Source organism: Papaver somniferum, chromosome 4, assembly GCF_003573695.1.
Source record: "Papaver somniferum cultivar HN1 chromosome 4, ASM357369v1, whole genome shotgun sequence".
NCBI classification, from domain to species: domain Eukaryota; kingdom Viridiplantae; phylum Streptophyta; class Magnoliopsida; order Ranunculales; family Papaveraceae; genus Papaver; species Papaver somniferum.
Genome location: NC_039361.1, coordinates 159787891 through 159859979, shown reverse-complemented (window position 1 = coordinate 159859979; position 72089 = coordinate 159787891). Strand labels below are relative to the sequence as shown.

The window sequence follows — 72089 nt, the reverse complement described above, 5'->3', positions numbered from 1 at the left end:
GTAGAAAACCATAGGAGAAAGAAGAGGAAACGTTTTTTTCCAGGTATGTTTTTTTTCTTCTTTGATATCCATGATTGTTTATAATAGTTTGATTTGTGTACTATTTTGATTGTTTTTCATATCTTTGATCTCCATGATTGTTTATTTTGATTGTGTGTATAGTTTTTTTTTGTGGGTACTCTCTCTCTGTCAAAACCCTAATTTGTGGTTCAAAAGATCTTGGTAAGAAATTGCATGATTTGATTATAATGATATCTTTAAATTCAACCGTTGGAATATGATGAAATTTGAGTATGTCGTAGTTTACCTTGTTATAGAAGTACAGTAAAATTTTCACGCGGATCAGGTCACGTTTGCTACTGCAAAGCTTGCACAACATATGACTATGGTCTGCTGAGTTTAAATCCCGGTCGAGGAAGAGGAAGAGGAAGATAGCCATCCATCAACGCTTGTAAATGACGATGAAATTTTGACACAACAAACTCAAGAACAACAACGTCAAGAAGCTAATGCATGGAGAAAGAGTATAGCGGATGATATGTGGGAAAATGTTCGTGAACAAAGGGAGTTAGAATTGTATGGAGACCGTTAAATTGAAGGGAAAAAAAATTATCTCGTTGCACAAAATAACATACTATTGATACAAAGATATGATCATTTTCATTTATTTTTTTCTTTTGATTAAAGATCAATGTTATTTGCAAATAAGGGTTTATTGTTTCTTAAAATAGAATGAGTTAGGAGTGAACTCTCTCAAACTCCCCCAAACTCCCTCTAATAAACTCTCTCAAACTCCCTACACTCCCCCAAACTCCCTGAACTCAAAAACACAAAACTCTCTCAAACTCCCTACACTCTCTCAAACTCTCTCAAAATCCCTGAGATTTAAAATACACTCAACTCCCTCGAAATCACTCGAGGACTAACCCCTGAGCATTTCATCTACCACCATCTAAGAGTTGGGAGAATTCATAGAACAACTAAGCCATTCATATATATATATATATATATATATACTTTTGTGACCACCTTCAAAGGGAGGTTAAATTCGGTGAACCTCGTTATAATCCTCTTCTTTTGGCAATTAATACCCATTTGATTCACAAGGTAATCCTCGATATCTTCTTCTTGGAGTTGCATCATACAGGTAGGATGCATCTTAAATGCATTTAGAATTTCGAATACATGTGTGTCCGAAAAGTCTAGAAATCGAATTTGTGAATCAAAATATAAGACCCTTGCAAAGTCTAGAAATATCTTCAGAATTGAAAAATCAAGTTTGGGTTTAATGAGTATCAAATGAAAGGATGCCTGGCACTCTAGTAATGTAATAACAGTGTCTGGATTTCAAGTGGTTTTGAAATTAAGTTAACTTAGAAGTAGAAAGAGCTTCTTTTTCAGTTAACCCACGAGAATGGAGAAAACAAGGGTTTTGAATCTCCTCCACTGATTAAGATGATCCTATTCCGAATCGAAGTGTTGCATACAGAACGAAACGTTGCTAAAAATGTAGAACTCGGGAATAAATTAGGGTTTTAGAATCGCACAGATTTTTTTTTCTTTGTCCGAGTTGAGAGGATACGAATGAAGTGATCACAAAATTTAATGTGAAGGATATATCCGGGCATGGGCCCTGGCCAGGGACGGACAAAGGATAAATTTTCTTTTAAGGCCCGGGTGGCTTGTGGATTGGGAAGGCTACCCGGACTAAATCTCCCTTTAGCCCAGTGATAGGTCCGTCCCTGGCCCTGGCTACTCAGGTCATATGTGTGCCAGTGCCTATCCTGAGACTCAGGATAGGCCCTAAGCAATGTATTGAAAGCGTCGAGCGGAGCGTGAATCGTTTTCTATTTTTTAAAAGCGATGCGTAAGATCGTGCATTTCATGGTTGATTTTTGAAGTGTAGATTCATGCATTCATATATATAAATATACTATAGAATTCATGTATGTTTACCGAGTTTCTATTTTTAATGTATTAATAAGCTATAAAACTAGCAATTTATATTAAGTATTAACTAGAAATAAAAATAACGTCATTATTATGAAAAAACTGCGAAGTGGAGGAGTGGTTGCTAGTGTCTTATGTGAAACTTGATGTCACAAGGTCGAACATTTGCTACTTTCATTTTTGAATAATGTGGAAGTCAACTTTGACTAACACGCTTCAGAGCGTTATTAGAAATTTTAAGGCAAAGCGTACGCTTTTAGAAACCATGATCGTGAGGCTTACATCTTATTTGTTTGAATCTGACTTGAGATATGAGTCTTGCTCGACCATGTTAGATCATTTGTTTTCTTTTGATGTCTTAACAATAATCGTGGACACTCTTATATGTACATTATCGTACATGATTCAGAGCAATTTTTCTGTCAATGTTGACTAACACGCTTCTTAGACAAAACGCTTCAACTACATGATTCAGAGCGTTATTAAAAATTTTGAGGTGAAGCGTACACTTTTAGAAAACATGATCCCGAGGCTTACATCTTATTTGTTTGAATCTGATAAGAGTTTCATTTTAGGGTTTTACTATGAATCCTTGTTATTAAGATGAACTCTACCTAACTCTTATTTTCTATTAGTACCTGTTATGATACTCCGACCACAAAATGAAGATGATTGTCGATTTGAATCTCTTGAAAGCAAAGTTCATTCGATTAAATGTAATGAACAACCTTAAAAGGAACACTTAGTCCGTAATACAATTGCACCAAAAGATTAATAAGAGCTTCCTATTAATGTATTTTAAAATTTACTAATCAAATTGTTGATTATTACCAATATTTGTATAAAATTTATTTTGAATTATCAATATAATATGAACGATAAGTTTTTATCTCTACTGTTATTTTATCTCTCAGGCATATATCCTCTAAAAGTATAACATTGTTGTTATTTATATTACATGTAAATCTTACTTGTATTTCCAACAAAGTGTGTTTCTAATATATAAATATTTATATAATTTTTTGATTAATTATTTTAATTATTTTATATATGTCATATTAGGTTATTTGTTATAGTATACCGAGTCGACATTTGTAATAAAAAAAATTACACAAAGAAATTTATTATATTTTTATCTATGTATTGGGAGAATGCCGATTTTATCTAGAAGGACAAAAAATAAATAAAAGTAACTTAAAGAATTTTCAGTTAATTTCAGATGTTATTCTAAATACAATATAAAAGTAATAATTTTATTTGGTTAATGTTAATATGAAATTTGCTATTATTAGCTAGGTTGATTACCTCTCATACTATATAAATTTTTAGATTATCAAGTAATATATAGTGTATGTATATGTGTGTTGTATTAGGATATTTGTTAGAGTGAACAAGAAATTGTTTTATTTAGGACAAACACATATTATATATATAGTGTATGTATATGTGTGTTGTATTAGGATATTTTTTATTGTTGGAATCTTGCAACAAGGAACATCAATGTTAGATTATCAAGTAACATACAAAACATTGAATGAATAATAACTTTACTACAAATAGCTTGACGAGGGCGATTTAAATAGTGGTTAGGTAAAAATAGAGTGTATGAGTAGGAGTGGATATGAAGTCAAACAAAGTAGGGAGGATAAATGCACCAATGTTCATTCAAAAATATTTTTTTTTAGAATAAACTAATCTTAGAATGTAATTTATCTGATAATATCATGCAATTCCACTTGTGAGCACATTTTGGGGCATACTTATGTTAGGTTGAGTTTCAGAAGTCGTCGAAAAGGGAATACATATTTCTGATGTTTATTGTGGCGATAAAAATTCTTATGGTATTATCAGGGCATCGAAAAACATGATGAGAGTTAGGTATAGAATGTCATTGTATATAAATTATCAGATACGTGTCATCAGATAGAAATTTATGTAACAAACATCTATGATAAAGAGGACCGTTGATAAGTTCACTTCATATCCTTGCAAGGAACTCCAGAGTGATATGTAAATCAAGTATTTGTATTGAAATCAGTGAAACCATTCCTATTATAAGAGTTCACTGCCCATACATGAAGATATTAGGCCGTGTTTGGTTCAATTTTTGAAAATTGTTTTCGAAATCAGTTTTCCATATGTTTTTGAAATATCATTTTTTGCCTTGCTTTCAGTTTTTTAAAACATAAAATTATGTTTGCTATGAATCATAAAAATCATTTATAAGTCAAACTAATAATTCTTATCCCGCATCAAGAAGAAAGTGTCGTGGTCTTGTCCCCTATACAGATGATTCGAAAAAAAATATAGCTACCAACAAGAAACTAGCCCAACTTAAAATTTCCAGTATTGACAACTATCCTGGATAAGAATTGAGGATACAAAACCATTGTTGAAATTAAGTTTTCGTTGAAAACATATATATACCAAACAGTTGATCTACATTAGAAACAAATTATACTATTTTAAGAGTTCACTACCTATAAACTCGAGATAAAGTTTACAAACCAACAACCTATATAGACTTGACCATAATACGAATCAAATTCAATAAAAACTCACCCTTATCAATTAAAAAAAAAAGTAAGGTGGTCTAGGGAAGAAACACAAGGAAAATAGAAAACATAGGAAACCTTTCTTTGACGTTTCATATTTTTTATTTTCTAAAACGAATTTTAAAAAAATGTATTTTTCAAAACACAATAACCAAATATGTTTCCAATCGTTTTATGTTTAAAACAGAAAAATGTATTTAAAATCTAAACCAAACTGACCTTAGTGTTATCTAAAATTTGCCCGTCAACTTGAGAGAGAAAGTCAAGGGTGTGTTGGGAAATTTTCTAGCGACCTTGACCTAAGTCAAGGAATGTCTTTTTCATCTTCGGTGAGATTGTTCTTCGTTTTCTGGTTTGTTTTAGTATTTAAAGCAAATGATTGGTGTTTCTTCAATTGTTTAATCCTCTTTTCTTTCTCCTTCTCTGTGATATATATATATATTTTTAAAGTTTTATCATAGCTTCCATTGGTTCTCATTTACCTTTGGAGGTTTTTTCCCCTCTTGTGTTAGGGTTGATTCTGATTACGTTTCTCAGAACCCTATTGGGGATGAGAGAAATTTGGTAATGGGGGATTGATTTTAGGAAATTCTAGATCTAAAGATTGGGATAGAAAGGTTGCAAGTCTCAGGCTGAGCATGTGGTTGATAACCTTATGAAATTTCACGAGTCCAATGTTGTGAATGGGGAAAGAGTGATGAATTTGGATGATTGTGAGTTTGATGGTGATATCAAGAAGTATGAAGGCTTGGTGATTAGATGTTTTGTTGGACGTCAACCATTTCATGATGGTTAAGAGATTTGTATAGGAATCTTGGAAGTTGAACGGTGTTTTTCAATTTACTATATACGGGAATTCCGTGTTTTTTTTTTGTTAATATGGAAGATCGAATTACTGCTTTGGAACATGAAGCACTCTTTATTGTTAATCGGTTGTTTTTGGTTAGATCGTGGACTCTATTGTTCAAGAGATAGACTACAAAGATGAAGATCTTGCTAATCTGGACGATTTTATCTAATGTTCTTATACATTTATGGAATTCTAAGGGACTATGTTGGATTGCTATTTGTGTTGGTAAGCCTCTTATGTATGATAAGCAAATTCTTTCTAAGAAAATATAAGTTATGCTCATTGTTAGAGCATTGCTCGGTCGGACTCGCAATCGTTGCTATATCAAGCTTGTTTGTCAAGTTTAGTTGATCAAAACTATATACTTGATTTCTAGTCTACTTATAGCTATGTCTCGGATTAGGATAGAAGTGTATAGTTGAGCCTTAGACTTCACGGTGTTCACCAATTGAAGAAGAAGATCTACTGAAGAGCTTGGGAGAACTTCATCAACAAAAGGTATGCGGAGACTAAAACTTATCTATCACTCAAAAGTCTATCAGATATATAGACTTTTACATTATACACATTTGAAATTCCGTTCCGAGTTTATCTCGTTTATATATTTCTCGAAATACGTGTTGAAATTTTTTTAGCTTTCGTTTAAACTTCATCATCTACTTGACGAATTTAGTTGGAAACTAAATATTAAGTCAAGATGATCATGTGAAAATTACCTTGAACATCTTACATGATTTGTGTAAGACAATCATTTGATGTTAACTTGGAAATTTTCGTATTGATCGATAAATCACTTGAAAATTACTTGAAGCTAGTGGTATCTGTAATATTACCATTGTTGTCTTCTAAGGATATATCAATAATTAAACGAGAGTTTTACAACGACTACCAATGCCTGGATATAACACAGTATGTATACCCTATATGCGAACTGTGAAGTTCTAGTTCAGGTCTGGAACTCTTGTTTGCGAACTATGTTTGCGAATGGGTTTACTTGTGAAAGGTCTGAAACTGTGGTTCGCGTACTCTGTTTGCGAACGGCTAGACAAGGCTAAGTCAAGAACTGTGGTTCACATACTCTTTTTGTGAACGACAAGACTAGGCCAAATTCCGGAACTGTGGTTCGCGTACTCTGTTTGCGAACACAGTGATTAGGTTCTAAAATCGGTAAGTATGAATTTTCATACTCATGAACTCAGGTTCGTTTGGGAACTAAAGTCCCTGGAATTTTAGTGAAATAAGGTATACAAACTTGTTTTGCAAACCGTGGCATTATGTTCATGAATTGGTTCTTGTATAAATATTTGTATAACTGTAAACCAAACCGAATATGTTTCAAATTGTTCATGCATATTTCTATGAGGTAGTGAACGTTTGAACAACTCTCTAGAAGAACATTTAGATTCGTTTGATTATCTATCATGATTGATTGATAATCATATTTGATCTAGAAGTGTTAGATGAATATGGATAAACTATAAGTGTTCGTATGGCTAACTTAAGTTAATTGTTATTGAGCCAACAGGTTATACACGTTTAGGTATGATTTATACATATCTAAATATAGGTATATTTCATTTGTGTTTATCAAGCTAATACCATATAATGATGGAGATTGGATTCTTATTTTCTAAGCAGACTTAGCTTGAATCTTAAATCAGGAGCTCTTCTAACGGTGAATATCAATTACTTTGTTACTAAGCTATCTTAGATTTGATTATAAGCAAACCTGATTTGAAAGACCATATAAGGGAGAACTCTAGCATTTGGGAAACCTAATCCCGACACTCTCGTGTGTCCTAGTTGCAAACTAGAGTCGATTATCCATTAACCCGGGGTTTTCCAAATCTATTATTAGGTTAACGAATTAAAGACTTCATTTGGAATTCGTGAAGCCAGATCCAACTATTTTCTCCGTAGTTGCATATTCTTATCTTACCTTTCTATCGTATTGAGTTTAATCTTCTCTAAGATTTTCTCTAGATATATCTCCGATAGGTAAGATATAAAAGGTAACCACGACAATTTTTCGTCTCAGACTCTTGTGATTCGGCATTAACTTTTTCTGTTAATCAGTTAGGTTATTGTGAGGTGATTAATATTTCTAGGCTGCTCTTCGGAAGTATAAGACCGAACTATTATTTGAGTTTCCTATCCACCTTGATTTATCTAAAGAAGAAAACAACAACCAGAATAGACTTATCCGTGGGAGACAGATTTGTCTACAAGTCTTCGAATTTCGGTCGTCTTAGTTGTGGGTGGGATCAGCTAAGGTAATCAAGTGCGCAGAGTTCTGCTGGGATTCAATAAGCGTAGGGAACACGACTGTACCTTAATCGGTATGAGACTTGGTTAGAGATCAATTTCATTCCAGTCTGAAGTTAACTTGTAGTAGGCTAGAGTATGTTGCGGCTTAATACAATGTGATGTTCAAATATGGACTAGGTCCCGGGGTTTTTATGCATTTTCTGTTTCCTCGTTAACAAAATTTCTGGTGTTTGTGTTATTTGTTTTCCGCGTTATATTTGTTTATGTAATTGAAATATCACAGGTTGTGTGTAGTTCAATCATAGTTGATAAATCCAACCTTGTTTGTTGGATAGGACTTGATTGTAACTCGGGTATTGGTCTTTGGTACCATCCGAGTTATTCTCATATCAATCAGTTTCACGGATTTCTATCTAGTTTATTTAGTGATTGTATTGAGAAAGAGATAAAGATCTTTGATATCTTTCTTGATTGAGTTTCACTTTTAGGTTGGTGCTTTCAGAATTATATTAGAGTTTAGTCCATACAAATTTCCGAATGAAATATTGTGTGTGGTTGTTATACCCCCTGCGTTTTCACTCATGAGTCTTAAAGACTTTATTTCTGCTCATGAGTTTGTTGTTAATTCTCGTAGGAATGAGGCTATGAACTCTACGTAGTTGGGTGACTCTAATGAAGGTAGTGGGGTGGGGTTTGGGTGTGTGTATGTGTTAGGGTTCACTTTTCTCAGAAACCTCCAAGTCAGAGTGGTGTGAAGAATTCTTTGAAGGTCTCAAACGATAAAAGGTACGATAAGTCTAGTAGTTTGATGGTGATATCAAGAAGTATGAAGTCTTGGTGATTATATGATTTGTTGGACATCATCTTCCTTTCATGATGGTTAAGGGGTTTGTGTAGAAAGCTTCGAAGCTGAAGGGTGATTTTTAACTTATAATATAAGGTGACTCCGTGTTTTTTTATTTTTTATTTTGTTAATATGGAATATCGAGTTACTGCTTTGGAACATGGAACTCTTTTTATTGTTGATCGAATATTTTTGGTTAGATCTTGGACTCTATTGCTGAAGTGGGAGATTACAGAGATGAAGACTTTGCTAATATGGATAAATTTATATAATGTTCTTACAGTTAATTCTCATATGAATGAGGTCGTGAACTCTATGTAGTTGGGTGACTCTAATGAAGTTAAAGGGGATTGTTAGGGCTCACTTTATCAGAAACCTCCAAGTTAGAGTGGTGCAAAGAACTCTTTGAAGGTCTCAGACAATAAAGAGTCCGGTAGGTCTAGTAGTTTGATTCACCTTCTTGATGTTCAATGATTAAGTTTGGTTGTTGGAATGTGATAGAGATTAAATGATTCCCTTAAGCATAGTGAAGTTATTAGTTGTACTAGAAATAATAAATTATCCCTTGTGGACTTAGTAGAAACTTGTGTGCAGTTTAGCTAGAGCAAAGGAAAAATAAAATTCGTTCTTCTTGGAAATTTATAGATAATAATTTGCATAATAACAACAATATGGTTTGGATGGATGGCATCCTGAATTCTTGTAGGTTTCTCTCATCATGCATTTTGCTCAGGTTATTTTTGTTGATGTTATTTCTTCATAAGAATAAGAGGTGTATTGTATCTTTTGTTTATGGGGATAATGATAAGTGTGTTAGGATATCATTTTGGGATGATTTGGTTTCCTTTGCTTATTGATTTGATACAGTTATATCATTGCTCGGTCGGAATCACCAAGCGTTGGTATGTCAAGTTTGGTTGTCATATTTTAGTTCAAAAACTCGAACCTGCTTGACTTGATTATTAAATTCAACTTCGTTAGGTTAATTAGGAACATAGAAATATTGAGACTTATTCTTGTTACTCATGAAGAACCTGATCAAGTTTGGTTGTCATAGTTTAGCTTCAAAACACGATGCTGCTTGATTAGATTACTAGAGTCAAATTCTTTAGGGTTGAGTTGATTAGAGCCGAGATTCAAAGGATCACCAAGACTCATTCCCCCTGACCGATCCGGTTAAGATAAAGAGTTTTGTGTTTCGGGATGGGCTTGATATGTACATCCATTAGTTAGAGAGAGAGAGCGCACATTAGACTAGGAGCATTAGAAATATTGAGACAAATTAGTGTTACTCTGAAGAACCTGAAGACATATCGACATCATCGTATACATCATCCTTCTATTCGAGGTTAGTAATACTAACTTGGACTTGTTTCCACTTCTATCTACGTTGCTTTCAAGTCATTTATATTGAAAATACATCATCCTTCTATTCGAGGTTAGTAATACTAAATTGGACTTGTTTCCACTTCAATCTACGTTGCTTTCAAGTCATTTATATTGAAAACATAGCATACGAAGTATATTTGTATATCCCTTGTATTGGTGGATTGATAATTCTATTATGATCAAAGTGTCAAATAAATATATACTAGTTGTTTGATACAACTTTGGTATACTACGAAGTATAACGTTTATCTTTTGAACTTCGTAATTACGACATAACACTATATGGTAATTTGTTACTACTTTAGTTTTTGAACTTTGGATTGATTCCGTACCAAGAAAACTAGGTTTAATTATATGAGTTTAAGGAAATAGACTTGCGAAACTTGTTTCGGATTTGAAAGGAATCAAATGATCTATTCTAAGATCAGTTCCTTAAACAAGAATCTATACTAGGACCAGTCTCAGGGATCTATGACAGGACCAATCTCTTACTTAGGGATCTACTGCAGGACCGATCCCTAATAGGTTAACCAATTACCATCATATTTCATATTTGTCTATTGATCTAGGGTTTGCATGTATATCAAAATATGTTTTGGTTAATATGGAAAGTTCATGAATGTCGTCATAATATTTTGAACATATGCCAAACTCTTATTTATTCATGTTCAATTGTTTTCCTTGATACTTAGGTGAGAAAACAAAACCTTGATGGAAACTTAGTATCTGTAATCTACTGTTCGTTCACTACAAGTTAAAAGATGCAGATACAATATAACTTCTACAAAATAATAGGCTTGAGACCAAGAAAAATTATTATTTTAAAGAAATATTATATTATCGATAATATAATAAATTATTATTTTATAATTAAAAAAAATATAATTGTTTTATAAAGTAATTCATAGCTTGGAGGTTGAATAGTACTTGTAGGTTAAGTTAAATATCAACTAATTTTGTAAAAGTATTATATTATTGACTAATTGCAATAAAAATACAAGCACTTCATGTATTAATGACACTTCAAAATTACTTCTTGTTGTATTATAACAATGTGGCCTCGGGTTCTTGATTGCATTACGAATTATTGAGGATGAAATACAACTTTATTTGAAATTTAAAGAAAAACAAACGAATATTAAATCATATTTTGAGAAAGTTTAATATGTATGAAATTAATTTTTTATTTTTCTAGTAGCATTATTATTTTATATATTATTTGGGACCTAATAATCATTAAGGGGAATTTCTGAAATGTATTATTTTATGACTTTATCGAATTTATTATTTTAGCACTTAGGACCCGAATCAGAACTAGGAAAATTTTATTATTTTAACAAGAATATTATATTATCGAGTATTACTTTAAAGAAGTTATACTGTATGGAATAATGACTTATTTATTGACGAGTGTTGGCTTGGCTAAGTTATAATAGCTAAACAAAATGCCTAACCATGGTATTTGGCATAAGCATTGGTATATTATTCTAAACTCGTCAATGAAATCATTAATACCTATTTTATCATTAAATTGTGATAAAAGGTGCTTGGATACTATTTTATATTTTTAAAATTATCTTCGAAACCAATTTTAACTTTTCGATTTAAAAAATAAACAAGTCATATCTTTAAGGTAATTCCTATAGCAATCAACAAATGAAAAACAAAATCTGTTGAGCCAGGTGGATGGTCAAACATCATTTTGCACTATGAAAAAACATTGGGCAAGGGTAATCAAACGCGCAGACGAAGACAATCCACAGACGGTTGAGGAATATCCACGACAGGTGTGGGAAACCTGCGAGCTAGTTTTTCAAAAGTAAAAAACGGTTATTTTTTTTACTTTTATAAATTACCACGATCTTCAAACAACTGCTCACACCAAAATTCACTTCTCTTGAATTTTTTGTTCTAAATATATTTCAAAATTTTGATTTTATTGTTGGTGAAATGTCTAAAAAGGCGATAACACTTTTTTGGGATGCAAAACTTGAAGGTGCAGTTTCTAAGATATGTGGAAGATTTAAAAAGATTGAAAATTGTAAGAGGAAAATGCAAGTTTTAGAAGTGGCTCCAAGAAAATGTTCCGTTAAAAGGCAAAGAAGAGCTCCAGTTTTGAAATTTAACAACTGGAAAATTCAAAAATAAAGGTGAAACTTTTAAAGAGCGTGTTGAATGTAAGATACGTCAAACGATAAACATGAGGCCAAAGCTTGTACTTGATTTTTATTGAAGTTGTTTCGTACCTATTATTATTGTTTAAGTTTATATCTCGTGAAAAAATGGCAGTAATATAAATGAATGAAAATATTTATATTTTAAAATAGATTTCCATTTCATTTTAAGCGATATTTATTACATTTAAACTTCTATATATAATAAACGACAACAATAACATCAAACTACATCAAATCCAGCGAAATTATCTCTATAGAGTTCACAGCATTCAAAATGCTTAAACTCTCTTCTGTTTTCTTCAGTAAACTTGGTCTGAGCGATGGTTTTCTGAAAAACGGATAAATAAAAAAGTTAGTTAAGATATTATGATGCAGCTGATCAATGAGGACAAATGTATTAAGATACTCATCAGTTCTTCGTTGGATAATCCAAAATTACTACGGTGAACCATCCACAAAAATTTTGTACAATATTTGACATCATTAGTGATGAATGAAAATCTTATTTATAGGATCTTACTGTTTCTTATATATTCGTTTCGCGAAGCTACAAAACTTTGCAATACTCTTTCCCAGAAATAGTCCATGTTCATAATTCTCGTCATACGATGTATCCACGATCGAACAAGAGTAACATCTTTCATAGAAAAGACAGGGAGAGGACTCGGGTGCAGTACAAATATGCTTGAGATGTACCATCTTTAAGAATGTTGAAACAAGCCTCGTAAAGAAAAGGTTTGCCGTGAGTTTCCTCCCAATTAGCCAGAGCTATTTGGATCACTTCAGCTTCAGTTCCACCGATGAATTTTTCTCGATCAATTTCCCTTACCATAGAAAGAAATGGCATGACTGCAATTTTAATTGATTTAAAATAATTATACAATCGACGAGCATCTCGGTTTCCCTGGTTCCCCGTTAGTAAGACGAACATTGTAAAAATGTTATCCCAAAAAGACCTGTCTTGATCGCCCATACCAACGACTATCCTATGAAAAACATATCCTTTGCATATAGATAAATCATCTTCTTCAGTAAACTTAGGACCACGAATTGTAACAGATATTTTTCTGCAGATTAAGAGATGACGAGTTTTAGAAAAAGATAATACGATGTAAAGAAGATGATGGGAAGAGTTGAATTTATAGGGTAAGATAAATAGAGTCGCTGGCGGACAAAGTAAAATTGCCAGCGGCTTTACTTTGACCGCTCATTTGAATTACCAACAATTATTTTTTTTGTTATAAATGCAACACTAGGTTTGCTTCCAACCAAACCAACAGATTTATTTCTTAGCCAACAACATCCACCATGATTTCAAAAGGCAAAGCGAAGAAAATATTATGTGTCGAAGTAAAATAGGTTTGTCCATTATGTTTCATGGACAACCACAATCCGATGCAATGCCCTTGGATGTATTCAAAGTGTCCGCGGGAAGGTTGTTCACACATCATAATGGTGATTGAATCACAACCAGAAAAGCTCAGGATTTTGCAATGTCAAGATCCTAACTTTCCAGAGGAACCACATATGCTAGATGATGCTATGAAGGTTAAAGAAGAAGAAGAAAATTTTGCAACACTCTGCAAAAACTTCAAACTTAAATCCAAATTGAAGAATGAGTTATTACACTGCAAGCACTGTGGAAATGAAGATCACGAATACAAACATCGTAGACAGAGAATTAGTGGATGATCAAAGCCAGGTTGCGGGACTTTTATGCATTTGTGCACTTCTACAGAAGAAGACACATATATAAGGCATTTCCGGAAATGTCCTAGGTGTTTTTTGGTGGAGTGGGTTGATTAAAGTGTAGGAACTTATCGATTCACTATGGTATTATGTTGTGTTATTATTATCTAATCAAATATGTTAATGTCTTCACATTTGCACCATCAATATCATAACCAATTAAAACCATTATTATAAATAAAAACATACTACATTGCATTCAACAACTACATCATACATGAGAATAAAAGAAATTCATTATATTAAAAAAACTGATACATAGGTGGTGGAATTCCTAGGGCAATGTAGGGATCGAATCTGTTGAGCACCCTAAGAATGTTGAAACAAGCTTGGAAGGCGAAAGGTACGCCGTGAGATACTGCCCACATCGCTAGTGTTTTGGATTGCACTTTATTTTCAGCTTCAATGTTCAGTTTATTTTTGTGATTGTGCACTACTAGAGCTAGGAATTCCGATACCGTGCGACTAATTACACTAAAACGATGCGATAATCCGTGAGCATCACGCCTATAAATGTTACCCGTTTCAGCGGAGAACATCCTATTAACTTTCTCCCAGAAACACGACGACGATTCGACTACATTTCAATCGACAACATCTTGTGTGTGAAAAACAAATGCTCTACAAATAGGTAAATCCTCTTGTTGAGTGAATCTACTACCACGAACTCTAGTAGACACTCCGGGAGGCATTTTTGTAGATGATTTGTAAGTGAAGAGGATTAGATTGTGTAGAATGTGTGAATTTGGAGTTGAAATGAGGAGTATTTATAGAACTCAAAATTCTAGCCGTTGGATGAACACATTTTGCAGCCGTTCAGATATAGCCGTTAGCGGTTTGGAATCACCCGCGAGCGGATTATATAAATCCGGGCATTTTTGTTGAACCTGCCAGCGGGTTTCCTCTGTCCACGCGGCTCTAGATTAAGCGCGCAGTTAATGACAGTCCTCATTCAACAAACCAATAGCCATCAGTTTTTCATGTTTATTGAGTCCATAGTGGGAGCGAATCCAAATGAAATGCTCTAATCCCTAAGACCAAGGGCTATGGAGTAAGGGTTCTCATTCAATATAAGTGAGTCTCATTAAATTTGTGCAAATTAGTTGCCACTATGATAATGGACCTCCCCAATTTCCCCAAAATCACTCACACGCTCATTGGTTCTAATAAGTGGTCGACAGTCTTCATTAGGCGGCTGTGAACTTTATGAGTGAATGAGAATTTTATTAATTTAAAAATATTTAGGTGGGCCCTTTATAAATTTCAATATTAAATTTAAAAAAAAAATGAAACGGCTAATGTTTAGCCGCCTGTGTCCTTTTAATAATAACAGAACTAGTGACAAAACAACAAGGTGACGAAATTTGGAGTACAAAAACTCCGTTCAAATGTTGGGATCCGTTAAAACTCCATATTAAACAAAATTGATATAAAAACCCCAATTTTTTAAAAATTGATACAAAAACTTCAAATTTCAAAATTGGTTTCATCAAATTTTATGATGAAACCAAAATTCTTTGGGTTTTTGTGTTACTTTTGTTTTTTGGGGTTTTTGTGTTACTTTTGTTTTGATGGGTTTTTTGTGGATGGATAGTGACACCTTTGGGGATATAACTTGCGGCCCGATATAATAATTGTGAAAACTACAGTCAAGCCCAATTCTGTAGATTTTTCCACTGTGAAACCCACGACAAAAAAACTTCACAGTCGCGCCCATTCTCGTTGATAAAATTATGTACAGACCCATAATTTTCTGAAATTGTGGTTTCGTTTTTCTGGTTTCCAGACTAACCCATTGTTCTTCAATCTTCTCTCCCAGCACAGATACACAAAGATCTCTATTCTCATTGTTGTCATCAATCTTGTTTCTTATTGAAGCAAAAGACGGTCTTATATTCCTTATGAAGCAGATGGTGTTTTTATGAAGGAAATTGGACCTGGCATCAGATTCAGTGGAGAAAGGAGAGACTTGGGTGATGGATATGCGTTTTGATTAAACGTCTTGATTAAATGGGGTGTTGGTAGATACGGCTACATACAGAAAGGTGAACCAGTTCACGTGATTGAAGTCGAGATACATCTATTGGTTGAATGGGTATGAAGTGGTTCTCGATTACAAGGTCTGTTGCAGGCAGTCCAGAAAGCATCGTCTTCGATCTCCTCGTTATGCAACTATGATTACATGGGTTCTGCTCGAAATAGTGTATGGGTTCTAGGCATGGAGTGAGATTCAGTCGAATGAGAAGTGGATAGACTGTTGGATAATGTAAAATAAGCATGATATGTTTGAGAAATTTCCGCAGTCAACTCAGTTGGGAGACGAGATTTAAAGGGGCGGAAAAGAGCAATTATTGACATGGCCGTAGTTGGAGATGGATGCATGTACATGCAGAGAAGTGAATGAAGAAGAATTCTTCATGGGATCTGAATAGACTGTTGGGTGCAATAATCAAAAACAAGGAAAAATCAAATAAGCAAAAGTTATTGATACTTAGCTCCTTTATAATGGAAGTGATCGATTTGATGAAACGAATGAGCTCCCCATATCTCTGCAACAACAACAAGGCAAAACTTCGGAAAAACAGAGTGAGTCACGTGTTCAACACGTTGCCCTTAAGACATTAGCGCCCAGCTACACTCAAGAGTGATGCTATAGCCCTCACAGGACGGATATCTCCAGGATAAAACACCCTAATATACTTACTACTAGCATATGTAGTAGATGCTCAACTTGAGCTTGGCAACTCCGAAAAAACCATAAAGGAAAATCTCGAACGCTTGAGAAAAAAATATAATTTTTTTTCCTTGGGGGTCCCTCTAAATATAGAGCAACCCCTTTCCCATAGATTTTACAAAAGTAGTGAATTTGTTTATATAATTGACAAATACGACTTAAGAAGAAAAACTCCCCGATGTGGGACTAAAAGGTTTATATAGTTTCTTAAAACTACTAAAACTTGGAAACTCCACAATGTGGGACTAAAAAGTTTCATTCACAAAAGGAAACAATAAATTATAATCTTTTATTAAAACTTTAAAAAATTATTTTTTTATTAATCGTTTTCCAACAATCCCCCACATGAATGAAAACTCAATAAAACATGAAAACACAGATAGATCTTGGTAAATCAACATCCTAACCTCACGATCCAAACAGACTGATTGTGCAAGTGTTGAAATCATACTAGTCATTTCTACGTCCTCTCCCTCACACAAAAGTGTGTTGACCCCAGGGCCATACTATGGATTGCATAAATCATAATAGTATCGAGAGCTTTCATCTTTAGTTCTCACATGGTGAGACTATAGGTATCTTTCACCAAAGTGAAAAAGCATGAACTAGTGAACCCTTAGTGACCTTTAGGTCCTAAGTTCCATTAATACCAAAACCATCAAAATGAAAATCACATAAAAAGCGCAGGAAATACCATTTTAGGCAGAGGTGTCCATGAGGTATTGAACCTTTGCTTAGTGAGATATTACCGGAATCACTTGCTAGAGATAGTGAAATATGTCTTGAACTGCTAGCATTTGATGTAATTAGCGATAACAACCACGGGTGATATCTCCAAGATTGCTGCCAAGATCGTGTCGTTTTGTCCAATTTGGCCCTAGACATATCCTGTTTCTCAGAATGCTCTAGAGAATCAAAGCTCATATTCTCATAGGAAGCGACCCACTTCCTCATTCAGATAGGTGAGTTTCCATAAAGAGTGTTACTGCTACACCCCAGTTCAATCTTAAATTGAAACTATAGAACTCATTAAGACTTCTTAAAAGTCATCCTTCACATGCAGTCACACTATCACGTCTACACCATAGGGAAGGGACAGAGAATAAAATTCTTTGATAGTGTTTACCTTTACCCACCACAAATTAGTTGTCTCATTCGAAACCTTGATCTTGGGATCTCCAATCAGCAAGGTTGAGTATCCTTCATGGAAAGTTTAATTTATGAGCTTAAGCCCCTTCCCCCTCGATGCATTTCTAACTATCTCTTGGGATAAACCTTTCGTCAAAGATTGCGCGATATTCTCCTTGGACTTTTTCCAATCAATGGAAATAACGCCGATTGAGATTAGTTATTTTCAGCTTTAGCTATTATAGCTTGGCTAACACAATGTATAGATATAGCTGGCACAGGCCTATGCCAGAGAGGAATGTCTTCTAAAAAGCATCTTAGGCACTCGGCCCCCTCTCGTGCTTTATCTAACTCAATACTCTCATATTCCATAATGAATTGAGCAATATATGTTTGTTTGTAAATCTTCCAAAAACAAACCCTGATGCTAGAGTGAAACATATCCACTCGTAGACTTAGAGTCAACTATCCAGTTTACATCACAAAGTCCCTCAAGGACAGCAAGATACCTTTGTTAAATTAAATAAAAGGTAATAGAGTACTTTAGGTACCACAATACTCTACTCAGTGCATCTGAATGCTATTGCTCTGGACTACAATTATATCTACTTAACTTACTCACAATATAGGCAAGTTCTGGACTCTTACAGTTCATTAAATTCATCAGACATCCTATAACTCTTGAGTATTCAAGTTAAGATACTCTATTACCCTTTTTTCTTGAGTCTACAAGAATAATCGTACGGAGTACAAGCAAGCTTACAATCACACTGATTGTATCTCTTAAGCACAAATCCAAAATAATGAGAATGACTAAGACTACATATGTTAGATTATTTTCTAATCCTCATTCCTAAGATTACATCAGCAGGGCCTAAGTCTTTCAAGTCAACGTTCTCATTCAATGCATGTTTTTAGTGGAATTAATCACATCTATGTTTGTATCAAGTGTAAGCATATCATCAACATACAAGCATACAATCACACAGGCATCCTTAACAAGTTACTTGTAAATATACTTGTCAGATTCATTAACTTAAATCCACTACATATTATCACATGATCAAATTTTTCATGTCACTGTTTACGTGCTTATTTTATAAACCATACAAATTTTTGTTCAACTTACAAACTTTGTCATCATAACTTTTCACTACAAAGTCCTCAGGTTGGTCTATGTAAATTTCTTTATCTAATTCACGATTTTAGAAAAGCTTTCTTAACATCCATCTGATGTATCTCTAATTTGTTTATGACAGCAATAAGAATTAGCATCTCAAAGGAAGTAAATATCGTCACATGTGAATAAGAATCAAGGAAATATACACCTTCTTTTAGTTTATACCCTTTAGCTACCAACTTAGCCTAATATTTTTCTACAGTTCCATATACCTAATGTTTCCTCTTAAAGACTCATTTACATCTCATGGTCTTACTCTCTGGAGGTAAACTATAAACCTCCCAAGTCAGGTTCCGACGGACTGAGTCCATTTCACTAAATGAAGCTTCTTACCAGAATGGGGTTTCAGCAGATATCAAGGCTTCTTTACAAGTCCAGGGCTTAGCCTAAGCTAGGCATGTTATGAAGTCGGCTTCATAAGAAGTCTCAAGTCTAATTGTTTTACTTCTCTTAGGCTCAACCTTAACTTCATCTTCCTTTAAGATAAGTTCTGACTATTTGAAAATAAATCTAGGGGATCAACAACACATCTCTAATGAGGTACATGTTTAAGAATAAACATGTTCAAAGAACTCAGAATCCCTAGATTATGTAATAGTATTCACAACAAAGTCAGAAAAATCACACTAAAGTATGAAAAATCAGAACACACAACCAAAAATCTATATGTAGAAGTATACTCAGCATACCTTATATGAAGACACAATCAACATTTTTGGTTTCTATCTAGTTCTTTTAGGAAGAGGAATGAAAATCTTAGTCAAACACCCCCACACTTTGACATATATTCATAAGAAGGTCATCTTCCTTTCCATAAATCATATGGAGTTTCATCTGATCCTTAAGGGTACTATATTCAGGATATACTAGTTAAGAGGACTGCCTCCTCCCACAAGACGCAGGTAATCCTGAACTAATCAACATGGCAATTATTATCTTCTTAAGGATACAATTATTATGTTCAAGGCTTCTAATTGGTTTTCAACTTCAAGTTTATACATCTTAAGGCTTCTAAGGAATCATCCTTATCCCTAATAAAGTATACAAGATAGTACCTCGTACAATCGTCTAAGGAAGTTATAAACCATCTTTTACCATAGTGGTTTTGGATTGAACTCATGTCAACTAGGCCTAACTGAATTAATTCTAAGGGATTAGAATTACTATGAACATTTGTGCTAAAAGATTTTATAGCATATTCATTTCACTTTTGTGTTCAAGATCCAAACTAAATTTGGGTACGAAGCCTATGCTAGGCATTTTATGCATTGACTTATAATTTTACGGTTCCAATGCAAAACATTCAAAGACACACAAAAGAAAGCACAAGAATCAACTATGTTCACTTCGTCAGATTTTCCTTTAAACTTATATAGGCCCTAAGTCCTATAACTGTTGCCTAAAAATCAATACCCTTAGTTATAACAAGTTTTCCACATTTAATTAAGATTTTCAATCTTTTATCATCTTCAAGAGAACAAGATACAAGATTCTTTCATATGCTCGGAACATGAAAACTTCATTCAGTGTGAGAATATTACAGATATGAGCTTATGCTCGACCTTTCCCTTTTATGCAACCTTTTTCGCAGATGAGTTATTCATATAGAGTTTCTCGACATCCCTTATCCTCTGATAAGAGGTGAACAGGTCTCTGTTTCAACAAACATACTTAGTGGCTCCAGAGTCCACCCACCAGTCTCTCACATTGGTTATTAAAATAACTTCCGACATCATGTCAATAAACTCGTTCTAATTTGTTTCAACTAAATTAGCATTAACTTTCTACTTATTAAGGTTTTATGTTGTCTACACTTTACTGTCGTATGGCCAGGAATTTTACAAACATAACAATCACTCTTAATTAAAGTAATGCCGGATTCAGTTTTACGAAACATACCTTTCTTATGAAGACTATAATTAGAGTTGTGTTTGATGTTCTCGCCTTTGTCAGCTTTCGAAGACTTGTGTTCATCCTCATGCACCTGGTAGCCATGTTCCTTTTCAATTTCATGTCACAAACTTCGTTTATACTCTGACCACGGACACGGTAATTTCCCAATCACCTAATACACCATATCTCACAAACCTTAATTCAGATAAAATATGAGTTTTGAAGATAATATCTAGATTTATAAACTTCGTTTGAACCACCATATCAAAAAACTCATGGTTACCCCATAAAAACTACTTTAGTTAACAACAAAATTCTGCCCGTCAGAATTTTTCAGGAACGTTTCTCAGTTTTGTAAAATATCAAAAAAATGCTTTTACAACTCCAAAAATTCTGAAATTTTACGGCGGTAACTATCAGGATGTCTACTACGTTGTGTCAAAAGGGTTCATCAAAATTCACTCTAGGTTAAGAGATAAACTTTAAACTCTACAGCTGACCAAAAATTCGTTTTTGTTTTTCACTCCACAATTAACATCCATGATTCACAAACCAACCAACCATTTTTTATTATTACAAATATTAATGTCTTAATATTGTTTGGTGCAATAATCAAAAACAAGGAAAAATCAAATAAGCAAAAGTTATTGATACTTAGCTCCTTTATAATGGAAGTGATCGATTTGATGAAACGAATGAGCTCCCCATATCTCCGCAACAACAACAAGGCAAAACTTTGGAAAAACAGAGTGAGTCACGTGTTCAACACGTTTCCCTTAAGACATTAGCGCCCGGATACACTAAAGAGTGATGCTATAGCCCTCACAGGACGAATATCTTCAGGATAAAACACCCTAATACACCTACTACTAGCATATGTAGTAGATGCTCAACTTGAGCTTGGCAACCCCGAAAAAACCATAAAGGAAAATCTCGAACGCTTGAGAAAACAATATAAAATATTTTTTTCCCTTGGGGGTCCCTCTAAATATAGAACAACCCCTTTCCCATAGATTTTACAAAAGTAGTGAATTTGTTTGTATAATTGACAAATACGACTTAAGAAGAAAAACTCCCCGATGTGGGACTAAAAGGTTTATATAGTTTCTTAAAACTACTAAAAATTGGAAACTCTACAATGTGGGACTAAAAAGTTTCATTCACAAAAGACAACAATAAATTATAATTTTTTATTAAAACTTTAAAAAATTATTTTTTTATTAATCGTTTTCCAACATAGACAAGTGAAGTTGTCAGTTCTGGCCGGATTTTAAAGGAAGTGAAAAAGGTTGATTGTCTCGCTGGTGTTTACGTTGCCAGACTCATCAGTAAATGGACCTGGTGCTGTTGCCATTGATTCATGGATGTCGTGTGTCTGGCTATATTAGCGAGCTTGGTTCTGAGATGGAAAGATCGGTAGTTGGCTGAGATAACATCGAGACCAGAAGCATGAATGGTGATCGACGAGTCTTGGGATTGCGAAGACAAAACTGATGGTTCCTCTGCAGATTGATTGTATGGCCGTGAGTGGATTTTGGGTGTTTGTCTAGATGGTGCTGCTGATATTTGTTTCTAATGAGCATTTCTAGGCAGATACTGTAACAAGAACAACCATGAATCTGGACGCGTCTTTCCATTGCTCTAACTGTAGATAGGTAGGAGTCCGCAGTGCTCTGAGTAGACCATTTGTCTTGAAAGTTGAACGACTCCAAATGTAAGATGCACTCAAGGTTAAAGCATTACACTTGGTTGGTCTATTTTAATCATCATGGCGTTGGAAAAGATGGTTGTTATTGATACGAGTAGATATAGAAAGGTAGTTGGCATATCAATAAACTAAATTGTGTATGAGACGCAAACTGGTGGTGTGTTTGTAAAATGCAGTGGTGAGTCTAAGTTTGGAATTTTGCTGTCAGATTGCTTAGATGGTTCAAGGCGATGGAGGATAATGGTTGGATAAACTGATTTGAAGAAATTGGTGTTGTTATTCGGGAAGCTACATATGTATTAGTGTTGGTATTTATCATAATGGTTGAATAATCTTTTATGCATCTATAAAAATAGTTGCATAACCTGTTATGCATCTACAAAATTTGTTGCATAATTTGTTATGCAGTCCAGAGAACAGTTGCATAACACGTTATACATCTATTTTTTTGTTAGTATTGAAACCAACAAAAAACAAGGTTGCATAACTTGTCATGCGCCTAGGATAGTATCTACATCACATGTTATGCAGTCATGAAAATGGATGCATAACCTATTATGTATCCGAAAATATGGTTGCATAATGCATTATGCATCGAGAAAATTGTTGCACAATCTTTTATGCATCGAGAAAATAGATGCATAACATGATATGCATCTGTAAATATGGATGCGTAATGCATTATGCATCAATTTTTTATGTACGCACTAAAATCAACCAAGCCAATGACTACATAACTTGTTACAGATGCATAACTTTGTTATGCATATGCATAATTTGTTATGCAGCCGAGAAAATGGTTGCATAGTTCGTTATGCGTCTGCAGAATATGTTATGCATCTTTTTTGGTGGATGCATAATGGTTATGTATCAAGTTTTCGAAAATTTTGCCTAAAATGATGATCACCTCCGATTTCTTCGTGAAAAACAAAAATTTGATATTCTTGTTTGTACTCGTTGTGTAGCCCTCTTAAAAAGATTTCCAACGATATAAAATTTGTAAAATTTCAAGGCACGGATTTTTAGATATATTATATTCAAGTTGCATTGCCAATTATACCCCTGATGCATAACCCGTCATGCAGATGCATAATCCGTCATACAGACAATTTTAATAATTTCATATAATTATGAGTGTCACGGAACTAAAAATTAATTGTGGGCCTGAGAATGAGAATATTATTTTTCTTGGGCCTGCGCCTAAGTTTTTCATAATAATAATAATAATAAAAAAAAACGAAACGGCTGAGCATCAGCCTCAATTGCAGTGGTGCGAGTATAACCAAAGACCAAAGAGGGAAAAAAGATCAAATTTTGGGTTTAGTATGGTGTGTGACGCTACGGTGGAAAGACTAAATTTGGTCAGACGTACATTATACGTTCGCCTGGTGTGGGGCGTAGACTATACCAACGCCTGATTGAGCAGATTCTAACACAAAAAAAAATAATTAAAGAAGTGGGGTGGAGGTATAAAGCCCGCCCCACTAAAATGGTTTTGAAAACAAAGAATGGGGCGGGGTATAATGCCCGCCCCATACAAAAAAAAAGAAAAAAAGATGGGGCGTAGACTTTACGTACGCCCCTGTGGAGCGTAGACTATACCAACGTCTGATGTGGGGCGTGGAATATACGTCCACCTGATGTGGGACGTGCACTATATGTCCGCCTGGTGGTGGGGCGTGAAGTATACCAACGCTCGACTATATTTGGGTTTAGTCTTGGTCCCAGACCAAATATACTCTGGGTTTTAGTCGTTGATCAAAATTTGATCGATAGTACGTTCCACTACGTCTGTTCAAAAGACCAAATATTTGGGTTTACTCTCCCACTGTGGACGCTCTAAGACCATTAAATTTGCTCCCCACGGTCGATAAGGAGTCGAGTATATCCATCCTGTAGATGTGATTCTTGTTTATCCGGCCGGGTGCATGGCGCGTCAACCTGAAATACTCCGGCAAACTTCAAAGTCTAAACCCACAATTATTCTATGATTAGCCTTGGGCCTTAATCACACGACACAAACTTCAACGGAGTTTGCCATGAGGTGTTGACTTAAATGAGCCCATTTTTACAAAAATATTCTTTCTTCTCTGTTAGCTGGCTGAATCAGTTTCTGTTACCATCTCTGTTACAGTTGGTCAAACCCAAGGAGTTGTTCGCCATTAATCGCACACACCTACCTATCTCCTTCGGCAGTATATATATATATATATTTTTTTTATTGACATGAGCAGTTTATACTTTATATATTTGCTATATAGTATCTTATTACAGAAAAAATCTTCTTTGCAATGTAGGTTAGACTGAGAGTTGCAATTCTTTCAGTTGTAATAAAATGGGAATGACTTGTCAGAATCTGCAATCTTGATGTGATGTTGTCTACTACCATTAAAGTTGTTACTTTTTACATTTCAAACTACGAGTGAACAAAACGATCATAGCCATTTACAAAACACAAAAGCAGCATGAGTTGATTCGCCTCTTGAAGTGTGCTCTACTAAGTTGATTGACCAAATAGTACTGCACTTCAGGAAGCAATGCAAAAACCGAAGAACAAACTTTGCAAAATTTAGAGCCAAAACTGTTTAGCTGCTTTTAACTTGAGGATTTCTCTCTTGATAATTCATTGGCTTCGTCCAGAATTTGGTGAAGTTCCTTCACTCTATCCTTTGCAAATCCAAGTCTCCAACGCACAACCCTGCAGTTCATTATCAATTTATTACCAAATAGCTAGCTGTGCAAATAGATGGATCAAATTCTACAATTTTTTATTTTTTTTTGACACAGAAAGGGCAAATTATATTAAGAGGCAAAAGTCACCCGAAGTGACAAATGCCAAAAGAGAAACAAGAAGCTAGTAATTAGCAATTGCTGATCACTGCCTCCCAATTACAAATAAGAATACTTGAGTAGCCAGGGTACACTTTATCGCAATAATAAGTTGACCAAAATTTCTTCTCCTTCCGCCATACAATCTAGCATTTCTTTCTTGCCAAATTGTCCACCATACTGCAAATGGAATAAAACCCCATAGTTTCTTCTTCATATTTCTACCTTCTTTAAGGCCATTCCCAAAGAGAAGCTTTAACACTTTCCGCAAAAACCCAATCATGACCAAAAAAAGATAAGAAATAATTCCAGACCCTTGTAGTTTCCGAACAATGAAGAAAAAGATGCATATTTGTCTCTGTTGCCACATTACAGAACAAGCATATATCCGAATCCGCCTTTCCAGCCTTAACTAAATAATCCAAAGTAGGAGCACCTTTATAACAAAAGGTCCAAACCAAAAAACAGACTTTCAAAGGAATTTTAGGATTCCATAAATTTTTATGTGGAAACGATAACTAACCCTCTATGTCTAAAGAGGTATAACAATTGGATACACTAATATCACCTCCAACATCCCAAATTCTATCATCCTCTAAATCAAGGTTGCTCTTTAGATGGAAGAAGGTTCACCAATTATCTGAAGTAAAGAAATAATTTCACCTAGTTCCGTCACATTCAAATTTCTACAGAAATCAAAATTCCAAGCATAGTCTAAAGATATACAATTCTTAATAGAAGCATATTTGTTCCTAGAAAGTTTATATAGAGAAGGAAAAGAGACTTGCAAAGTGTCTTGACCTATCCATATATCCTTCCAAAACAAAACATTACTACCATTATTCACTTGAAACTTAATGTTTTGCACAATATGGCTCCTGGATTTTAAAATTCCTGCCCGTAGACTATGACCCACTGATTTAGAAGTATAATTGGGAAGAAAAGAGTTAGAGTTACCTCCAAATTTCTGATAAACAATCTTCCTCCAGAGAGAGTTCTTCTCAGAGCCATACCTCCTTATCCACTTACAATGCAAGGCTTCATTGGCCAACTTTAACTTCTTAATGCCAATTCCTCCTCTTTTCTTAGATAAAGTAGCCTTTGTCCAAGAAACCCAGCTTCTCTTCTTTGTTGTAGCAGAAGAACCCCAAATAAAGTCCCGCATAATTTTCTCAATCTCTTTCATAACTGAAACATAGAAAGATAATAAATTGGCAAGCTAGCCAAAACACTATTTACCAACAACAATCTCTGTCCTTTTGAAAGGTATCTTTTTTCCAAGTAGAAAGTTTCTGTTGAATTCTTTGGATGATTATGTCCCAAATAGGCTTACCTTTTGATTTACTGCCCAACAGTATGCCTAAATAATTTATGGGTAACTCAGCATGATTGCATCCAAAAGAATCAGCACACATAATGCCATTATGATAAGAGCCACAATAGCGCTTTTTCGAAAATTAACTCTTAAGCCAGATACTAATTCAAAAGCAAAAAGAATATGTTTTAAATTAGTTACCTGCTCAATCGAGTCATCTAGAAAAACCACCAGGTCATCAACAAACTGAAGGTGGTGAACAATGGTACCACCTGGAGCCACTTGAAAACCAGAGATAAGTCCACTTGCCGCAGCTTTTTTGAGCATCAAAGAGAGGATTTCAGCCACCAAAATAAAGAGGAAAGGGGAGATGGGATCTCCTTGACGAATCCCTTTTTGTGATCAAATTCTACATGACCTGAATGGAAAAACAGAGTACAGTGGTTATGCAAATGAGGCTATCTATGAGGTTTTAGAACCTGTTGAACCACCTGCTATGCTGCATCATTTGGTGGTTTCAACATCTTACTAGTTATCTACCAAACTACATTTTTCTTATACATGCTAATGAACCCAAAACTTTGGTTATCCAACAGATTTCCATTCACTGAGGATAATCTTCTCATATGTCAAGGGCCATGAAAAGGTTCAAACATCTCGTGGAGAATTCCGCATTTAAAAGCTTTTAAGGTCTAAAAATATATAAAAACTTCCTACAGGGTAACAGGTGTTGGTATCCTTGTATCTGAGTCATACACATTCATGCTGGATAAGTCCCAGAGCAAGTTGGGTCTGACAATGTAACAAGAAAAAAGAAGAAAGGTAAAAGGGTGCAACTGTGCAGGCATCGAGTTTTTTCACTTCAAACTTAAAACATTAAAAGCCATCAAGTGGATGAACTAGAAAGGGGAAAAACAAACCTGAACTACTGATGTGGAGGCAAGAAATGGTCCACCAGGTTTGAACAGAGAGATAAGCCTGATAAATGAACCCAACACCACCGTCCCAAGAGTTTCCATGATGGAATCTTCTTCTGAGTTAGGGCCTGCCAAGATATACTACTTGTAATGCATGTCAATGACAACGGAATGCACTGCCTTCCTCTTTTCTTTACTCAGTGGCTCATGTACTGTCTTGTTCCCCTTATTTCCAACTGAGAAAACAGTTACTTTTCCCCCCGTCATTCATAGACAATGACAGGAATGCACACTGCAAATGAAAAGAAGATTAAATGATAAATGTTAGGCCTGATTTTTGGGTCCTCTGGAGCACTATTGTTGATTCAGATATGTGTAATTCTCTGTGAAGTGTTTGAGTTTGTTTGAGGTTGTTTTTTTACAATGAGTTCCCTCCAAACAGCGGGGGTTCTCATTCTCTTTTGTAATCCTCTTTTTTGATCAATAAATTTATTTGGTCTATTGAGCAAAAACCTGAAAATGTTATCGACATTAAAACTCATATAGACATCATCAACCAGAAAACCTCAGAGTATGACCCCTCATTTCCAGGCGTGACGAAATGTGGCATCTTAACAGTATGAACTGTAGCAACTAGTATAGTATCTCATGCTATCGCATTATAAAGACACAAGATTCTTTAAGCAAATTCATGCAAAATCTGAAGTTCAATGTATGAAGTAAAGACAAGATATAACACTTACTCAAAGATCGAAATACGCAAAAAAGAAACTATGAATGGCTGCTTACATCTAGAGAATGCATCAGCTGCTGAAAGTAGTGCAGCATCGAAACGTGAGCCATCTCCGTCCAAACAGCATATGTCCTGCAAGAGAAGAAACAATTTTCTTATGTCATCAGCAACAGAAAGAAAGCAACTATGTATTATTTTATTTTTCTAGTACAGTAAGCAACTATTATTGTTTGTTTGATACAGATGACAAATCTGTCACTTGTCAATAGCCACTGATGCTGCCAGGAAACTAGGACAGATTGACATCATCGACAAGTTAGACCCATTGATCCACAGGAGAGGCATCATAAAGTACTCTTTTCTGAGGATTGTAATAGAAAAAAGTCGGTGGACGAATAAAAAAGTATTTTTGGACGAGTTGAAACAGAGTTGGTGCTTAATTGCATTTGTACATCGATGGTAGTATCCACCCCTTTCTTCTGAGGAGCTACAGCACACCAGTGTACTGAAGAAGGAAATTATCACCAGAGAGGCAGAAACAAATACCATGGAATGTCCTGAAGTAGTTGTAAGGCATAAGCAAAGGATATTTATCAAAAAGAACAAAATCCTTCTTGAGACTTCAAAGTTTATAAAAACTTTAAAAAGTTGATTCAACCATCAGAATTCATTTAAAATCAAGGGAGACTATTCTTCTAATGATATTGCCTTGATTATTGGTGTTAGTGTTGGTTCACTGAGGAAAGCTAGTCTACGGTGTTTTCCCACTAAATTCGAAGGGAAAGCAGATACATGATGATTGTTCAGTTAAGGTCAACTGCAAGCACGAACAAATAAACTACTTAGCACAATGTTACCAATCATGATAGTGAAGAATGTTCAGACTGGGAGGTCATTACCAGGTAAGCCTTCCATGTTGCCTTTCCGCCGAGTAAGGATAACTCCTTCGAATTGATCATTCCAGAACTGCAATAATCAACGTGAGTAGCCATTTAAACATGTTCGTACTTGTAAAACCAAATTTACTCCAACTTTCAAATGCACACCAGTCAATCAACTATCAAGCATATCGTAACTTCCTAAGCAACACCATGTAACCCGAAATGAAACATCACATAACAGTTTCATGTTTAAGGAAGTCCAATCGGAAAACTACCCAAGTAAACAGAAACACACACGAGATGCATTACTAAATGAATCAGAGTATACCAAGGGTTCCATTATGTACTACTAGTATTAGTGTCTGATGCCTTTTTTTCTGAAGATGATAGTTAAGTATTGCACCTTTGTTTGTTAAGATCTTGATTTCATTCTTTTTTCAGCACAATGAACAGTTTTAAACTAAAAACAAGATTTCATAGTCACAAAATCTAGAAAAAAATGACCAGAGGAAATGTTACGCGTTTGAGTTGTGAACTTATGAGTAGCAATTGAGTAGTAAGGATGAGCTAATCAAATAAAAAAAGTTAGGTTGACATTGCAAAATCAGCTATTTTAGAAGCTAAGCAGTTTGCCGTTCCTATCCAAACTTGTATACTCTTCTCAGGACGGTGCATGTCAGAACTTGCGTATTAGATTCCTCAAACTAAATTGTTGCATCCCAAGTCCCCCACCCAGTTAAAATCGCATCGGTTGTTCAACTTTGGTTCAGTGGCAGGATTGTTCTGTCTCACTCAAAGTTTCTTTTCAGCATTCACATTTCCTCTACAAACTAACTAATCCTATTCCTAGTACTTGGGCACTTTATAATGAGATTGGAAAGGGAATTCCAGACAACAGTCTGTAAGTAAGATGTTAATTGTGACAGCTCGTTCTTCTTGCCTAACATGTCCAGACGCAAACAAACAAAACAAAGATACCAATAAAGATGCTTCTTAACTCTAATAGAGTCTTCGATGTATCTTGATTTAGCAATAACAGGTGCTTCGTCGGCAGCCCGACCAGGTCTCACAAGTTGCGAACAAACAGGAGGCATATGAAACTCAATATCCAAGCAACCCTTGTCAGGTGATTCTGCTGATGGGTATCATGACTTTTATTTTGATAGCATCCAGCATACTCTACAATCTACATAAAAACACACACACACGCACACACACACAAATTCATTAGCGCATTTCATCGAACATGATATGTTCATAAAAAAAAACAGAGAGAAATGGATTCATGCGTACATACAGGGTAACCCAATCTTAGCTAGCGCTGAACCATCAGGATGAACAGCCCCAAGAGTGACAGAGCAGGTCTAGATGTTCTGACATCAGGACGGATGGGTTCATGGAGATGAGGCTCGTAATATCAAAGTGGAAATATTCTCCTGAATGCATAACTTGTATGTCTAATGACACTTCCAGACACCCATCTTCAACCCCCCATCACTCTTTCTCCCGGTATGATTCTTTTTGTACCTCCCGGACGGACTACTTTCCTCGACCACCTAGGAGACGGACTTTAGGAGTTGGACAAAAAGAGAGAAAAGCATTTCCAGTTTTCCACCCAACACTTTGTGGTTAAATGTTGCTGTAATGCCGTGGGAGTGTGGTGGGGTGGTATTATCTAATGAGCTTATTGCTTTCTCACTTTATCATCAAACTGCAATTGACTAAAATGTTGGAAAAGTTGGTTTTTTTTTTTCTTTTAAAAACAAGCTTATTATAGGGGCGTCATGGTTTATTAGAGGGGAGGTATTGTGATAGTAATGTCCCTTTAGTTGGTTAGAGAATGTCCAAAAGGGGATGTAAATTGACTAGATTACCTTTTTCACCTTAAATCAACCAAAATCAAATCAATTTTTTTAAACCTAATGAATCAGAAAAAATCAAATAAGTTTTTCTTAAACCTAATGAATCAGAAAAAATCAAATCAGTTTTTTTTTCATCTTCTTCTTCATCTTCTCTTCTCCTCCATCAACTGTAACTTCCATTAAAACTGAAAATTTCATCGTCTTCGATTAATCGACGATTTGAAAAATGTTTAGAAAAACTCAGTTAGGGTTTAGTTTATCGTGTTGGATTTAAGTTAATTTTGTATCAAAAATTAGGGTTTTATATGAAAATTGAAATTGAAATTTCTGGTTGCATGTGAGTTACGGTTGGTAATAACTCAAATACGAACCGTAACTGTAGATTTGGTTGATGTTACGGTTGGTTTTAACTCAAATACCAAACGTAAGTTCTTAGTTTTGAGAAATATGTTCAGTTACAGTTTGTATTTGCATCATATTTATCAACCGTAATTGAGTTACGGTTTGTTACTCAAACAACCATACCAACCGTAAATAATCTCGTGTCTTAAGAATTTATCAAATAATGATTTACGGTTCAAAAGTTAAGTTTACACACCAACCGTAGGGTAGTTACGGTTGGTCTCGATTCATTAGTTACCAAGTGTAATTTAGTTACGGTTGTTGTCCAAATTTAATTACCAACCGTAACTGGTTTTACGATTGGATCTTCCCCAAATTTAACCAGTTACGGGTATTCGATAACTTACGAACCGTAACTAAGAGTTACGGTTGGTCACAAGCAAAATTGCAACCGTAAGTTCTTCTGAAAATTTAAAAGTTTTGATTTTGTTACGTACTTTAGATAATTTTGAGCGAGAAAAAACTAATGGGAACTAATTTAGAAGTATACCGGGTCACTGGAATCACTCATTTTGGTTGAGTGAATCAAAATCTAGGGTTTCACAAATATCACAAAAGTTTTTCTTTTTCTTCTCCTCTGAACTTTTTTTTTTAACTCTAAAAATCTGATTTTGTTTTGATTTTGAGTTAATATAAGTGAAATTAATCATTAACACTAAACTTGATTATCGTCACTAAACTAGGTTATCAATAGTGAGGGTTAATTTGTCATTTTCGTTTTTTTTTTATAAGGGACACATTGAATGATCATGTAATGACCCTTTTTGTCCTATTAATATGCCGCCCTCTAATAACCCATGCCGCCCCTATAATAAGCTTGTTTAAAAAGAAACCTATTATGGGGCTCCAAGGATTTGGTTTTGAGTGCTCCTATAGATTCAACTATCCTAAATATGGATGAGGGGAGACCTATTTTGTTATCAAAAATACAAATATATCCTCTAAAATCTAAATAATTACCAAACCTAAAACACTAAACCCTAAAACTGAAACCGATCAACAGAGAAAAAAAACGCGACTAAACCTAAGCCCAAAAAAAGAAAACTTTTTTTTTTTTTTAACTTCAACGTATAATTTTTCTACGATTGGGAAGTTATCCTGGGTTTGTATACGGTTGGGAAAATATGAACTCCCTGGGTTTGTATAGGTTGGGAAAATATGAATCCCAGCCGTATATTTTATATACGGTCAGGAAACCTAACCCTAACATCATATTTTCAAAAAAAAAAAACGCAATCTTTGATTTTGGTTTTCAAATATTAGCTAAATGATTAGTCTAATCTTATTACTAATCTTATCACTAATCTTACTTAATTTAGTTAACCTAATCACTAACATTAATTAATTATTGGGATAAGGGGTTTTGGAGTTATTATTTGGTGACCCCATTTTTTATCATCTTGTGAGCCCTCAAAATCAGAACCTTAGAGCCCTTAGAGCCCTTATTTGATTTCCTGACCTTAAAGTTGTGTGGTCAAAGAACCTTCTTTTTTTTATACGAAAATAGGAGGAAACCCGGTACCAAGTACTTCTAACCAGAAGTATGGTGCTTGTACAATTCAGAGATTATATCATCTCTCATATTGAGGTGATTAATCATTTGATCTAATTGTTCATATCTCCAACTACTTAGAGTTATGGATTTATTACATAAAACAACAATGTTGGCGGTTATAGCATTTTGGTATCTGCTAAGTAGGGTAAAAGCTATTGCTTTAAAATTAAAGAGTTTTGTTTCTTGTTTTCCGAAAAAAATGGATTTATTATATAAAACAACAATGTTGGTGGTTACAGCATTTTGGTATCTGCTAACTAGAGTAAAAGCTATTGCTTTAAAATTAAAGAGATTTGTTTCTTGTTTTCCAAAAAAAAATACTGTTCTTAAATCTTTCTGTTCTAACTTTGGTATACATTCCAATTAGCAACATCAGGACAGGTTCTGAATCACACATAAATTTGATATTATGTCCACTCAACTTCGTTGCCCACCGGAAAGCTGCCTCAAACCCATTTAGTTCAAGCAATTCCTTGTGATTCCAGCCTGAAGATTTTCTTCTGGCTTCCTTAATTTTTCCTAAATCATCCATCGGAGTTAGAGCAACAGCGGAATCAGAGATATCATTAAGCATAGACAAAGAAATATTTATCACATTGTTGATGGTGGTTTTTAGCTTAGGGTAAAAATCGTAAAACTGTACATCTGACATGACGTCACTATGACCATTAACACATTTATTGAATCAATCAGCATGCCTGCGTAAGAAATACCGGGGTACCCTTTTTTTTACATGGCTCATTTTCCACGGCAGAACCCTTAACACTAACTCACATCATCTATGTCAAGCCCTAATTCTCATGCTACCGCGCCAAGGTATGCCAACCATGCCAGCCGCACCACCGTGCCAATGGCAGACCATGCCAGCCACGTCACCGCGCCAAGGCATGCAAACCATGCCAGCCGCACCACTGTGCCAATGGGATGCCATGCCAGCCGCACCTCCGCGCCAAGGCATGCCCACCATGCCAGCCGCACCACTGCGCCAATAGCATGCCATGCCAGCAGCACCTCCGCGCCAAGGCATGTCATCCATGCCAGCCGCACCACATGTGCCAATGGCATGCCAACCACCTTGCTGCGCCATACCATGCCGGCCTTCCCTATGCGTCTACCAAAACGAAGGCGTGCGATGATCAACGGCCGCCCTTCCATATTAGATGCAAATCTTAGCCGTCCAAGGTCGCCAAACAACGCATGGTAACCTCTGGCCCAAACCCTAGTTTTGGCCACGCCAAACCCCGCCAAGGCATGCCATGCCACATGTGCCAATGGCATGCCAACCACCTTGTCGTGCCATACCATGCCGGCCTTCCCTATCCGGCTACCAAAATGAAGGCGTGCGATGATTAACGGCCACCCTTCCATCTTAGATACAAATCTTAGCCGTCCAAGGTCGCCAAACAACGCATGGTAAACTTTGGCCCAACGCCAGAACCCTAGTTTGGCCGCGCCTAAACCACGCTAAGGCATGCCGACCATGCCACATGTGCCAATGGCATGCCGCGCCATCCACCTTGCCGCGCCTAATCCAGGCCATGTCGGCCTTCCATTCACGGCTGCCAAAACAAAGGCGTGCGACAATCAACGACCACCCTTCCATCTTAGATGCAAATCTCAGCCGTCCAAGGTCATCAACCAACGCATGGTAACCTTTGGCCCAACGCCAAAACCTTAGTTTGGACGCGCCTAAACCACGCCAAGGCATGCCGACCATGCTACATGTGCCAATGACATGCCGCGCCATCCACCTTGCCGCGCCTAATCCATGCCATGCCGGCCTTCCCTTCGCGGCTACCAAAACGAAGGCGTGCGATGATCAACGACCACCCTTCCATCTTAGATGCAAATCTTAGCCGTCCAAGGTCGCCAAACAACGCATGGTAACCTTTAGCCCAACGCCAAAACCCTAGTTTGGCCGCGCCTAAACCACGCCAAGGCATGCCGACCATGCCACATGTGCCAATGGCATGCCGCGCCTAGGACATGCCATGCCGGCCTTCCCTTCACGGCTGCCAAAACGAAGGCATGCGATAATCAACGACCACCCTTCCATCTTAGATGCAAATCTCAACCGTCCAAGGTCACCAACCAACACATGGTAACCTTTGGCCCAACGCCAAAACCTTAGTTTGGCCGCGCCTAAACCACGCCAAGGCATGCCGACCATGCCACATGTGCCAATGGCATGCCGCGCCATACACCTTGCCGCGCTTAAGCCATGCCATGCCGGCCTTCCCTTCGCGGCTACCAAAATGAAGGTGTGCGATGATCAACGGCCACCCTTCCATCTTAGATGCAAGGTCGCCAAACAACGCATGGTAACCTTTGGCCCAACGTCAAAACCCTAGTTTGGTCAAGCCTAAACAACGCCAAGGCATGCCGACCATTCCACATGTGCCAATGGCATGCCGCGCCATCCACCTTGTCGCGCCTAAGCCATGCCATGCCGGCCTTCCCTTCACGGCTGTCAAAACGAAGGCGTGCGACAATCAATGGCCACGCTTCCATCTTTAGATGCAAATCTCAGCCGTCCAAGGTCACAAACCAACACATGGTAACCTTTGTCCCAACGCCAAAACCCTAGTTTTGGTCACGCCAAAACCGCGCCAAGGCATGCCGACCATGCCACATGTTCCAATGGCATGCCAGCCACCTTGCCGCGCCATACCATGCATGTCTTCCCTATGCGGTTACCAAAACAAAGGCTTGCGACGATTAACGACCATCCTTCCATCTAAGATGCAAATCTTAGCCGTCCAAGGTCGCCAACCAACGCATGGTAACCTTTGGCCCAAAACCCTAGTTTTGGTCACGCCCAAACCGCGCCAAGGCATGCCAGCCATGCCACATGTGCCAATGGCATGCCAGCCATGCCACATGTGCCAATGACATGTCAGCCACCTTGCCGCGCCATACCATGCCGGCCTTCCCTATACGGTTATCAAAACAAAGGCTGGCGACGATCAACGACCATCCTTCCGTCTAATATGTAAATCTTAGCCGTCCAAGGTCGCCAACCAATGCATGTTAACCTTTGGCCCAACACAAAAACCTTTGTTTTGGACACGCCCAAACCGCGCCAAGGCATGCCAGCCATGCTACACGTGCCAATGGCATGCCAACCACCTTTCCGTGCCATACCATGCCGGCCTTCCCTATGCGTCTATCAAAACAAAGGCTTGCGAAGATCAACGACCACTTTTCCATCTAAGATGCAGATCAACGACTTCCCTAACTTTTGGCCGCGCATAAACTAGGCCATATTAAAGCCATACCGGCCATGCTTTCATATCACTGTCTACCAAACGAAGGGTTGCAATAATCAACGGCTACCCTTCCTCTCAAGATGCAAAATCTCGACCGTCGAAGATCACCAGCGAGCCGACAAGTCTCCCAAGCTTAACTTGACGAATAACAACATGCTACATGTTTTCCACGAAAACACTCGAGACATCAACACATGTCACAAATTGGGGGATGCTCATTGGGTATTGGTTTGACGGTTTACAGCGTGCGGCGTACACTACTCCCGTTATAAGACAGTGTCATAAGGATGAGGCGGTTAGTAAATACAGGGAATAATGGTGAAATGCTTTCTTTTATGGAACATCAACTCCAGGCGTTACCGGTTACCACCTCCTCCCATTTACTCATCTTCCATTTCTTACGAGACTAGAGTATGTTTCACTTCGACTTGTATAAATAGGTCTTACCTATTTTCATCGAATGACAAGTTCAGGTCAGTAGGATACAACACTCAGAAAATATTTGATGTTTTTCCATATGTTAGCTTCTCACTTTCTGATACAAGTCGTGAAACAACTACTCTTCCAAAATCAACTATTCTGGTCTCAACACTCTCTTCGCTTCCCTTCCCAAAACCAACCCTTCCTCTTCACTTTGTGACCGAAGCTAGTCTGGAACGACCATTTATTGCTTTCGGCAGGATTTGTACAGATTGATCTCTCGAATCTAAAGTACTCTCTTGCAGTACATTGTTTAGGGTTTAAACTTGTTTCTCACCCACACACCCGAAATTACCAAAATCAGCAGAAATTGTTTTCACCCTTAAACAATTGGCGACCACAGTGGGAGGTTGATCTTTCGGTCACGATGTCAATTTTCAATCCTCGATCTCATACCTTGACCAAGACGTCAGGACTATAAAATCAAATAATCCGTTCAGGAATCGACGACTCAGCTACTAGGCGGCTCGATTACCAGTCGTGACACGGCAAGGGATGACTGGGGACTTCCGAGGGGTTAGAAGCAAATGATCCGCCCAGGGATCGGCAACACGACAAGGAATGAATGGGGACTTTCCACAGTCACGGTGATGTTTCCCACAAAACTCGGTCTTACATCCGGGAGATTCTTTTTTCACCAGAAGATCCAAAAACCGAGTAAGTCTTGCCTAGACAAAATACGTGGTTTACTACTTCAGGTTTTCACGGGAATGATGAAACCAATAGCCATGTTATGTTTCATCTCATGCTCTCCGTGAGGAATGCTCACGATTCAGTGGCTTTCATGGGATGTTTGCACCTTCGCAATCGTAACCAAAAAGCATCGTTATTCTAAAAACAGTTCGTTCCAAATAATAATCCAAAACCCTCAAGGTAACATTTGTCTGTCAAACCAAAAATCCGGGAAATCAAAACCGTAAACTAGGCGTTTCATTTTCCTTTCAAAAAAAAAAACAACCTAAAATAAGAAGTTCAGAAGACAGAAATGCGTTCAAGGAAAGTTTTTCAACAATGGCTTGCTCTTCTTGGAAAAAGCCTATTTCGTGCTTTCGAGAGCCTCCCTCTTCAACTTCAGCTTTCTGGACAACTTTTCGACTTCCGCTTCCTGCTTCTTCACCATATCCGCAGAAGGACCTTCGACTGTTTCGGCCAGAAACTTTTCAACCTCAGAGAAACCTTCAACGAACTAAGGAAAATTGAACTCGAAGTTTACACACGTGTCACGATGGAACCTCCATCCCGAGACTACATCCTCAGAGACAATATTACCAGTCATATTGCACATGTCGTCAGTCGAAGACAAAGCTTCCTCCATACGCTTAACCAACGCAAATTGAATAGTAATTTTCTTGGTCGTGGCGATATGTCCGTAGCTTTCCCATATCCTGGTGTATAGCGCCGCCTGTTTTGCTGGCACGCTAAATCCCCCGATCAACACATGATCCGGATGAGGAACCAGATATGGAGGGTTGAAAGTGGCGCCCGCGACTGCATCAGCAACCGACAAGGGATTCCTAACGGCAAGTGCACCTGCGGCCACTGGAGTACTCTCCATTGTCTGAGACACAACGACGTTTTAATCTCGATCAACATCCATTTCAAGTTCGCCCGGTGCGGCTGTCACAGTTGGAGACAAAGCTGTATCTCTGCTAATCTCCGTCTCAGGACCATCTTCAGAAACGGCTTCACCCTATGATATGACGGATTAGATATTTTCCAAATAGAAAGGAAGAGAGGAAAGAAGAAAAAACATGCGGGAGACTCACTGATTCGCTTTCAGACCGCCTAGAGGAAGATTCAGCACTGCTGTCGGAAGAACTACTCTCGCCATCACTGGACTCTGAACTTTCATCCTTCTCGGGTTCCCCATCACCATGGATAGGCTCAGCAGCGCTACCCTCCGTCTCGAGAAACGATGTTTTCTAACTACTTGCAAGTTTGGTAAAGGTGTTCACGCTGCTGAGACCCTGGGCAAGATACAAAGACGGATACTCAGAAAAGAAACAAGGATATACGCGATCCAACTAAAATCAAAAAGAAAAGCATGCGTACCCGCATGTTAGACGAACTGAAAGTCGGTAGGGCTGTCGAATCTGACTGGGAACCTTCTGCACGGCTTTTAGACCATTGCTCATTCACTTGGGGACTATCTGCATTCGAGCTAACGGATTTTCGCTTGGTCGAAGAAGGATCCCTCAGCAGTGGGTGCTCCGCTAAAACCACAGGAGAAGGCTTACCGCGACGGTTTTCTACCATATCATTCACGAATCTATGGGTAGCGAGAAACTCATCCTGCCAAAATATGTTATATTTGGAGGTTTTTGATGGATTTCGTTCCGCGAGCGGAAAAGGGAGACTTTTACCCGACACAAGAACACTAGCATCGAGAACAGTTGGCAACGAGTCTTCTAGAACAACCGGCTGACGAATGAGTGGGACCCCTTGGTCAAAACCCATATGCCGAGCCGTCCTATCGATATTGTAAGAAACTGCTTTGCAAGACCTCGAAAGAAAGACGACACATGACCGGGAGTGCAGCTTCGCATGAACACCATCTCTCCAACACTCATATCCTCTTTATCAGAAGACAAAGACATGCTCGGAGAAGGAGAAAAGGTATTAATCTGAGTTATGGATGCATGCACCGGAGCCCATGGATGAAAATTGACCGTGTGCGAGTTGTCAAGGAATCCAACCAGGTTCGAACCAATCTTTGGGCACCTATTCGACCAGCGCAGTATCCTAGAACCACCCTAGGACTCGAAAAGTACGGCCAACGGTTTTGGAGCATACCTTTCGAAGTGATCCCACAGCCACGCTTGGAGAAAGGCGTCATGAATATAGGAATCCACTTTCATGTAACCATTTGAAGTGCACATGTCCGTGACCAGATGATCCAAGGGTGTGTACAGAGAACCAAGAAACAAGCCGCCAATAGGGAGAACGACACATTTTGCCAATTTTATGGAAAACTTGATAAGTTCATGTCTTATCTCCTTCTTACCAGAGCCGTCATCGAAAATATCTCTGGATAACCAAAGAGCCAAGAACGCTGCGACATGAAGTGTACTATTTTTCTGATTTGGCTCAAATTCATCAGGAAACCATTGAGACACCCACCAGCCATAGAAGCACCTCGTCTCGTTTTCTTTCCGAACGAATCCTTTTGATTTTGCAACCAGATACTGCAGACAACTTGACATCGAGGTTTCCTATTACGGGAAGGTTCAGTAAGACGACCACGCTCTCTAAAGAGATAGTCATTTCACCCCACCTTCATATGGTCGTGTGAGTGTCCGGACACCAACTGGAAATAAAAGAAACCAAGCCTGGAATATCTTTCCTAATTTAAAGCACTACGGAATCCGCGACATCATCAATAATCTGCGCCTAGGTCAAACTGGCTTTTATACATTCCTGGCTCATCATGAATCACATCCATTTCTGAAAGGGACGCAACGGACTCACACGGATTTTAAAGTCAATGGGAGAATCAGAATACTCCTTCCTCTGACAAAACCTTATTACACCTCCAGGCCGAACTGACCGGGCCTCTCATTCACTTTCCTGACCAGTTAGAAGAATCGACACATACTTGGGATGATTTTTCCTAATTGTGACGGATGTTGTAAAGAACTCATCGTCTATGTTTGGCTTGGAATTGCCAACATCTTTCGGTACGGCAGAACTTTTCTCAAATGACATCCTAACGAAATTCTCTCACGCTACTTTCACCTTCGAAATAACTACAATGGAACAATACGAAGAGAAATTATTACGGAAAGTGCATGGAAATCATTTTATCAGACACAGTAGATCCATCCTAGACGTAAACCAATTTGTTTCAAGTCATAATGCGCATGAGCAAAGAAATGGGTACTGACAGACCCTGCATCACCACCTCATGCCAAGGTCGTACCCTGCAACAGGAAATTTGCGCCTGGACGAGGAGGCGCGCCCCACCATGGGAACAATACACACGGCCACACCAGGAAAATGGAGGAGACCCTAGGAGCTAGGTTTTCACGGGGTGGGAATGACAGTTACTAGCTCATGCATGCCCACAGTAATTGAGGCGACCAACATTACTACTGTATTCACGCCTAAATGTTACTACAACTTCACGCAAAGCATATTTACGTCTAGGATTGATACCAACACAAAAGAACAATATTTTTACAAGTTCATGAAAAGGTACGCCTACAGCTAGGGTTTGCACTAACACAAGAAAACAAGAAAAACAAGTTAAAGAGGAAGTGCTGGAAGACATACCTGGTATTCGCTCGTCCGCTTTACTGTTACCACACGGCCAGAATAAAAAAAATAAATAAAGGTGTGAAATAAAAGGAGAGGCCGGCCCCCTTTTGTAGGCGTGGTACTTGGGATTTTGAATAAGGAAAGGACTTCCTATTTGAGTCAAGTAAGGAAAAGAGGCAACCGGGCACGCGAAGAAAAATCACCATGCCAAGCCGTCCGCGCATGCTTTGCCTCACCAAACCGCGCCATTGCCTTGGCCCCACCATGCCAAGCCGTCCGCACCATGCCTTGGCCCCACCACGCCAAGCCGTCCACATGCTTTTCCTCACCAAACCGCGCCTTGCCTTGGCCCCACCATGCCAAGCCGTCCGTGCCATTGCCTTGGCCCCACCATGCCAAGACGTCCGCGCCATTACCTTAGCCCCACCATGTCAGGCCGTCCGCGTCATGACTTGCCGCGCCAACACCAAAAACTCGCCAAACCAGTCATGATGTTCCCTAACCCATCCAAGGTGATACATGGCAAGACTACGCCGACGATCTTCATCTCACCACTTCACGTTCTACACCACAAATAGAATCTATGCAAGGCCGCCAAACATGAGGATCATGAACTCTCCTTACCTCTCGAAAAAGGTTAGTCGGACTTTCCTAACCATATTTTCACGACCTGTCATTTCGATTTTTGTCCTCGCCTGTCACCTTCTTATGCTTACCTCGCAACAATGCTCCTGTTCCGAGCTAAGCAGGGGACTTAATGTTGATGGTGGTTTTTAGCTTAGGGTCAAAATCGTAAAACTGTACATCTGACATGACGTCACTATGACCACTAGTACATTTATTGAATAAATCAGCATGCCTATGTAAGAATTACCGGGGTACCCTTTTTTTTTACATGGGTCATGTTCCACGGCAGCACCCTTAACACTGACTGACATCATCTATGCCAAACCCTAATTCTCATGCTACCGCGCCAAGGAATGACAACCATGCCAGCCGCACCACTGTGACAATGGAAGACCATGCCAGCCACGTCACCGCGACAAGGCATGCCAACCATGCCAACCACACCACTGTGCCAATGGCATACCATGCCAAGGCATGCCAACCATGCCAGCCGCACCTCCGCGCCAAGGCATGCCAACCATGCCAGCCGCACCACTGCGCCAATGGCATGCCATGCTAGCCGCACCTCCGCGCCAAGGCATGCCAACCATGCCAGCTGCACCACGGCGCCAATGGCATGCCATTCCAGCCACACCTCCGCGCCAAGGCATGCCAACCATGCCAGCCGCACCACGGCGCCAATGGCACGCCATTCCAGCCGCACCTCTGCGCCAAGGCATGCCAACAATGCCAGCCGCACCACTACTCCAATGGAATTGCCATGCCAGCCGCACCTCCGCGCCAAGGCATGCCAACCATGCCAGCCGCACCACATGTGCCAATGGCATGCCAACCACCTTGCTGCGCCATACCATGCCGACCTTCCCTATGCGGCTACCAAAACGAAGGCGTGCGATGTTCAACGGCCACCCTTCCATTTTAGATGCAAATATTAGCCTTCCAAGGTCGCCAAACAACGCATGGTAACCTTTGGCCCAAACCCTAGTTTTGGCCACGCCAAACCGCGCCAAGGCATGCTATGCCACATGTGCCAATGGCATGCCAACCACATTGTCGCGCCATACCATGCCGGCCTTCCCTATGCGGCTACCAAACGAAGGCGTGCGATGATCAACGACCACCCTTTCATCTTAGATGCAAATCTTAGCCTTCCAAGGTCGCCAAACAACGTATGGTAACCTTTGGCCCAACGCCAAAACCCTAGTTTGGCCGCGCCTAAACCACGCCAAGGCATGCCGACCATGCCACATGTGCCAATGGCATGCCGCGACATCCACCTTGCCGCGCCTAAGCATGTCATGCCATGCCAACCTTCCCTTCACGGCTGCCAAAACGACGGCATGTGACAATCCACAGCCACCACTCCATCTTAGATGCAAATCTCATCCGTCCAAGGTCACCAACCAACGCATGGTAACCTTTGGCCCAACGCCAAAACCCTAGTTTGGCCGCGCCTAAACCACGCCAAGGCATGCCGACCATGCCACATGTGCCAATGACATGCCGTATCATCCACCTTGCCGCGCCTAAGCCATGCCATGCCGACCTTCCCTTCACGGCTACCAAAACGAAGGCGTGCGATGATCAACGACCACCCTTCCATCTTAGATGCAAATCTTATCCGTCCAAGGTCGCCAAACAACGCATGGTAAACTTTGGACCAACGCCAAAACCCTAGTTTGGCCGCGCCTAAACCACGCCAAGGAATACCGACCATGCCACATGTGCCAAATGCATGCCGCGCAGTCCACCTTGCCGCGCCTAAGCCATGCCATGTCGGCCTTCCCTTCACGGCTGCCAAAACGAAGGCGTGCGACAATCAACGACCACCCTTCCATCTTAGATGCAAATCTCAGTTGTCCAAGGTCACCAACCAACACATGGTAACCTTTGGCCCAATGCCAAAACCCTAGTTTGGGTCATTCCCAAACCGCGCCAAGGAATGCCGGCCATGCCACATGTGCTAGTGGCATGCCATCCACCTTGCCACGCCATACCATGCCGTCCTTCCCTATGCGGTTACCAAAACAAAGGCTTGCGACGATCAACGACCATCCTTCCATCTAAGATGAAAATCTTAGCCGTCCAAGGTCGCCAACCAACGCATGGTAACCTTTGGCCCAAAACCCTAGTTCTCGTCACGACCAAACCGCGCCAAGGCATGCCGGCCATGCCACATGTGCCAATGGCATGCCAGCCACCTTGCCGCGCCATACCATGCCGACCTTCCCTATGCGGTTACCAAAACAAAGGATGGCGACGATCAACGGCCATCATTCCATCTAAGATGCAAATCTTAGCCGTCCAAGGTCGCCAAGCAACGCATGGTAACCTTTGGCCCAACGCCGAAACTTTTGTTTTGGCCACGCCCAAACCGCGCCAAGGCATGCCAGCCATGCCACATGTGCCAATGGCATGCCAACCACCTTGCCGCGCCATACCATGCCGTCCTTCCCTATGCGGCTACCAAAACAAAGGCTTGCAAAGATCAACGACCACTTTTCTATCTAAGATGAAGATATTAGCCGTCCAAGGTTACCAGCTAACGCATGGAAACCTTTAGCCCGACGCCAAGCCCTAGTTTGGTCGCGCCCAAACAAAGCCAAACCCCTAACTTTTGGCCGCGCCTAAACTAGGCCATATTAAAGCCGTACCGGCCATGCTTTCATGCCACTGGCTACCAAACGAAGGGTTGCAATAATCAACGGCTACCCTTCCTCTCAAGATGCAAAATCTCGACCGTCGAAGGTCACCACCGAGCCGACAAGTCTCCCAAGCTCAACTTGCTGAATAACAACATGCTACATGTTTTCCACGAAAAGACTCGAGACATCAACACATGTCACAAACTGGGGGATGCTCATTGGGTATTGGTTTGGCGGTTTACAGCGTGCGACGTACACTACGCCCGTTATAAGACAATGTCATCAGGATGAGGCGGTTAGTAAATACAGGGAATAATGGTGAAACGCTTTCTTTTATGGAACATCAATTCCAGGCGTTACCGGTTACCACCTCCTCCCATTTACTCATTCATTTTCCATTTCTTACGAGACCAGAGTACGTTTCACTTTGACTTGTATAAATAGGTCTTACCTATTTCCACCGAACGACAAGTTCAGGTCAGGAGGATACAACACTCAAAAAATATTTGCTAGCTTTCCATCTGTTAGCTTCCCACTTTCTGATACAAGTCTTGAAACAACTACTCTTCCAGAATCAACTATTCTGGTCTCAACACTCTCTTCGCTTCCCTCCCCAAAACCAACCCTTCTCCTTCACTTTGTGACCGAAATAAGTCTGTAATGGCCATTTCTTGGTTTAGTCCGGATTTGTACAGGTTGATCTCTCGAATTTAAAGTACTCCATTGCAGTACATTGTTTAGGGTTTAAACTCGTTTCTCACCCACACACCCGAAATTACCAAAATCAGCAGAAATCGTTTTCACCCTCAAACACCTATATCTCATGAATCTGGGAGGTTTCCAAGTACAGGGTTTACATATGTAAAGGCTATCATCATGCATCGGGTTGTAGTACAAGCTCTGTATTGGATTGTAATTCTTTTGGAAAACATTTAAGGTAGAATTTATATATTTTATTATTTTTATTGCTGTAGTCAGGCTATTTTAATCTTTTTTTCCTAAGACTTTACTGCATCTGACTTTCCATATATGCCAAGTTATGGTGCTAAGCCCAACTCATCTCTGAACCATCTTTTTCAATTGTTGTGTACCAGTTACTTATCCACTCATGACAATTCATAGCTGTACCTTTGACATAAAGCATATTAAAGTTTAAATGATTCCAAACTTGAGAAGCGAAGTTACACTCTAGAAACATGTGAGTTGAGGTTTCATCATGAGCATTACAGATTTGACAAGTAGTTCGTATGTTAGGTAAAATGGCAGCGATTCTCATACTGTTAGGTAGTATGGCATTAACTAGTTTCCACATAAACATTTTTATCGATAGGGAGACTCTCATATTCCATATTTTAGCCCCGTTCCTATCATCAGGTTCATTGTTACTAAGATTTTTATAAAGAGATTTGACACTGAAAGTGCCGTCTTTTGTCAGATTCCAGATTGCTTTATCCCCTCTGTTGTCATTTGGAATAGGTATAAGTTGGATTCTATTTATTGTTGATGTAGCAAAACACAAAGCTAATTTTTATATGTCCCAGATGTTATTTGGTTTTATTAAGTCCTTAATATTGTTTACTAGGTTTTCTATGTCTAACTAACATGTTTACTAGGTTTGTCAAAGAACTTTCTAAGCTTTCAAATAAAGAAAATAAAAATAAACTAACATCGCAGTTGGATACAAATTTGTTTCTAATTTCCACTCCTCTAAAAATTGAAATCAAACAAAACTATTTTGCCTCACAAAAAGTTACAGTACTTTTTCGATTTCTAAAATTCATTTTAAAATTTGGCAGCCAAACCGACTTGTGACTTTTTCTGATATACTCCCTCCGTTCATATTATAAAGGCGGAGTTGTAAAAATTTGTAGTCTCATTAGATAGGCAGACTTTCAATTCCAAGATGGATTTTTCCATATATTACCCTTATTTATTATAGGTAGTTATCACCACAATTAAGTTAATGTTTCTAGTGTTTCAAATTGTACAAAGGATAAAACAAAAAAGAGGATGAAAATATAAGAAATCAAAAAAAAATCTTATTCTAAAAGAAACTCACTTATCCGCCTATATAATGGGACGGAGGTAGTACTATCGAAACGGCCAATAAGGTATATCCATCAGATGTATATTCTCACCGGGTACATGACGTGTCAACCTGAAATAGCAAACCTCAAAGTTTTAACCGAAAGTAAACACAATTAGTGTTGTACTTGTACATGATTATTAAATGAGGCTAATCAAATTTCAACGGAATTTGCCACGAGATGCTGACTTAAATGAGCCGTATTGAATTCAAAACTCGACAATCAAAACGGGTCTTAACGATGACAACAAATCATGTAAGTAGGATATTCATGGGATCCACATGTCCAACTAAGATTCCAAATCCCTGGAATCCCTTGATTGTAGCTCCTCCTTTTTCTCACTCGCTCTTACAAAAATAAAATATTCTTCTTCTTCTTTTAACTGAATCTGTTTCTGTTAGTGTTAGTGAAACACAAGAAAGAAAGAAAGAAAACCCAATTCTGAGGAGCTGTTCTTGTTCACCATTATCAACCCACCTCTCTTCTTCTTCTTCTTCTTCTTCTTCAGATTCTGTTCTCTTGTTGGGGTTAGTAGTTATTTTGCTTTGAAATTCAGTTTCTTAAATTCTTTGATTTTATCTCTGAATGTGATGTGAACCAAAATAAAGGATGTGGTAATACTACTACTAAAGATGATTACATCATCTACTTAAAGATTCTCCTTTTGATCTTTCTCCTCATGGGGCCAACTTAATTTTATTTTAATCCCTTTGTTTTGCAAATTACACACTCAATTCAGTCTTTTCAACATATATAAGTTTTCTTATTAAAGATATTCCCATCCATTTTTTGTCTTCTCTTAATTTTAATCTCTTCTATCAATAATAATGGTGAGATTAATTTGTGGCTCTTAGTTTATAGTTACAAATTGATCAATTTCATTATATGTTCTTCTTCTTTTTCTTGTTTATAGTTTAAGATGAAATAATATGTTTTTTACTCCAAATTCAAACACCCAACATGATTGGTTGAATCATTATCTTTGTTTTTCAAACAAAACAAGCTGGAACTTCTGACTAATTGTATGGGCTGTTTGTTTCTGTATTTTTGTCCTTTTTTTTCTTCTCATTTAATGGATTTTTTTGTCTTATTTTTCTAAGTGATGAGGACAATTGACAAATCTTCATCTCTTGTTTGCAGGATATCACTGGTTTTTCTTCCTTGATTTCTCATTCAATTGAGAGATTTTGGTTGTATAATCATAGTACAGGGCTGCTCAAGATGTATGTAGTTGAGAGTAAGGCAGGGGCAATAGGTTGCATGTTGCTTGCTCTACTCTTCTTGGGTACATGGCCTGCTATTCTTACTCTTTTAGAAAGAAGAGGGAGGCTTCCACAACATACTTACCTTGATTACTCTATTACCAATCTCTTAGCTGCGGTGTTAATTGCCTTGACATTCGGTCAAATAGGCGATGGCAAACCCGATACGCCGAATTTCATCACTCAGCTTTATCAAGTGAGTTGTTTCTATTTATTTATACATAAGTTATAGTCTCTTTATTGCACTGAAGTAGTAGATTTATTGTCAATGCATCATTCTGTTTAGTCATGAGCTTAAACTTTATTGTATGGAACTTAAAAGGTTTTAATCATCATTGCTCTCTGAACCCGTGACGTAGTTGAAATAGAGGAATAACCATGCTAAAGAGGTGTTTCGGAAATGGGTCTTGTGTTGTATCGTCGCGTCTATGTAACGCTTCCAGTACAAATATGACCTCAACGGCAAATAAGTTTCAGGATGACATAATTTCTTACGAATATATCCAAGTTTACCATTTGACGCTGCATTTCTGAGTAAAATTGCCACCCGTAGCAATCTGAAGTATTTTTAGCCAATAGCTGCAATCATAAATTTTTTTGTAAGATGGGACACCGATAATATTTGAAGTCTCTGTATTGTCTAATCCAACACACTGTGGACTCCATTTATTTCCTGAACAGCTGTAGTTGCTGTTATCAGTTAACTAGTTTTTGTTTCCCACGTAATCCGGTTACATGTGCAGGACAACTGGCCTTGCGTCTTGTTCGCCATGGCAGGTGGTGTGTTTCTCAGTCTTGGAAATCTCGCTACTCAGTATGCTTGGGCATTTGTTGGTCTCTCGGTGACAGAGGTCATAACTGCAAGCATAACAGTTGTTATAGGTATTTTTATTTCCCTGACTGAATTTCTCTCTTTTTATTCTTAAACCAAATCCCGACATTAAAATGACAGGCTTGAATTGTGAAGAGTAATTTCAGCTTGTAATTGATTATAAAACTTGTGTCCCACCACAACATGAATGAAAACAGGAACAACTTTGAACTACTTCTTAGATGATCGAATCAACAAAGCCGAGATTCTATTCCCAGGAGTTGCATGTTTTCTGATTGCGGTTCTTCTTGGATCTTCTGTTCATTCTTCAAATGGAACTGATAATAAAGCAAAGCTTAGTAGTTATACGGATGAGAAGGGGTACACTTTCTGCCCTTAATTACTATATCTAGTACTCTTCCTAGTTTGTTTGTTTTTACTTTGTTTATTTCCACGCCTTACAAATTGAAGGGAAGTAAAGCCATTGAAAGAAATTTTCTCTGATTTTGCACTTTGTGGCTAACACATTGTAATATACTCAACATTTGATTCCAGGGCAATTGAGATATCAGAGTCTAAGAATGCATACAAGTACACCGGTAAGCAGTTCATTTGTCTACATTATGCTGATATTTTCAGCTCCTACTATAGGAAAAGCCGTGATAACCATATTGTGTAAAATCACTAATTGACATGGAAGTAATTGTAGATGGAAACAAGGATTTAGAGGATGGAAACGTTAGTGTTGAGAAAGCTGAAGTAGGAACTGCTGACTTCCTTATAGAGCTTGAAAATAAAAGAGCAATCAAGGTTGGTTATATCACACCACAATACTCATGTGCTGTTTATAAGTAATTACAGCCTTTTCCCAGGTGAGTGTAATTTATAGTGATCCAATGAATGAGCAGGTTTTTGGGAAGAGCACTTTGATCGGTCTGGGTATTACATTCTTTGCCGGCTTTTGCTTCTCTCTCTTCTCGCCGGCATTCAACTTGGCAACGAATGATCAATGGGACACAATGAAAGAGGGGGTTCCCCATTTAGTTGTCTACACTGCGTTTTTCTACTTCTCGGTTTCTTGTTTTACAATTGCCATTATTCTAAACATCACCTTCCTGTACTACCCTGTACTTAACCTACCGAGGTCTTCTCTTAAGGCTTATGTGAATGATTGGAACAGTAGAAATTGGGCTCTCTTGGCAGGGCTCGTTTGTGGATTTGGGAACGGTCTCCAATTCATGGGTGGTCAAGCTGCTGGATATGCAGCTGCAGATGCTGTTCAGGTTAGTCTATGTTATATATATATATATATATATATATATATATATATATATATATATAAGTCAAACAAACCATAAGAAACTACTTGCATTGCATCCAACAGTTTGTTGCACGACAGCAATATACCTTGCCTGTAGTTCGGACAGGTAGCTTATCTATAGAAAATACTAATGTTTTGAGGGTGATAGTTTCCCAACTAACCCATCATACTACGAGCAAACCTTTGTGTATGAAAGTATCTTACTCAGAAATTAGATGTAAATACAGTGTATGAGTAAGTGGATATGAAGTCAAAGAAAGTAGGGAGCACATTTATTCAATCAAAAATCTTTTGTTTTCTTGTTGATTTTATCAGAATTAGAATATAACAATCTTAAAATGTAATTTATTTGATAATACCAGGCACTTCCACTTGTGAGCACATTTTGGGGTATACTTCTGTTTGGAGAGTATCGGAAGTCGTCGAAAAGGACATACGTATTGCTTGTTAGCATGTTGCTGATGTTTATTGTGGCGGTAGCGATTCTTATGGCATCATCAGGGCATCGAAAAACATGATGAAAGTTGTGTAAAATCTTATTGTAAATATGTTATCAAATCCTTGTCATCAAAGAGAAAATTTCTGTAACAAACATCCGTGATAAAGAGGATCGTTAACAAGTTATTGAAATCAAATAAACCATCCATAGTATAAATCAAAAGGGGTAATTTGCGTTACCTTCCCTGTAAAGATTGATAATTTACATTACGTCCCTACAAAAATAAAATTAGTAAAACCTCCTCTCGTCAATAATTCCGTCTAATCCAAGTTAAAAAATAAAATTAGTAAAACCTCCTCTCGTCAATGATTCCGTCTATTTCAAGTTAGCTGACTCAGCATTAACTTACACGTGGTTTTTTGTAGGGGTGGTAATACAAATTAATTACCAATCTTTACTGGGGAGATAATGCAAATTACTAATCTTTATATGGGACGTAACGCAAATTATGCCGAAAAAATAAAACCACATGTAAGTCCAGCTAATTTGGAACAAACAGAATTATTGACGAGAAGGGATTTTGCTAATTTTATTTCTGTAAAAGAGATAATGCAAATTACCAATCTTTATAAGGAAGATAATGCAAATTATCCAAAATCAAAACATACACGGCGATATTTGTGTTGTCTAAATTTTGCCTCTCCTCTCAATTTGAAAAAGAAAGTCAAGGGCGTTAGAAGTCGATGTTCTAGCAACGTTGACTTGAGTCAAGGGTTTTTTACTTCGTTTGTGGCGAGAATGTTCTTCATTTTCTAGTTTCTTCTAGTATCGAAACTAATGATCGGCGTTTCTTCATTTGTTTAATCCACTTTTCTTTCTCTGCGATTTAGTTTTTTACTTAGTCCGGTTATGACTTCTTTTAGATCTCGTTTAGCTTTGGAGGGTTTTTCTTCCCCTTGTGTTGGGGTTGATTCTAGTAAGATTTTTGAGAATCATATTGGGATGAGAGAAATTTGGAAATGGGGATGCATTTTAGGATTAAAAGAATGCTAGATCTGAAGATTGGACTAGGAAGGTTGGCAAATGTTAGGCTGAGTATGTGGCCGATAACCCTATGGAATTTCGTGAGTCCAATGTTGTGAATATAAAGAGAGTGATAATTTTGGATGATTCTAAGTTTAACGTTGTTACGGATGGTGATAACAAGAAAGAAACGCTGAATTGGAGGTCGTAACTAAATCCAGTGGATTTGGGGTTATGAAAGGTGTTAGAGCATTGCTCAGTCAAACTCGCAAACGTTGCTATCCCAAGTTTGTTTGTCAAGTTTAGTTGTCAAAACTATCAGTCTTGATTTCTAGTCTACTTATAGCTATGTCTCGGACTAGGATAGAATGTGTAGTTGAGATTTAGACTTCACGATGTTCATCGATTGAAGACGAAGAACTACTAAGGGGAGCTTGTGGAACTTCATCAACAAAAGGTATGTGGAGACTTAAACTCATCTATCACTTAGAAGTCTATTTCTACTCTATCTCTTATTGAGACAAAAGTGGTATAGCTATATAGACTTTAATTTATACACATTTGATATTTCGAGCTGAGTTTAACTCGCTTACATATTTCTCGAAAAATGTGTTGGTAAGCTTTCTCTTTAACCAAGTTCATCTTATATTCTTGACGAAAGTCAAAAGATGATCATGTGCAAATCACCTGGTTACATCTTATATGATTTGGGTGAGACAGTCATTTGATGTAGACTCGTAATGTTTTGCATTGATCATTCGATCAATTGAAAATTGCTTTGAAGCTAATATTTTGTGTGAGACAGCTATTGTCATCTTCTAAGAATGTTTCAATGATTGAAATGGGAGTTTAGAACGATTAACCATGATTGTATATAAACATAGTATGCGTACCTGCATATGTGTAATCCGAAGCCGAGAATCTAGTATGCATACACGTATGCACACTGGTTGGTCAGTTGAATTCCGGGAGCTATAGTATGCATACCCGTACGCGTACTGGCGTAGTCAGTTGAAGTCCGGAAATTTTAGTATGTGTACCCGTACGCGCACTATATTCAACTAAGTTCGGATGTGAACGACAGTATGCGTACCCGTTTGCATACTGGCGAACACAGTCCAAGTCCGTCTACTTAGGTATGTGTACCCGTTTGCATACTTGAGTGGGTTATGTTCTAAAATCGGGTAAGTCATGAACTAATACATTTATATAATAAGGAATGCAATCTTTTGAAAACCATGGCTATAGTGTTCATGAATTGATTCGAGTGAATCAAAACCGATTTTGCTTCAATTGTGTCTTGTATACTTCTATGAGAATATAAACAATTGAAAAACTCTATAACTAGTTTCATTTGAGTCATTTGAACTAGTTGTGATTAAGATGAATAAGGTTGATATGAAAGTGTTCATACGGCTACTTTGGTTAATTGTTGTTGAGCCAACTAAGTGTACACGTTTAGGTATGGTTACCCATATATGAATGAAGGTACATTTCATTTGTGTGTAACAAGCTAAGTTCGATCTAAAGGTTGAAAGATATTAGCTTGAATCTAATCAGGTGTTCATCTAACGGTGAATATTGAATGTTTTGTTACCAAGGTAACATTGATTGCAAACCCTGATTTGAAGACTATATAAGGGAGAAGTCTAACAACTGGGAAACCTAATCCCCACACCTTATGTGTGATACTAGTTGCGACTAGAGTCAATTCTCCTTTAACTTAAATTTTTCGTAAAAACCTAATAGGTTAAGGACTTGGAGACTTCATTGGGATTGTGAAGCCAGACCCAACTATTTTCTATATAATTGCGTGTTCTGATCGTACTTTGTTCCATCGTATTGAGTAATATCTTCTCTAAGATTTGCTCGATATTTATCTCCGATAGGTAAGATAAAAATAAGTCACAAACATCTTTGTCTCATCGTTTGTGATTCCATAATATCTTGTTTCGCTTCCATACGATTAATATTATTGTGAGGTGATTGATATTACTAGGATGTTCTTTGCGAATATAAGTCTGGTTTATCAATTGGTTCATGTGCACCTTTATTTATCAAAATACGGAACAAAACTCATAGGTATTTCCGTGGGAGATAGATTTATCTATTTCAATAGACATTTTTGTATGAGACAGATTTGTTTATCAAGTCTTTGACTTTGGGTCGTAGCAACTCTTAGTTGTGGGTGAGATCAACTAAGGGAATCAAGTGCGTAGATTCCTGTTGGGATTCAGAGACGTAAGGATCACAACTGTACCTTGATCAATGCGAGATTGTTTAGGACTCAATTACATTCCAGTCCGAAGTTAACTTGTAATAGTCTAGTGTCTGTAGCGGCTTAATACAGTGTGGTGTTCAAAGCTGGACTAGGTCCCGGATTTTTCTGCATTTGCGGTTTCCTTGTTAACAAAATTCCGGTGTCTTTGTTATTTCTTTTCCGCATTATATTTGTTTATATAATTGAAATATCATAGGTTGTGCGTAAGTTTAATAAATTCTTGAATCCGTCCTTTGGGTTGTTGATTGAATTGATTGACACTTGGAAATTGGTTTTTGATACCGTCCAAGTTGTTTCTTATATTAATAAGGACCACGGATTTCTATCTGTTCGATTTGTTGATTACATTTAAGGAACAAAGATATAACTCTTTGATATACTTTTCTAAAGATTGAGTCTGACTGTCTAGTTGATTATCTTGAAAGTATGTTGGATTTTGTCCATATAGATTGTTGAGCGAAATATTGGGTGATGTTGTTAGACCCCCGCCTTTTCAATTGGTATCAGAGCATGCAAACACATTTAAGACCTCATAAGCCTGTGTTCGTAGCAATCTGACTCTATGGACAGAAGTGATATCTCTATAAACGTACCACCAGTCTTCTATGGCTCGAATTACTTGTGGTGGAAAATTTCTATGCGTGCCTTTCTTCAAGCACGTGATTTTCAATCATGGGTTTATGTAGTTAATGGCTATGATCCATTGGTTGTTGCGGAAGGCGATGTAAATGTTCTAAAGGATATGGTGCATATGATCCTTCCGAGATTCTCGCTGCAAATCAAAATTCTGACGAATTAAATGATACCATCCATGCCATTACCCCAGATCTTCAGCACCATGTGACTACGTGCACTCGGTATAAAGATGCTTGGGATATCTTAGAAACCGTATCTGAAGGGAATACAGGTGAAAAAGAAGGTCGTCTTCAAAACCTAAATTCTGATTGGGAAAACCTTCATATGGAAGATGAAGATTCATTTGATGAGTTTTATCACAAAGTGTCTGAAATTGTTAATGCATCTTTTACGTTAGGTAAGACTATTTCTGAAAAGGACATTGTGATGAAAATTCTCAGATCATTGCCATATAGATACGATTCTAAGAAACATGTCATCGTAGAAGGAAATAACCTTAATACACCTTTCAGAAATACTCTTGTTAGAAAGCTAAATATTTTCGATCTTGAACTGAGACAAAGAGAAAAATGTCACCTGTTGTGCAACCCTGTTTCTACATCTGATAAAAAGTCTCGAGGTCCTATATTTATTGATACAAGGGATGAGAATTGCTTAAATTCAACTTTTTCACTGTTTGTACAACAATTAAAGAAAACTTTTAGACAGAGAAAAAGAAAGTCTCAAAAGAAAATATGATAATAAAGCTTGTTCCAAGTGTTATATAAGTGTCCATGATATTTCTGGTAATCCTGATAAGGAGGTTAGTGAGTTAAGTAAAGCATGGATGACTCTTGACTACTGTCCTGGGGAAGATATCTGTGAAAGTTCTCCTAACTGCTTTGCTGATAATCACAGTTGTATTTTTAACAGTTCTGATAGTTCCATGATATACAATCTCACTCTTCCATAAAAGTATCAACTGGAGAAGGAAGCCTTGATTAATAAGATTGAACTTCTGGAATGTCAACTTCTTAATCTAAGACAGGAAATTGGTAACTCTTGCAATTATAATCCTAATAAGAAAAATCGAACATCATCGATAAACTCCTTTAAGTGCAATCAGCATGTTACTTCTGAAATTATGTCATTCTCAAATCTCTCTTATAATGAGAATGATATAAGAAAATACAAGGACACAACCAATGGTTTGTCTCCCTTGAGTGAAAATCAGGATCACCTAGAAACCGTGTGCACAAAGGTTCAAGGAAAACCCTCTTCTGTTAAACCAATCTTTCAGAAGAAGAAAAGGAAATCTTCTAAGAAGTCTACATCCTTTTCGAAAGAGATTTACAGAACCATTCATAGTTTGCGAAAATCGATAAACAATGTGTTCAAAACTGTACTGGAAAGGAAAGTCTCCGTACTTAATCTTCCATCCACGAAGAAAAATCAGAAACAAGAAATAACAAATTTTCCATCCTCTCATAAGGAACCACCCGGTCCTGTATTGAATTGGAGAAATTACAAATTGTAATAAGGTCTAAGATTATTCTTGTTTTTCCCTTGAGCAAGAACCATAATTTTAAAAAGGGTTGTGATGAAAATTTCTGTTTTTTTTCTTCTAAATTTGTTTCTTTATTTTCTAATGCTCTAATTTTGATTATTGAGCTAAGAACCGTTTCTATGCATAAATGGTTTTCCTAATAAGACTTTTTTTTTTTGGATATCCAAAATTCTGTTAGGGTTTTAATCAAAGGTCTTTTTGGAAATTTATCCCCTATCTTCCTTCTTTTTAAGATGAAGATTTCTCCTTGATGAGAGCATTTCATTTATCTCTTTTATCATGTACTCATCAAGTATTTAAAGCAAAGAAAATGATGTATGGACTGTTCTTTTTCCCTTTAAGAAAGTTCGTTTCGATTCTTCTGATAGTGAGATGTGCTCTGATCAATGTGATTCCTCTTTGATGGGAATTCTACTGTCTCTCATTTCGATAAGCTCTCCTTAACCATGAATCTCGTCTTGGAACAAGTGTGTGCCTTGAAGAGTAAACTCGAATCTTCTTCCAAAAGACTTGAGGAAAAGATGGATAATCTTGAATCCGGGATTGATCTAATCGAAGATGAGCTTGATGAATATAAGGAGTATGAGAAGAGTATTCAAAGTAAGTGAAATGTTCTTTGGTTTGGGAGTTGTTTTTAATAATGTCTAGGAAACTTCTTATGAGAATTTATTCTTATGTTTAAGAAGGATAACTAGGGTTTGGAATAACAATTATTGTGACTACACATAGCTATTGCCAACGATTTTCATCTTGCATTGTTTTTTATATTTATTATTTAAATTCTAAGTTATTTGGAAGATAAATTTGCAGTATTAATCTTTATTAGTTTCATATATTGCAAAAATTGTCATGGGATATGTGTATTTACGTCCGTGAACTATGATTGTCCCATATATGCTCCAAAGTTAAGTCTATTATATGTCTTTATGCAAATATTGATGGAAAATATAATGAACAACACTATTGGCACCAAAGATTAAGTCTATGATATCATCATGCAAATATTGATAGAAAATAGAATGAATCTTTGTATATTCCGCAGTATTGGTCTTTCCCTGATCCACTTCTATGTGAAAGTATTGTGTGGCTCCATAAGTTTTCTTATGTTGAGCATTTCCGATTAAATTATCATTTCCTTTGTGGTTAATTTAATTGAGATTTTTGGATACAAATTCATGTCTCATGTGATTTGTTAATATCCAAAGAAATCCTTCTTTTCTTGTAAAAGTAAGGTCGCTCTTGTTGTTCTTTCGGGAGTGACATTTTATGAGGGAGAGTTCTTAATTAAACTTGTGCGCACTTGCCAAATCTTTGTGGGGAGTGCGGCTGTGGAATACTCTAGGAGTTTTCTTATATCTTTATAAACTCCTTGATGAATATACTAAGTTTCGACTATGTGAAATCACCGAAACAAAGTTGATATGTTCTCTTTTAGTCATGAAGTATCTCTATGAGAATTTCATTATGATCCCGCTAGTTATCGTACCTTTGCCTATTTATATTGACAAAAAGGGGGAGAATTATTGTGTAGTTCACATTACAAATACATATGGTTTACAGATCATTATGTAAGGGGGAGTGGTTTTCATTGTGAGATGAAGTATTGACTAAGGGGGAGTGATACATATCACCATAATATTGTTGTCAAAGTTGTGATAAATTGAACTTTGATGTTGTGTAATAATACTATGACACTGTATAAAAATGATTAAGAGAAATTATTTTCTCATTGTTATGGCTACGGATCTTCAACAACTATGATGCTGAGTTGGACACGTTCACAATCACCGGAGTACTTGGAAGTGACGGAGATTTCGAGTAATGTTGAAGAGCCAAGGAGATCAAGCATTTGGATGAGAAGCTACAAAGTTAATTTATTTTGTAATCCATATGTATTGATAGTTTTGTGACTAAAATTGACAAAGGGGGGGATTTTTAGAGCACTGCTCGGTCAAACTCGCAAGCGTTGCTATCTCAAGCTTGTTTGTCAATTTTAGTTCCCAAAACTATAAGTCTTAATTTCTAGTCTACTTATATATATGTCTTGGACTAGGATAGAATATGTAGCTGAGCTTTAGGCTATACGACGTTCATGGATTGAAGATGAAGAACTACTAAGGGGAGCTTGTGGAACTTCATCAACAAAAGGTATATGGAGACTTAAAATTATCTAACACTCAGAAGTCTATTTCTACTCTATCTCCTATTGAGACAAAAATCGTATAGCTATATAGACTTTAATTTATACACATTTGATATTTCGAGCTGAGTTTAACTGTATTACATATTTCTCGAAATATGTGTTGGTAAGCTTTCGCTTTAACCAAGTTCATCTTATATTCTTGACGAAAGTAAAAAGATGATCATGTGAAAAGCGCCTGGTAACATCTTATATGATTTGTGTGAGACAGTCATTTGATGTAGACTCGGAATGTTTCGTATTGATCATTCGAACACTTGAAAACTTCTTTGAAGCTGATAGTTTGTGTGAGATAGCTATTGTCGTCTTCTAAGAATGTTTCAATGATTGAAATTAGAGTTTAGAACGATTAACCATGAATGGATATAAGAACAATATGCGTACTTGCATATGTATAATCCAAGTCCGGGAATCTAGTACGTGTACCCGTATGCGTACTGGTTGGTCAGTTGAAGTCGGGGAGCTATAGTATGCATACCCGTATGCATACTGGCAAAGTCAGTTGAAGTCCGGGAACTCTAGTATGCGTACCCATATGTGCATTATATTAAACTGAGTTCGTATGTGAATGATAGTGTGCGTACCCGTTTGCATACTGGCGAACACAGTCCAAATATGGCTACTTAGGTATGCGTACCCGTTTGCATACCTGAGTGGGTTATTGTTAGAGAATTTCTCGGTCGAACTCGCATGCATTGCTATCTCAAGCATGTTTGTCAATGTTAGTGATCAAAACTATAAATATTAGTCTTGATTTCTAGCCTATTTATAGATGTCTCGGACTAGGACATAGATAGTGTAGTTGAGCTTAGATCTCTCGCCGTTCATCATTTGAAGACGAAGAACTACTAATGGGAGCTTGTGGAACTTCATCAACAAAAGGTATGTGGAGACTTAAACTCATCTATCTCTTGGAAAGTCTATTTCTACTATATATCCTATATTGAGACATAAGTCGTGTTACAATATAGTTTTCTATTATGCACATTTGAGATTTTGAGCTGAGTTTATCTCGCTTATATATTTCTCGAAATATGTGTTGGCAAGCTTTCTCTTTATCCATGTTCATCTTATATTCGTGACAAAAGTCCGAATAAGATCATATGAAAGTTTCCAAGTTACATCTAACATGGTTTGTGTGATACAATCATTTGGTGTTGCCTTGGAATGTTACATTATGATAATTTCAATAACTTGAAAATCGCTTTGACGAAAAATAGTTTGTGAACAACAACTATATAACGTCCTCTAAGAAAGTTTCAACGATTGAAATTAAGAGTTGATGATATTACCATCCTTGGATATAAGCATATATAGTGTGTTCGCACATTAGTGTATAAATCCATAAACCGGGAACCAAGTGTATGCATATGTGTGTATACAAAGTTGGTGAAGGAGACGACATAAGTATGCGTACCCGTACGCATACTGGTAGAAGTTTTCGAACCGAAAATATCTGTTGTGTTTAGGAATTACAAACTCCTAAACTAGTCAACTTAAGTATGCATACCCGTAGGCATACTAAAGGAAGTTTTCGAACCGAAAATATCTGCTGAATTTGGGAATTACAAACTCCTAAGCTAGTCACCTTAAGTATGCATACCCGTATGCATACTAGAGGAAGTTTTCGTACCGAGAATTTCTGTTGAGTTTGGAAACTTAACAAACTCAAATCTGGTTGCTTAAGTACGCATACCTGTACGTATACTTAAGCTGGTTATTTTGTCAAATCGGTCTGTTCACGAACTTAAACATTTAAATCTTAAGAAATGCAATATTTACAAACCATGCCTATAATGTTCATGATTGATTCGAGTGAATCAAACAAAGTTGATTTCAATTGTGTCTTCTATACAATTGAACAACTCTTTGACTAGTTTCATGTGAGTCATTTGAACTAGTTATGGATAAGATGAATAAGGTTAATATGAGAGTAAACATATGGCTAACCTCGGTTAACTATTTGAGCCAACATGAGTGCACACGTTTGGGTACGGTTACATAAACCTAAATAAGCGTACATTTCATTTGTGTGTAACAAGCTAAGTTCGATCTAACGGTTGAAAGATATCATCTTGGTTGAATAAGGTTTTTCATCTAACGGTGATTATTGAATGCTTTGTTACCAAGGTAACTTGGATTGCAAACTCTGATTTGGAAACTATATAAAGAGAACTCTAACAACTGGAAAACCTAATCCCCACACCACCTGTGTGATACTAGTTGTATAGCTAGAGTCAATTCTCCTTTAACCTTAGGTTTTTTCTCGAGGCCCTGTAGGTTAACGACTTGAAGACTTCATTGGGATTGTGAAGCCAGACCGATACTACTTCTCTTGTAGTTGTGTGATCTGATCTTGTTGTTTCCATCGTACGAGTACAATTGTAAAATTAGCTTGAGATTTATTTCTCCGATAGGCAAGATAGAAAAGTAGTCACAAACAAACTTTGTCTCATCTTTTGTGATTCCACAATATCTTGTTTCGTTAGTTGATTAATATTATTGCGAGGTGATTGATAATACTAGGATGTTCTTCGGGAATATAAGTCTGGTTTATCAATTGGTTCCCGTTCACCTTGATTTATCAAAAGACGGAACAAAAACTCTTGGGTATTTCTGTGGGAGACAGATTTATTCAATCTTATAGACTAATCTCTGAGACAATTTTTTTTATCAAGTCTTCGACTTTGGATCGTAGCAACTCTTGATTTTGGGTGAGATCAGCTAAGGGAATCAAGTGCGTAGTATCCTGCTGGGATCCGAGACGTAAGGAGCGCAACTGTACCTTGAATTAGTGTGAGATTGATTAGGGTTCAACTATAGTCCAGTTGGAAGTTAATTGGTAGTAGGCTAGTGTCTGTAGCGGCTTAATACAATGTGGTGTTCAAACTAGACTAGGTCCCGGGGTTTTTATGCATTTGCGGTTTCCTCGTTAACAAAATTCTGGTGTCTGTGTTATTTATTTTCCGCATTATATTTTGTTATATAATTGAAATATCACAGGTTGTGCGTTGGATTAATCAATTAAAATATCCAACCTTTGGTTGTTGATTTACATTGATTGACACTTGGATATTGGTCTTTGGTACCATCCAAGTTATCTCTCTTGTATTTAATTAGACTCGCAAATTTCTGTTTGCTTGAGTAAGAATTAAATCGAGAGATCGAGATATTAAACTCTTTGATATACTTTATTATAGATTGAGTCTGACTATCTAGTTGATTCTCTAGAAGTATATTGGAGTAAGTCTTCTCAGATTGCCAAACGAATTGTTGGGTGTGGTTGTTAGACTCCCGTATTTTCAGTTATGTTCTAAAATCGGTCAAGTCATGAAATGATACATTTATAAAATAAGGAAGCAAACCGTGGCTATAATGTTCATGAATTGATTCGAGTGAAACAAACCGATTTTGCTTCAATTGTGTCTTGTATACTTCTATGAGAATATAAACAATTGAAAACCTATATAACTAGTTTCATTTGAGTCATTTAAACTAGTTGTGATTAAGATGAATAAGTCTGAAATGAAAGTGTTCATATGGATAACTTCGGTTAACTATTGTTGATCCAAATAAGTGTATACATTTAGGTACGGTTACCCATATCTAAATGAAGGTACATTTCATTTGTGTGTAACAAGCTAAGTACGATCTAACGTTTGAAATATATTAGCTTGAATATAATCAGGTATTCATCTAACGGTAAATAATGAATTCTTTGTTACCAAGGCAACATTAATTGTAAACCATGTTTTAAGACTGTATAAGGGAGAACTCTAGTAACTGGGAAACCTAATCCCCACACCTCTTGTATGATACTAGTTGCAACTAGAATCGATTCTCCATTAACCTAGGTTTTTCCTAAAACCCTAATAGGTTAACGACTTGAATACTTCATTCGGATTGTGAAGCCAGACCCAACTATTTTCTCTGTAGTTGCGTGTTCTGACATTACTTTGTTCTGTCATATTGAGTATTATCTTCTTTAAGATTTTCTCGAGATTTATCTCCGATATGTAAGATAAAAAGAAGTCACATACATCTTCATCTCATCGTTTGTGATTCCACAATATCTTATTTCGCTTCCATATGATTTAGGTTATTGTGAGGCGGTTGATATTACTAGGATGTTCTTTGGGAATATAAGTCTAGTTTATCAATTCCACAATATCTTGTTTAGATTCCACGATATCTTTGTTCATTTGTACCTTGATTTATCAAAAGACGGAACAAAACTCATAGGTATTTCTGTGGGAGATGGATTTATCTATTTCAGTAGACTTTTCTGTGTGAGACAGATTTTTTTATCAAGTCTTAGACTTTGGGTCGTGGCAACTCTTAGTTGTGGTGAGATCAGCTAAGGGAATCAAGTGTAGAGTCCCGTTGGGATTCAGAGATGTAAGGAGTGCAACTGTACCTTGATCAATGTGATATTGGTTAGGGCTCAACTACATTCCAACCCGAAGTTAACTTGTAGTAGGCTAGTGTCTGTAGCGGCTTAATACAGAGTAGTGTTCAAAGCTGGACTAGGTCCCGAGGTTTTTTTCGCATTTGCGGTTTCCTCATTAACAAAATTCTGGTGTCTGCGTTATTTATTTTCCGCATTATATGTGTTTATATAATTGAAATATCACATGTTGTGCGTAAGTTCAATCAGCTTGTGAATCCGGATTTTGGGTTGTTAATTGAATTGATTGACACTTGGATATTGGTTTTTGATGTCATCCAAGTTGTTTTTTATATTAATCAGGCCCACGGATTTCTATCTGTTCGATTTGCTGATTACATGAAGAAACCAAGATATAACTCTTTGATATACTTTTCTAACGATTGATTCTGACTGTCTAGTTGATTCTCTTGAAAGTATATTGGATTTTTTCCATATAGATTGCTAAACGAAATATTGGGTGAGGTTGTTAGACCCCCGCTTTTTCAAAAAGAATTGAGGAAAATGTCGTTCAAGGCTTAGTCATGGATAAGGTGGTACATTTTTCTAAAAGGGCCTAGTATGACCAGTCCGACAAGTGAGCACAATTTTTGTGCGCTACAATGTTGCAGGCCAAGTCAGTTTTTAGACGCAATGGCGCAATACAAAACCATAATAACGCAATGCAAAGCCATAATAACACAATACTCAATAGACTATCAATCAATAAGATAGTGGCACCCTACATGGCCAGTAAAGCGCAAAGGTGACGCTACATTGTAATGAAATTTGGCTCAGTAATGAAGCTTATTGGATGACACAATGAGGCTTCTGAAAAAGCGGGGGTACAAAAACCACACCCAAAAATTCGTTTGGCAACCTGAGAGGACTTGCTCCAATATACTTTCAAGAGAACCAATTAGACAGTCAGACTCAATTTATAGAAAAGTATATCAAAGAGTTTATATCTTTATCTCTCAATTCAATCAACAATCAACAAATAGGAATTTGCGAGCCCGATTGAATATAAGAGAAGTAACTTGAACAGTGCCAAAGACCAATGTTCAAGGATCAATCAATTTCAATCAACAACCAAAGGTTGGATTTACTAATTGATCGATTCAATGCACAACCTGTGATATTTCAATTATATAACAAAATATAATGCGGAAAAGAAATAACACAAACACCAGAATTTTGTTAACGAGGAAAACCGCAAATGCAGAAAAACCCCATGACCTAGTCCAGCTTTGAACACCACATTGTATTAAGCCGCTACAGATACTAGCCTACTACCAATGAACTTCAGACTGAACTGTAGTTGAACCCTAATCAATATCACACTGATTCAAGGTACAGTTGCGCTCCTTATGTCTCTGATCCCAGCAGGATACTACGCACTTGATTCCCTTAGATGATCTCACCCACAACCAAGAGTTGCTACGACCCAAAGTCGAAGACTTGATAAACAAATATGTCTCACACAGAAAAGTCTATTGGAATAGATAAATTTGTCTCCCACAAAAATACCTATGAGTTTTGTTTCGTCTTTTGATAAATCAAGGTGCACAGGAACCAATTGATAAACCAGACTTCTATTCCCGAAGAACAACCAAGTATTATCAATCACCTCACAATAATCTTAATCGTATGGAAATGAAATAAGAAATTGTGGAATCACAAACGATGAGAAGAAGGTGTTTGTGGCTACTTTTTATCTTTCCTATCGGAGATCACTCTCGAGCAAATCTTAGATAAGAAAGTACTAAATCACGATAGAACATGGCAAGATCAGAACACGCAATTACAGAGAAAAATAGTTGGGTCTGGCTTCACAATCCAATTGAAGTCTTTAAGTCGTTAACCTACAGAGTTTCGTGAAAAACCTAAGGTTAAAGGAGAATCGACTCTAGATTATGCAACTAATATCACAGAGAAGTGTGGGGATTAGGTTTCCTAATTGCTAGAGTTCTCCTTTATATATTTTTCAAATCAGGGTTTGCAATCTAAGTTACCTTGGTAACAAAGCATTCAATATTCACCGTTAGATGAAAACCTGATTAGTCCCAAGCTAATATCTTTCAACTATTAGATCGAACTTAGCTTGTTACACACAAATGTAATGTACCTTCATTTAGGTTTGAGTAACCATACCCAAACGTGTACACTATGTTGGCTCAATAATAGTTAACCAAAGTTAATATATTTCAACCGTTAGCCATATGAACACTCTCATATCAACCTTGTTCATCTTAACCATAACTAGTTAAAATGACTTCAATGAAACTAGTTAAAGAGTTGTTCAATTGTTATATTCTCATAGAAGTATACAAGACATAATTGAAGCAAAATCGGTTTGACTCACTCGAATCAATTCATGAACGTTATAGCCACTATTTGCAAAGATTGTATTCCTTATTATATAAATGTATTAGTTCATGTACACAACCGATTTTAGAACTTTAACCTTGAAGTATGCAAACGGGTATGCATACTTGAAATACCCGGACTGAGTTTTGGTTTCGCCAGTACGCGAACGGGTACGCATACCTCCAATCGCAACAGAAAATCCCGGACATAAACCTCATGCCAGTACGCATATAGGTAAGCATACTTAGGTTCTCGGACTTCTCAAACCAACAAGTGAGCATACGGGTACGCATACTATGGTTCCCGGACATGGATTACATATGTGCAAGAGTGCATAACATGTCATAATCCAATAATGGTTAAGTGTTCAAAACTCTTATTTCAATCACTGAAACTTTCTTAGAGGATGCCAATAGCCATTTTCACACACTATTAGCATCAAGCAATTTTCAAGTTATTGAAATAATCATAACGAAACATTCCAAATCTACATCAAATGATTGTATCACACAAACCATGTAAGATGTTACTCGGCAATTTTCACATGATCATCTTTTGACTTTCGTCAAGAATATAAGATAAACTTGGTCGAAGAGAAAGCTTACCAACACATATTTCGAGAAATATGTAAGCGAGTTAAAATCAACGCGAAATATCAAATGTGCATAGTAGAAAACTATATAGCACTACGACTTATTTCTCAATATAGGAGATAGAGTTGAAATAGACTTTCCAAGTGATAAATGAGTTTCATTCTCCACATACCTTTTGTTGGTGAAGTTCCACAAGCTCTCCTTATTAGTTCTTCGTCTTCAAATGATGAACGTCGTGAAGTCTAATGCTCAACTACACAATCTATATCCTAGTCTGAGACATCTATAAGTAGACTAGAAATCAAGAGTTATAGTTTTGATCACTAACATTGACAAACAAAATTGAGATATAAACGCTTGCGAGTTCGACCGAGCAGTGCTCTAACAGCTTCATTGAGGGAAAGACAAGACATGGCCAAATTTTTCAGATGCAACATGCGATGTTGGCGTTAAGGCATATCCATGGAATTGAGTTGGCCCAAACTCAAGGATGATGCAAGAGTAAAGAATAGGCCAACAGTTGGTCTATGTCATTAGATCAAGGATGGAAAGATCTTGAACAATACAAACAAGCTAGCAATGCAAGAGTGCATTGTTATTGTCAAGCAAATTGGAGAAGTGAAGCATATGACGTGTGAGAAACCAGAATGATCTTAAAGAGTTGGCCTTGATGATTGAAACACAAGAATTTTTCATGCATTATCTTAGATAAAGAAGCATGCAGGGCCAAGATGATGAGCATTGGATCAAGGCCAGAATAAGTAAAGCGCAACATTTGTGCAATACATCTCAAGTGACGATTAGGATTTGGTTACGGGATTCACAAGCATGCCAATGACGCGAGACAAGGTAGAACGGTTACAGAAGGAATTTATAACCATGTGGGAGTGTTCATAACCACCAAAAACAGGTGTGGCATCAATTTGTTAGACAACACAAAAGTTAGCAGTTACAAAGAAATGTAGGCTGTTATGGAAACTACCTTATGGGACACATGGCTGTTCCATGTGTGTGCAAGTGTTGTGCACGGTTTTGTCTAGTGAATTTGTTGTATAAATAGTCCCAAGGAGTGGTAAAATCAGTGGTTTCATATAGAGAGAGTTTTGTAGATATGTAGTCTCATACTTGAGAGAATAAGGCATATCACCAAGAGGGTGATGGTCTGTTTAGTCCATTGGTTGGACAAAAGTTTGTAATCTTCCTTTGATACAATAAAATGGGTTAGTTGTGTCATGTATTTATGTTCATTGTGTTGCAAATTTGTGTGAGAATTTTTTAAGTACATGGCAGAACCTCCTATGCTTATGGGAGCATGAAGAGTTAGAGAGAAATAAGAAAAGATTTTCGTCGTGCAAAGCCTTTAGAGTGAAGGTAGATGCGTACTTTGATGTAAGTATGCAAGGCTGAGTGATTGTGGATGAAGTTGATTCACTGAACCACAATCATTGCCGGTCATATCCCATGAAAATTTTAGGCCATTAAATGGTGTTAGAGCATAACTCGGTTGAACCCACTAAGGGTTGGTATGTCAAGTTTGGTTGTCATATTTTAGTGAACCAAAATTCATTTAAGAGTCTCTTGATTATTTACTAGAGTCAAGTTCGTACAGGTTAGATTCAAAGTATTAGGATATGAGACATTACAAGTATTACGTGAAGACTTGAAGAATGTGAAGAAGTAAGGAGCTACAACAACGACATCATCCTTCCACTCGAGGTTAGTAATATTTGACTTGAACTGTTTCATTCCCTAACATATCTTTCAAGTCGTGCATATTGAAAACATAACTGCAAAGCTGTGAATATTATACTCTAGTTAGACATAGTATTAAGGAATTACAATACGAAGTATAACGTCTATCTTTTGAACTTCGTATATAAGACATCGACATAATCGTATGAATGGTATTGTGATTATGTATGAGTATGGGTGAATATTTCGTCCTAGGAAACAATGTTTTACATTCTTTTAAAGGAAGTAAATTCATAAACTTGTTTTGTGAATCGAAAGGGAAATCGCTAGGATTATTGGTATTGTTATTCATTGCAAATCTTTTGAATTACCAATATGTGTATTTGGTATAACCGCTCATAACTTGTTTACGTATCTTGGTAAAACTATTCACAAGGCCTGCCTTTTGTATTGGTATACTTTTGTTAGTGAAACCAATCTTAAGTAATCACCTAAGATGGTAAGATTGGTATGAGGTAGAACCGTGAAACCCATTAATGGTGATTTGATAAGATAATCAATCACATAGTTCTTGGAAGTCAGATGAACCAATTCTAAACTTGTTTGGAAGTGTGGCAAATCGGTTCCAAGATTGTAAATATGAAAAAGGATTTACAAACTAAAGATGTCGACATACTTTGAACATGTGCAGTAACTCTTATATTTTATTTTTCAAAGATATTCCTTAATAGCTAAAGGAGAATCCCGGATCGAAATAAATTGAAAATCTTTTAATTAAGGTTTTTAGTTTTATATGCGTTTAATTTCCAGCAATTAAAATGCAAATCTATAGAAAATAAAAATTAGTAATGTGCATTTACTAGTTGGAGATTTTCTACTGAGATTTCGGTCAATATTTGGACAATGCATTTTCAGGAATTATAAAAACCGTTTTTTCCCTTATTGCATATCTTTGAGAATATTCGGTTTTGGAAATTCCTTGGTGTCCAAACTTCCTTGTCTATAAATACTGAAGTTTGCTTTTCTAGCAAACTAATCCTCAGAGCTAGCAAAACTACCTTGTTGTGTTGTTACTGGTGGAGCCGTCTATTCGGAGAGGAAATTAACCTAATTAGGCGAAATCTCTTACGACCGCTCGTTTTAAAGACTTCTTTGGAATTGGGAAGCTCTACGAGTACCGTTGGTGGGAAACTAGATAATTGTAGTTTATTATTAGTTTTCGATTGATTTGATTGACTAATGGTTGTTGAACTTTGATTGTATCTAGTTTGTTTATGCTTGAGAATCTTCTGTTCTGATATAAGATTCACTCAAACTAGATCGAAGTGTCGACGGGGATCTTTAGACTGTTTTTAGATCTAAAGACATCTTGTGATAATCCATTGTTAACAGACTCCGTTCCGTGTGTGATTGGTTACAAGAGATTCAAGTTAATTGTGTGCAGGTGTTTATTGAAGATCTAAGAAGATTTGAAGACGAAGAAGATTTCTGATTTGGGTTCATAATCTTTGGTGTGCACAAAACTTGATCGGCTAGGGATCCAACTATCATCATTTTATCTTTGTGATATATTGGATTGATTAGTTCAGTAGATCGGCATCAATACGTTTCTTTGTGATTAAAATTATTGTTTGCAAAGTCTTAACAATTACTTTGGTAGTTGTTGAAAAGATAGATCTTGAAACCCGACAAAAGAGTTTATTGGGATAAATGGAAGAGCCCTTTGTCAAACTCATATCACGTTGATTGAAAAGAGTTGTTACCGAACAAATTTGTTGTTGCTTTACTGTTTGGAATTTGAACAAAAGGAATTGCTCCAAGTGCGTGATTTATTGCAAGTTGGAGGCGCAGGGATACATACGGAATTAGGTGAACTATAGGTTTAGTTGCTTGGTCTCGACTATACGAAGTTGGTTTAGATTTTGTATAGCGGCTTAATCCCGAGAGTATTCAATTCTGGACAAGGTCCCGGGGTTTTTCTGCATTTGCGGTTTCCTCGTTAACAAAATCTTCCTGTGTATTTTACTTTTCTATTTCCGCAATTATTATTGTTTTACTATAATTAGAAGTAAAATACACAAATGTTAATTCCTATTTACTTGATAGCAATCCTATTGTGTTTGGTTAAGTCTGAACCTTTTATCAAGTTGTTGATGGTGGTTTTTAGCTTAGCGTTAAAATCATAAAACCTTGCATCTGATGTGACGTCACTCTGTAAGGAAACAAAGCCGTGAGTGCTAACCTCTCCGTTGGCATATTTATCGAGCCGTTCAATATATCTACATGAAATTTATCCAGACTGGCGAATTTAGAAACCATCCCAGATGTTCTGTAAATTTCGACGCCTTGCCTATATTCACTTAATATAAGTTCCTTTGAATTCCTTCTATGCGATGTTCCCCAGATGAACCCTTAATGTTGATATGTCATGAAGATTTGTGTTCACTCGCAGCAGAGTAGCACGAATTTCCAAATATCAAGGATAAGGTCTTTGCATAAGGTATTCAATCAGAAAAGCATGATGCTCTCTGGCAATGAACTTAAAAGAACTCTGTGTCAACACATAGAATTCAATCAATTGACCTGACTAACTTGCAGAAGTTAGGGTTTCGCACCTCGCGTGGTATATACCATACCTTGCTTGACGAAAGTAAGCCTAGGAAAACTAGGAAACTAATCCGCCATGGATTAGTAGGTGCAAAACCCTACCCATAATCAGAAAAACAAGGAGCCGTAACAACAAAGAGAGGTGTGTCCATGCCTTAGGCCAGCTGGTGCCACTTGCCATTGGCCACACCCCATCCTAAACCGGACCTATTTCCTTCGACCAATCAGGTCGCTTTAAACTTGCTACGCGCACATAAATTGTGGTTGGGCCCATACTTGTCGGCCCCACTTCCCATCGACCAATAAGGTCGCTCTAAAGCCGCCACACTCTGGCCAGAAGTGTATCCACGCCCATGCTGGGCCGACCCTCTTTTAATCGACCAATCAGGTCGCTCTAAAGCCTCCACACTCTTACCAGAAGTGTAGTCGCGCCATATGTTTGGTCGGCCCCCTTTTCTTGGCCAATCAAGTCGCTCCAAACTTGCCACCATATATTAGAGGCCAAACGCACCCTGCCACAACAACATATTGATCGGCATGCCAACATGCCGCTCTGTCGCGGTAACATGCCAACATGCCGCTCTGCCGCGATAACATGCCGCTCTGCCGCGATAACATGTCAACATGCCACTTCGTGGAAACCTGCCATTAATAGCGCCCTATGTGCTAACTTACCTCATGTTCGTGGCCAACGCCATGAAAAACTTAAGATTAGGGTTTTCAGGTCAGAAGCACGCCTATTCATTAACCAAATCCCTAATTTCCAATTGTGGCACAAATTATGCCATTTCGACCCCGCAATATGCTAGGAGCCATGTGGGACCCAGGAAGCCCTAGGGTTGGCGCCACGTCATAGCCACCCATGGCAATCCCTACTCCTGTGGCCGTTTCCACACTATGGCCTTGCCATAGTTCCTTTGGCATAGCCATGGTGCCATTTGAAAAAAAGTATCGCCATACCGCATGCCACACGCACTAATTAGGGTTTCGACATGCCAAATCCTAATTTGGGCAAAGTTTCTACGCCAACCAAAGACAAATAACGTTTCCCAGAGTAGTGGGATTGATGTGGAAACATGGCCAATGTTGCCACATGTGGGTCCAACACCGCGGCGCCAAACCTAGCATTGGCCATGCTACAATGCCACAGACGTGTCCATGCCGCTATGCCACGGATACTAGCATGCCGCCATGCCACAGCTACGCCACTAGCGTTCCACTAGCATGCCACTATGCCAATTGCGCCACTCTGCTATACAACAAGATGCGGCCATAATCAATGGCCATCCTTCCTCATGAGATGCAATCTCGGCCATCCAAGTTCGCCACCGAACTGACAGACTTGTGGCAAGTTTCAGGCGACCAGCTGCCTAAATCTAGTGGCCATGGCTACGCCAGGCGCCACTTGCACCACTGTGCCACTGGCATGCACGAGCCATGCCAGTCATGCCACATTGCCACTAGAATGCACGAGCCATGCCACATTTCCAATGGCGTATACCAAAACGCCACCGCGCCTGTCATCAAGCACCAACACAAGGTAGCCATAATCAACAACTACCCTCCTTCATGAGATGCGATCTCAGCCATCTAAGTTCGCCACCGAACTGACAAACTTGTGGCAAGTTTTAGGCGACCAGCCAAAACGAGCCTAATAGCATTACATGATATTTTCCTGCGGTAAGTCCCTTGACTTTGACTTGCCTCACGTAGCGAAGTGCTACATGTTTTCCACGAAAACACTCGAGACATCAAACACGCCACAAACTGGGGGATGCTCATCAGGGTATTGGTCTGGAGGTTTACACCGTGCGGCGTGCAATGCGCCCGGTACAAGAAAGTGTCATGAAGTGGGAAAATTAGTGGTGGTAAAAAGTAACGGTGTAAACGAATTCATTTCCTTCATCATGGAAGCATAATGTCTGACGGTTACACGAATTCACTTCCTTCATCATGGAAGCATAACGTCTGACGGTTACACGTTACTCTTTTCTTCCACCACTCAATCGTTTCACTTCCTATGAGACCAGGGTACGTTTCAATATGACTTGTATAAATAGGCTTCACCTATTTTCACCAAACAACAGGTTTGGGTCGGCAACAACACAGTATCTAGAAATCACCTGGTTTCTTTCCATTCTTCTAGCCAGTTCTACTTTCAGATACAAGTCATAAACAACCATACCTTCAGAATCAACTATTCTGGTCTCAACACTCTCTTCGCTTCCCTCCCTAAGACCAACCCTTCTCCTTCACTTTGTGACTGTAGCAATCCTGGAACGACCATTTCTCGGTTTAGGCCAGGATTGTACAGATTGATCTCTCGAATCAAAAGTACACCCGTGCAGTGCATTGTTTAGGGTTTAGTTTCGTTTCTCATCCACACACCCAAAATTACCAAAATCAGCAGAAACGATTTTCACCCACAAACAATTGGGAACCACAGTGGAAGATTAAATCTCTCGGTTACAACTCCGATTCCCAAAAGATGGAAGGTCTTAGAACTGAGTCCGTGGTCCCAAATTTCACTCCGACTCTGGCGAATGGCGATGTCTCTTCTCCCAACACGACACTTAATGGCGCAGCCAATGATGAAAT

The 72089-nt window shown here is 37.7% G+C and overlaps 1 protein-coding gene and 1 long non-coding RNA gene across 5 annotated transcripts; one reads left to right on the top strand and one right to left on the bottom strand.

Moving 5' to 3' along the window:
* Positions 1-24777: 24777 nt before the first annotated feature.
* On the bottom strand, positions 24778-30695 carry LOC113271744. Of its 2 annotated transcripts, XR_003322317.1 has the most exons (8): positions 30398-30695; positions 30099-30286; positions 29119-29185; positions 28276-28351; positions 27490-27778; positions 26771-26987; positions 26212-26442; positions 24778-25123 (listed from the first exon to the last, which is right to left on the bottom strand). It is a non-coding gene; the product is annotated as an uncharacterized LOC113271744 (long non-coding RNA). The 2 variants fall into 2 exon arrangements; XR_003322316.1 differs by having other exon boundaries at positions 29119-30286.
* Positions 30696-46578: 15883 nt separating this feature from the next.
* On the top strand, positions 46579-50329 carry LOC113271743 (ureide permease 2-like). Of its 3 annotated transcripts, none has more exons than XM_026521646.1 (8): positions 46579-46811; positions 47425-47742; positions 48290-48428; positions 48576-48738; positions 48913-48956; positions 49067-49167; positions 49266-49640; positions 50041-50329. In XM_026521646.1, the coding sequence occupies exons 2-8, from the start codon at positions 47506-47508 to the stop codon at positions 50194-50196; spliced, it is 1215 nt and encodes a 404-aa protein (XP_026377431.1). In that variant the 5' UTR covers positions 46579-46811; positions 47425-47505; the 3' UTR covers positions 50197-50329. The 3 variants fall into 3 exon arrangements, with proteins under 3 accessions (XP_026377431.1, XP_026377430.1, XP_026377432.1); XM_026521645.1 differs by lacking the exon at positions 46579-46811 and adding an exon at positions 47026-47114; XM_026521647.1 differs by lacking the exon at positions 46579-46811 and adding an exon at positions 47181-47306.
* The last annotated feature ends 21760 nt before the right edge of the window (positions 50330-72089 follow it).

Bases quoted from the DNA above. Each gene is read 5' to 3' on its own strand.
- LOC113271743 (XM_026521645.1), top strand. The intron at 48,739-48,912 runs GTACACTTTCTG...ATTTGATTCCAG, and splicing joins AGTTATACGGATGAGAAGGG to GGCAATTGAGATATCAGAGT. The intron at 49,168-49,265 runs GTTGGTTATATC...ATGAATGAGCAG, and splicing joins AAAATAAAAGAGCAATCAAG to GTTTTTGGGAAGAGCACTTT.